Below are 72,089 nucleotides of genomic sequence, written 5' to 3' on the forward strand. Positions count from 1 at the left end.
CGAACTCCACAGCCGCACACATTACACACCATTTCCACCACTAGGCTACAAGCCATCACAGTTTGTTATGTGCACAATAGGAATAAAATCACTTCTTTCTGAAAAACCATAATTAATTAAATTAAATAAACAGCAACTTAGATCACTCAATTAATTAAATAAATACAACAATCAACTAAATCACTCAAATAATAATTATTCCATATTTAATAAATTTATAACCTAATTAAATTAAATAAATCAACAATCTTAATTAAGTCATTAATTTTTTCTCATGTGTTTCTCTTTAGTCTAATTTTTTTTCCAAGTCTTACATATGCCATTTGTGTGTTAGTTGGTTTATTATTTTTTGATAATATGTTTGGGCTGGTGGAGAGATAGTATAATCATAGGATTATAATAATTGTCACTAAATATGAATTGACATAATGGGTGTACTTTGGCCTTATGAATGGAGGGTCACGGGTTCAAACCTTGATAGATGAATTAACCTTTATTTTTGATAAACTTAGTTTTGGAGGGAATGTGAAAAGGCAAAGGAAAACCTAGTGTAAAGAGGGGGGCTGGAAAGAAGAGTATAAAACATTAATTCAATGACCATTAAGTAGGTATAAAAGGTGAATTTTCGTTTTGCCACAATTACCTCTCATTAAGACCATATTGAGGGATCAAGTAAAAGAAAGGAAGGGTTGTTTTAGGGCTGTTTATGTGGTATAGCAATTCAGAACGAAAATTGGAGAGTGAGTGGTGAGTCCTGGGTGCGCAAGAGGCTGAGTTGGGGGAGAAGGCTTGAGACAAAGCATTAACGAGCAAAGGGACACTCTTCTCTTTTCCCAATTTTAAGCAAGGATTCCAGATTAGGGGAGTTGTCCTTTGTGTGTGTAAATTACATGATATGTATTATGGTTTTGTGTCATTGTCTTCTCAATTGGAATATGAGTGTTGTGAATTCGTGTATGTGTGATCAAAGTAATGAATTGGCTGGGTGATTTTAAGTTGCAAAACCCTTTTATGCATTATATGGTTTGGGAATGAGGGTTTTTGGTATTGAATGTTGTGGATGCCTAAATCTTGTGTTTTGGTAGTTTAAATGGATGAAAAGCATGTCACATGGTTTGATTATTGGAATATATGGTATGGGATTGATTAAACTATATTTTGACATGGTTTGGGTAAATTGTGTGCGTGAACAGAGATGGAACTCTGCAAGTCTTGCCCAAGCGAGTCCATCTCGTCTAAGTGAGAGTTGCAAAACCTCGTTTCTAGTTTGTGGTTCGCGCTGCTCACTTAGGCGACCTTGCGTCAGTGTTGAGAGACATGTACTCTCGCTTAGGCGAGAGTGGCTCGCCTAAGCGAGGTCGCGATGAGACTTGATGTCGAATCCTCGTCCAAGCGAGGGGCTGTGTTTTGAGCGAACGTGGATCTCGCTCAAGCGAGATGGGCTCGCCTAAGCGAGATGATGTGGTGCAGCCACTGTTTCACACTCGCTCAGGCGAGGTAGGTTAGCTTAAGCGAGGCTGAAGAACTAGCCGGGGCGAAGATCATTGGCTTAAGCGAGAATGTTGCTACTTCTATGTTTGTGTGTGTTGTTTGAGCTGGTTTGCTGCTATTTCCTAAAGTATAGGAATTATATGCTTATGTTTGTGGTGTTGGGGCTTGAAGGACTAAGTCCATAGGATTTTGGGATGTGTTTGGAATCAGTCGCGAACGAGGAGTTCGTGATGAGTGGACCGCATGCGGAACGTGAACAATTTAGTTCACCGGAGGTACTCTTGTTGGGATGAATGAGCGAGGGAGTTCATTTCATGCTCAACTTGGGAATGCTATGAGCGAGGGAGTTCATAGTAGGAAAGGCGGGTATGCGTGTCCGGGTCTGAGTGAGAAGTTTGGATGAACAGGTGTGAGAGTCCGTGAAGCAGGACTACAAGCGGGATAGGCTTATAGGTTGGACCACGAGCGAGTAGGGTCGTTGAAACACATGAAATCCCAAGATGTAAAGAGCATGCATGAACTCATAATGGTTATGAGTGTGGGGAAAGTGGGTGTGTTGTGAAATTGTGAAATAATTATGATTTATCGGGTAGGTGTATTTTTATATTTATTTACATATATGTGTATAGCTCACCCTATCTGTTTGTGTGTGACGATGATCGGGTAACTTGTTATCCGGGAGCAGATGATGTTTCAGGTGGGCCAAGAGAAACCTAGTAGCGGAGAGTGGGAACAGAGATCATGGGATTGTTTATAAAGGATTTTGGAATAATTTCCTGTAATTTAATTATGGTTTTGGACTAAAAAAATGTAATAGGAGAAGTTGAGTACTTTATTAGTACTTTATTTTCTCTTTTTTATTTTTTTTAGATTGGACATTAAATTTAAAGGTTTTGAAATTTCCCGTGTCTTTGGGAAATGGGTCAATTAATAAACGAGGTATTTATTATGTTTTGTTTATTTTAATTTAATTTAAAGTAATATCCTACTGGGATGTTACAGTGCCTTCTTCTCGTCTCTCCTGGTACCTTGAGGTTCTTCATGGTCGCTCCTCGTATCTCACTTCTCGCTTCTTTCTGGAAAAGAATCCCTCTTCCTCTCGTTTGACAAATCTTCTGAGTTGTCCTATCTGTATAAGCTCTTCGATTTTATCCTTCAGGGTAAAACAATCCTTCGTCGTGTGCCCATAATTTCAATGATACCGACAATGCTTAGTGGTGTCCGCGTTTGGGGGAGTCGGGACTCTTTAAGGGGTTGCTATTAGGTCGGCATTCAGGACCTCTTCCAAAATTCTCACTCTATTAGACACGAGGGGTGTGTACCTGTTGTACTTTGGTTGTCTAGAGTCCTTGAACCTACTGTCAGGTCGCGGCGCTAGCACACTTTCCTTGTCGATGTATTTCTTTTCCTGAGTGTCCGATTGGGTTGTACTACGAAACTACTTTAATTCTTCCATTTGCATGAATTTGGTTGCCCTTGTTCGAAGCTAGTCGGTCAGGCTTCAATGATGTTATAAGGTGGTGCATGGCAACCTTAAGATTCAATTTAGAGATATTCAATGAATCTTCCCGAACCACTCCATAAATTCCCGCAGAGATTCTCCCTTCTCCTGTCATATATTCACTAACGTCAGAGAGATGAGATGATGTGGTTTACTGGTGGCGAACTGAATGCCAAAACGGGTGGCCAACGTATCAAAATAATCGATAGAGTTGGGTGGTAATCGTGTGAACCAGTTGAGTGCAGGTCCCTTTAGGGATGTGCCGAAAATGTGACAGAGGATTGCATCATCTGAAGTATATAATCCTGCCTGGGTGGTGAAAATGTCCATGTGCTCCTCCGGATCAGTAGTGCCATCATATTGGCTCATAGTCAACCCCTTCCAACGTGCAGGAAGTTCCACCTCCATGATCCCGTCCACGAAGGGGTGGCGTCTGGCTGCTCTAGGTCTCGTGCCTGTTTGGTTGGTGGTGGTCTGTACTCGGGCCTCGTCTCGCCCTGTGTCGTCCTCTCCTTCTTCATTGCTATGGGATTCTTCCCTTTGTCGTGAATTCTGCTCAATTTGTATTCGCAGTCGTTGGTTCTCCTCTCTTGGGGCGTTTAATTCTTCCTCGTTCCTGAGTTTCAATTCCTCAACTGACGATTCATCTCTCATTGCATCTCCGCTGCTACTGTATTTTGATCGACCGCTGCTCTTGTCGACACCATCCTTCTTAAGAATAGCATGGCCCCACAGTGGGCGCCAATTGTACCTGATCGATACTATTTTAGTGTGAAACCAGACGATCTCAAGAACCCTCTATGTTGAACTTCCCTCTATTTCCCTCTAGACTCCTCATGGATCTCCCTGTCGTCTACACTCCGAGGGTGGGGGTACCTACAAGCACTCCGACGCTCAAGTCAAATAGTGATTCGATATGAGGTGTAATTCATAAAGTGAGAAAAGCATACCTTTACGTGTTCACTAGGTCTTAATTTATACTAGTCTCTTGACGGACCTGCTATTGTTATTTGCAGGCCGTTTGTATTCGTGAATCCACTCTTTCCTTTCTGACTAAGTTTATACACGTCGGTTCTTTCCTTTCTAACTGAGATTGCATGTTGCTGCTTTGCCAAAGATCAACTCTTTCCTTTTTGGGATTTTCCCGTCTGTACTTCTCTAAATATTAATTCCTTCCTTTTTGGGGTTTGCCCGTTTGTACTTCTTCAAATATCAACTCTTTCCTTTTTTGGCTGAGATTGCGCGTTGCTCCTCTGCACCCCTGCGCCATAATCCCATTTTTTGCTTGTCACTCCCTTGGGCTGAGATGTACACGGCCAAAAGGGTCGAGATGTACTCGGCCATCACACTTATTGGACTGTCTGCGTCGTGCTGGATCAAAGCCCCAACAATTGGGCCAGAGCATGAGAGCTCCCACACTCAAGTCGGGATGATCCCGACCATTTTTCCCTTACTGGGCCGGGACATACCTAGCCATACACCAACAATATATATATATATATATATATATATATATATATATATATATATATATATATATATATATATATATATATATATATATATATATAAATGAAGTAAGAATAAAGCAATATTAATAGTTGGCCCTTTTATGAAATTATAGTTAAAAAGAAAGAGAATGCAAGGAAACTAAAGCTTACCAAGTTTGAGTGATTTAGCGTGTTCAATTGATTGTTGCAGAAAATGGCAATGGTTAAGTCTCGCTATAATTGCATTTGAATGTGAATATCCTAGAGTTTCAAGAAAAGGAAAAACAAATAAAACTCCTTAAATTCACAATGTATTATTGTTCATTTTACTCTCTTTACGATTTCTTTCCTTCCATTTTATTCAAAAGATGAGAATACGCTTTATGGAGACGTAAACACACAACAAAATAAAAAAATTACAAAATCAAAAAACATCAGAAGATGATGAAAACAAAATAAAATAAAATATATACCACCGTAAAATAAACAAACCACCATATACCATTAGAGAGCAAGAGAGTGGAGCAAGAAATCATAGCTTATGCACTTTACTCTTCAATAATGAGCTCTGCACCAAGATGATGTTAAACAAAAAAGAATCAAAAAAATCAAAGAACCGGAAGAAGATGAAAATAAAAAAAAGAAAAAATGTCCCTGGAAATGCTAAGTGAAATAACTATTGACCTAAATCAATAAAAATCAAAACTTTAACCCAATGAATCAAAAAAATGATAAAAAAAAACCTTATTGCCTTTGATCTTCAAGACCTCTTAAATCTTTGATTTGTCCACCATTTCATATATCTAAACAAAAATGAAATTAAAAAAAAAAATAACACGAGTTTGTCTAGTCAGAGAGGAGAAACAACTAAGAGTAAAAATCGAAACTTTGATAACAAAACAAAAAAATGAAAAAAAAAATACATACCATCGAATAATATACATGGAAGAGCAAATCTGAGAGTAAAGAAACCATTTAAAAGAGAAATAGATCTGAGAGAAAACCCTAAATCCAATACATCTCGTACCAAAAGAAAAGTAGATATGAGAAGATGGTAGAAGAACAACAAAATGAGAAGTGGTTACCTTTTTTTAAGTCTCGTGAAGGTGTTAAAAAATATCAGAGGAAAAAATCAACCAAAACAAAAGTAGATCTGAGAAAAAAACCTTAATCCAACACATTTCGTCAACAAAGAAAACAAAATCTGAAAAAATACACCGAACAAAAATAAGTAGATCTTAGAGAAAAATTACCATCAAAAACAAAAATAATAGAAAACAAAGTAGACCTGAGAAGATGGATGAAGAACGAAAAAAAGCATAATTCTTATTACCTTTTTTTCTATTCGTCAAGTTGCTCAAGGCTCTTAGAGCAAAACATCACCCAAAAGAAAGGTAGATCTGAGAAGAAAAAATAAATCGAATAGTATACATCGAAAAGCAAATCTGAGAGCAAAGAAACCATTCAAAAGAAAATAGATCTGAGAAAAAACCTAAATGCAACACATCTCGTACCAAAAGAAAAGTATATCTGAGGTAGAAGAACAATAAAATGAGAAGCGATTACCTTTTTTTAAGTCTCGTAAAAGTGAAGAGGTTTGCGAAAAAAAGAGAAGAAGCTGAAGAGGTTTGAGAAAAAGAGATAAGAAGATGAAAAGGTTTGAGAAAGAGAGAGAAAAAGCTGAAGAGGTTTGAGAAAGAGAGAGAAGTTTGAAAGAGAGAGAAGAAGCTGAAGAGGTTTGAAAGAGGCTGAGAAAGAGGAATTATGTGTGGGAAACGTAGGGTCAGATGTAGAGTGTAGTTCTTGAGGTCTTCATTAGTCATGAGACTTGCATTGCAATTTGAACATTGATGAGTTTCATGCCTATAGCTTTCACATTTGGAACATCTTATAACGCTTGATTCAATTCTTGGCAAGACATTTTTGTCATCCTTGTGCTTCCTTTTAATACTAGCAATTTTACCATTCAACTTTACAATTCTGGACTCCAAGGCATCGACATTCTCCATCAAGGCCTAATACAAGGTCTAGAAATGCTTCATCATGACCCAAGTGAAAAGGAGTTTAGCTTCAGTTTGCATAGATGATGTTAACTCCTCTTGAATTTGTTTGGCCATGCTCCTTTTGATTGGACTCTTGGCTAGGGGTTTCCCATCAATCCGGATCTTTCAAATGAAGTTTGTAGTTAGATCATCTTTTCGCATAAGGTTCTCGTAGTTTAGGTTGTTGACAACTTTGACTTCTATTGTTTGTTTGGTGCATAGCATTTTCTACAGTTATCCAATTGGTTTGATTCTTTTTGCATTGGGTCCTTGATTCCTCCCAAACAATTTGTACCTATGTTGTAAAGTTGTCATTTTGTATCTTTAAATGCTTGTGTAAGAATGTGCAAATTAATTTGGGATTCATTAAAAGCATATGAACCATTTAGGTAATGTAGAGATTGTAGAATATTAATATATATATATATATATATATATATATATATATATATATATATATATATATATATATATATATATATAAGCACATTTTTATCTAAGAGGTGTGATTTGAAATACCAAGGATACATGTTGCTTGTGTTGTGAATGGTTGAGAAGCAATGCTATTGTATCTTTTGGTGTCATGAGTTGAATAGTATGGATAATATAATGGAAATATTGAATGAAGAGAATTGTGATTTATGAAAATGTGACATGTTTAAGAGAATAAAGTGGATGTAATGTAATGGAGAAATTGAAGTTAATGGAATTGTATATTGCTTGAGGGATGTGCTTCTAAGGAAGAGGTACAAACCTTTATAGTGTAGTGTTATTCATTGGCTAGGGATAAGTGTTGGTTAGAAGTTATCATATACTCTACTAAGTTTACAAACTCATATGAAGTATTGTGGCCTAAGTGGGAGAGTTAAAGGAAGTTCTTATGGCAAGATTAGGGGTGAGACCACTAATCTGGCAATTTCATAAGTAACTTACCTTGTTCAAAGGAAATTGATTCATGTTGGTTAGGCCAAGTGGAGCTAGGGCCATTGTCCCAATCCTCTTTTATGATAAGTGTCAGGCTTCTTTTGTTTGAGTCAATGTATATATTCGAATAAAGATTCTAAGTCTTTAGTGGATGCTTGTGATTGAATTTCCTAACTAATTACATGTTTGCTTACTACTTTCTAATGATTGTTTTATTTAGTAAATTTAGAATATATGTAGATTGGAAATTTCTTTACACTAGCTTACCTTTTTCTTTGGTTTTGTGTATTGCTTGTATTATTCTTTTTGCAATGATCACTATATTCATGTGAGCAAAGGAACTTGAAGGTGGAAGAAACGATAGACCTTAGGAGGGAGAGAGTACTATAGTGAAAGTTGGAATCTTTTGTGTATCATATATGAACAATATGTATTGTGTAGATAACATTTTCTATTTCTAGTTCAAGTGATGTAATTACTTGAATTATTTTGAAAACTTTTTATACTATAGTGTATCTACATGTGTTTGTATATGTTCTTCATCTTTTGGTCAATATTGCTTAATAGTTTAAATTGTAAAAACTCTATAAGATAGATTAACTTTGTTTTTGGAGTTATTACAAATACAAAGTCTATAGACTATTACAACCACAACAACTATCTTCAAAAGTTAAGAGTTGCACTCTAACTATCAACTATAACTTTTAGCTTAATGGTAAGCATTCAATCCAATAATTAGATTAGAGTCAAGGTAACAAGTTTGATTCTCAGTGAAGTAATTGTTCAGGGAGAGATTAAATAGTTATGTTTTAAACATAAACACAACAATTAAATAATCATTGGCTAAAGAATACACAACATTTAAAATATGTTATCTAAAACTATGAAATAAAGTATGGTCTATTGTTTTTATCTAAGGCGACAATCTTCAAGACTTTTCTAGCCTTAGAAAGAAAAACTTTTGTCTTTGAGCAACAACCTCAACTGCATACCCCACAACTGGAAAACTGTGTTTGTTCATTTATCTTGATGAAAGTTTTTAATTCTCAAAATGGTAACTATTTTATGAGACTCAACAACTAAATGATCATTGGCAAAAGAATACACAAATTTAAAATACGTTGTCTAAAACTTTGAAAATAAAGTGTAGTATATTGCTTTTATCTAAGATAATAATTGTTAAAACTTATGTGGCCTTAAAAAGAGAAAAAAAAAATTGTTTGTCTTTCAGCAATGGCCACAACTACATACTCCACAGCTAAAATACCGTGATTGTTCATTTATCTTGATGGAAGTTTTTAATTTTTTAAATGTATTATAAGATTCAATAATTAAATAATCATTGATTAAATACTACACAAGATTTAAAATATATTGACTAAAACTATGAAATAAAGTGCGGTCTATTATCTAAGACAATATATTTCATGACTTTAAAAAAAAATAAAAAATTATTGTCTTTGAATAAAGATTATGGCTGCATACTTCACATTTTGTGATTGTTTATTTATCTTGATAAAAATATCTGATCTTCAAATCGTTAACTATTTTATAGGACCTCAATACACGCGTTATAAAATAAAAATATATATTTTATAGGAACCGATACACATCTTATAAATCTGGAAAACTCTTACTTTTATAAAATGCATTACTATTGTCAAATCTCTTAAGGCAATAGCTAGGAATATAACAAGTGCTTTACAAATGTTCTTTTATTTAAAAAAAAAAAAATCTCAACTCTCTTCATTTAGAGTTTTTCCTTTCCTTTTCTTTTTTTTTAATTATTTTCATTAATATTTGTTTTTACTATTAGTATTTAAAGTGAAATAATATTAGATTAGAAAATCGTTGAAATGAATTTTAAATGTATATGTTGTACGCAATAATTTAATAATATTTGTAAAATTAGTTCTTAAGTTATTAATATCTGTTTAAAGAATTAATATTATCTGTTATTAAATATATTTTATTTAGTAATAATTAAAATACTCTATCAAACCAGTTTTATTTAAAATATATTTTCAAAATAAAAAAGCTTAAATTAAAATTAATTTAAATTTGATATATCTCAAGTAAAATTCACTACTTAAATCATTTTAGTTTGAGTTAAACAAGGATTTTGGTTGAATTTAATACACTTGTAATCATTACTAAAAAATTTCCACTTGCTTCGAATTTCCAACAGATTATGTTATACAGCTTAGTTTGCAGAATAAGAAAGCACTTGAAAACAACAACGACTTGAATATGAAAAACCCAAACCCTGCTTCAAAGTACAATAATAATGCTGTACCTTGAAAACGTGACTTCTTAAGATTTTTTTCCCATCTAACACACTTTTCCAAAAGGAAAATGATAGTTTAACCTCTTGTTTTTAACCTCTTTTTGACCTCCTGATGTGTCACCGTGAAGTGGCAATTTAAATTTCATTTTCTATTTTTTCAAAAGTCTTTTCATGTGGCCTTTAGGTTGAGTGATTGATGGGACAAAAGTAAGGCGCGTGAAATGCAGCAGAGAAGTAATTTAGAAGTGGTTTTGAAGCGGTTTTGAAAGAGAGAAAAGGAGATACCTCATTTTCGTTCTTCGTCGTCCCATTTTCCCAACCAAAGAATGTTTTAGCAAGTTTTTCCTTCCAGCCAAGTGAAGAGATCTAATTTTCATCCATCTTCTACCTTTTTTTCTTAACTGAAGAAGTGGACAAGAACTGGGCATTGTTTTATTGGTCCATAAATTTTAAGACGTTGTTTACCATGGTGGGGCTTTTGATCGAAAAAAGGTTAGGTTTTTTTAATTACATTGTGTGTTTTCTTTGATTATTTATGTGTTCTTGGAGTGCTAAAGTCCATGACAAAAGCATATTTTTTTGCAAAATATAACCCAGACATAGCATATTATCAGTTTGAATTTGATCTCCATGAACCCGAATTATGTATTGGTTTTTTTTCTAAATAATGGAAAAATAAAGTTTTTTTTTAAATAAATATAATTAATTTTTATTTTTGTTATCAATAAAATAGAAATAATTAAATAACTTATTTTAAATAATAGAATTGTTAATGTGTTATTAGTTATTAGTAATAAAAAATAATTTTATTTATTTTAGAATTTGTTGATTTTAAAATTGATATAATTAATTTTTTTTTTAAATAGATAAAGGTAAAAAAAATTTAAAAATAGAGTTAGTAATGTGTTATTAGTTATTTGAGGTGTTATTTGAAAAAATAGTAAAATAAAGAATAATATTTTGTGTTTATGAATTTGTAAATTAAAAAAAATGAATTTGTATTGTATAGTAAGTGATTTTATGTGTAATTTCAAAATATAAAATTCAATTTAATTTTAAATTTTCTTTCATAATTTGTGAAGTATGAATTTTTTTTGTAATATGTGTTAACAAAAATTGGAATTATAGGCTTCTTTTAATTTTGGATAATTGTTAAAAATTTTATATTTTAAACATTGTAAATTTGTCCAAATTAATTTAGAAATGAAGGAAATAATTAAAATAATTTAAAACTATTTCATTATTGTATATGAAATTAATTTTTTATATGTTTTTGGTTTATGTAAAATAAGTAAGAATAAAAGATAATAAGAAAAGATCTGTTATTGAATTGAATGAAGTTTATATTTATTGAAGACAATTCAAAGTACAACATAAACTAAGTGGTTTGATGCAGATTATGATAGTGCAGGGTTATTAGGACAATGATTTCTTGTGTGTCCTTCAGTTCTACAATAGGAACACTTTCTTGATTGACCATCTCCTCCACTCTAAATCTTATGGTATTTCTATCAAAATCAACGACGTGGTGCGTGTTGGACTTGGAGTCTGCATCTTGTAGGAAGTTTGTCGCATATTCAGAATACACATGACCAGCACTGAGCATTGTAGTTATTTGTCTACCTCTTTTGGTAAAGTATGTGTTGCACCTGGTGTACGTGGCCAATATTATGGATGAAATTGGCAAATTTCTTGTCTTCTTCAAGACAGAATTTATTGCTTCAGCCATATTTGTTGTTACGTGACCCCACCTTCTTCCTTGATCATATGCAAGACATCATTGTTCCCTTAGAATTTGGTCAACCCAAGCTGCTGCTTCTGAGTTGTCTTCTCTAATGATGTTGTAGTAGTAGTTACAACATGGCTCCGTCAATGTGTATGCTGCAAATATAATTTTAAGAATAATTTATGATTTAATATTGGATATGAATAATTAACAGCCAAAAAAATGAAAAAGACAGATTTACATCTAATAACTTACCCATGTTGATGAGATCCTTTTTCACAGTTGTATTCTTGAATCTTTTTGTAAAATTTTGTGCAATGTGTCGAATACAAAACACTTGCACACAGTTCCCTTGAGTCCAACCACTACTGGGTCTGTTAAATGCTGCACTGATTGAATTGTGGCGGTCTGACATTAAGCATAAATTTTGTTGAGGCGTAACGTGTGTCCTTAGGTTTGTAAGGAAAAAAAACCAAGCTTCAGCGGTTTCACCCTCTACTATAGCAAATGTGATGGGGAAAATATTATATTTCCCATCTTGTGCAATAGCTACTAGAAGGGTGCCCCTATACCTTCCGTAAAGGAAGGTCCCATCGACTTGGACTATTGGTTTGCAAAATGAGAAGCCATCAATGCATGGTTCAAATGTCCAAAACACCCTTCGAAAATGTTGTTGGTTTTGTAGGACGTCGTTCAATTGGACTGGTTTTCAACTTGTATACAAACCCAGGCAAATAAGTTTGCATGGCTTGTAGTAGGCACGACAATCGGTTGTATGACTGTTCCCAGTTTCTGTACACATCTTCAATTGCTTGTTGTTTCGCTAACCATGCCTTTCTGTAGGTTGTGTTATATCCCATAGAGGTCTGGATGGAAGAAATTATTGTTGCAATTGGTATGGATGGGTTTGACTCCACCATTTGTCTTACGTGTTGAGAAATTATTCTTGAGCCCAGGTGTTTGTGGTCTTGCGTTATGAGTTGTGTGGCACATGTGTGCACACCTTCAACTTTTCTAATTTCCCACACTTGGTCCCTTGTACGTAATATTGCCTGACATTTCCAAGGACACAACTGTTGTACACATTACACCCTCAACCTTGTGGTGTCTGAGTGTGTCATTTTGTTGGTGCAATGGTTTGTTATGTGGTACCTATTTAAAGCATCTAGAATTTGTTCCTTTGTTTGGAACCTCATTCCTTGGGTCAATGTACCAACATCGTGGTCAATGTTGTCATTCAACATTGTGTGGTGGTCATATGCGTTTGAGAATTCTTGATGTGGGCTTTGGTTGTATTCCTCATATAATTGGAAGTGTTGTGGTGGGTTATAGGGGACATGTGTCTGAGGGTGAGGGTCTTGTTGTATGGGGTGGACATCTAGTGTTTGGTCATGGTCATCATGTTCATAAAAAAGTATATTGTCCTCATCTTCACTAAATGCGTCTAAGGATGTTAGAGGTAGACCTAGGTTTTCAACTTCTACGATAACTGGAGGAGACAACCTTTGGGTGTTGTGATGTGCGGGAGTTTGAAAAATATTTGAGGTAGACAGACCGATTAATAGTTCGGTATATGATTGTATATCATTTCCCCAATCCCCTAAGTAGGTAGTGTTAAGGTCAAATAGTTGTTGTGGTTCAGTGTTTGGATGTGGATGATGCGCATCAAAATGTGTTAAAGAAATATTTTCAGAAGGTATCGTACCTGAGTTGTAGGTGGTGCAGAGTTCAATAGATGTAACAATTGGGGTGGCATGTATCATCGAAAGCGCCATCCAAGTCGTCGTCATCTTGGATCTGAGTGGTTGTGTATGTCACATGTTGGCCACAAACTTTAGTCAGAAATTTAAAGTGAATAATTGGAACTCCATCTCTTGGATCTCTATTTGCCTTCTCCATTATTATGCGAATAAGTTTGGATAAGCCGAAACCTTTATGGATGCCGATCATGATTGTCTTTGAAGATGCAAAGTAGGCACCAGTTTGAGCGTCACTAGCGATTTCTCCATCGTTGTATACACAGACAAACATTGACTCTTCCATCTTAGGTTGTAGTTGAACCTGACTTTCGATGATTTTTCAGAGTGAAGAGAAATTGCAAGATTAAGATTGTGACTTGAGAAAGTGATGGTAGTCTTTTATACCGAAATTAAAGTTATCATGTGACTTTCTATGTGAACATGTGACTTGCACGAGAGTTAATGTTATCATGTGAGTGGCACGAGCTTTTATGTACTCATGTGATTCACACGACTTCTTATGTACCCATGTGAATGGCACAAATTATTATGAACCCATGTCAAGGATTGCATTTTTATGCCTTGTTGTAATAAAAGCCATTATCTCAACTAGAAGATGACATGCTTTTGTCATTCCCATGTAAAAAATGTACTCAACATTGTCATCTCCACTCATCGTACAAGATCGATAGTGCGTAATGTCGCCCAATATGAAGATCGGTAACCTGTAACGTAAGTCGACTTCATAGTCGTCCAATGTTGTACCATTGAATTCCTTGAGGATTGCCTACTTAAGTTGGGACAGCGTCATAGTATTTGTTATGGTCACCCATGCCGTGTTGGAGCTAATGTATGTATCGAAATAGTTATCTTTAGCATAGATGCTGCCATTGAAGTACACCAACACAGTGAATGTTGTAGATGCCATTGGAGGGTAGGAGTGATATCGCACTTACTTGATTAGATTGATGAATGAATTTATGAAGGGCATTATTTATAACCTGATTGGCTCAGTGTGGGATACAATAATGACAATTTTGTTTGTTTATATTAATGGTTTAGATTCAAAGTAGACAAATCAAACGCACAAGATTTAGATCCACTTTGTTGATCAACCAATGACTTTTTGATAGTGGTTTGTTTTGTAGTGATTTTTATTATGTGTTGCAACTTTAATTATTTTGCATGTGATATGTCAGGTTAAAATAAAAAGCATTGCACCTGATGAGTAGTATGCTCTAGTCAATGTCATCACGTGAAAGCAACATCACAGACACAGTTCATATACACACTACACGATGAATTCCAATCAGGCTTTATCCCACTTTACTTTGTCACGTGAACCCACTTTAATCCAGGGGTTGACATTTTTTTTTACCATCAAGTAACCAATCCGCTTATAAATTATTAGGTCATTCAGTTCACAACCATAACTGCTTATTACCAAAACAAGGATTGTGCTCCATCACGAAAATAACATTCACAATAGTTTTCTTGTTGTTGTTAACTACGAAGGTCACATTAATTGTGCTTTTTATGTGTCAACTACTATGAATTTACAAATGTTGAAAGAAGAAATTACAAGCTATCGTTACTGCAGTCAAGGAAGAAGAGTCAAAGATGTATGGTTTCACAAGCCTGTGTTAGGATGTTAGGACCAGTATGAAATAATTAAGCTCCTTACGGATGATGATGTTCGCGACATGGTTGCTTTCTTCCTTCCACTCCCACATGATCTCCCAATGAAGCTTTCTGTGACCCTACATCCTGTTGTAGGTGACAATTTGGATGCAACAACCTCAACTTCAACCAGTAATGTCGATGACTAAGGCTTTGTTCGTTATGTGTTTATGGAAGTCTTAAAATTATGTGTAGTAATGTTTGTCATTAATACTTAATTTCCAATAAAGACTTAAGTGTGTGCAATGTAAAAAAAGTATTTGTGTGTAATGGAACTTTTATGGAAGTACTAAGTACCTATTTTTGAAGGACATTATCTACGATTTAATATTTGTTGTCGTATCTTAAACTTCTGTCATTGATTCAATTCCATAAAACATTATTGTCATTAACACAACAAATAAAATTTACAAAGTCATTCACTTGAATTCGGTGTACACCCTCTTTTACAACTAAGCACATATTGTCTTTGCACATTAATCCCTTGTCAGATTCACATTAATGACCCTTTATTAGTACTAAGCACCTATTCTGAACCTAATTCATGTAAAATTAAATAAAATATGGTGGTATTCACAAATATTTCGTTGTTTGGGCCATAGTTCTGAAAAGGTCTCTGCACTGTGTAGTCACTATCATGCAGGCTTCAGTCAACCTCATGCAGACTTTAGTCACCATCATGCAGGCTTTAGTCACCAACATCGGCAGGCTTTAGTCACCATCATGTTGTGCAATAAACGTGTAAGGAATGTGATTCGTTTGTGTAATCCAACGGCTAACTTTTCCCTTGACAAGTGTTGAGTCGTCTATAAATGTTGAATGTTGTTGTTTTCAATTCAAGCTATTGTCACCAAATCTACAAAGACTTTATCAAGATGTTGCTATGGAAACAACAACACAGGGCTACATACATTTCTGCTTGGGTATGTTAATTGCAATTTCAATTTACAAACGTAATTATTAAAAATAATTACATCTGTTATTTTTATTGGTTTATGACATGGAAGGGAGCATTGTGTCGTCTTACTATCACTCAATGCCTGAACCTCATCCAAGTATTGTGCCTGTAATACAAGAAGCAGGGTTTGGCAGTGTGGCTAAATTGCGACATCTAAAGGTTGACCATGGTTTAGTCACTGCCTTGGTTGAAAGATGGAGGCCTGAAACACACACTTTTCATTTTCTAACCAGAGAATGCACCATAACCTTGGAAGATGTGTCACTTCAATTGGGTCTTTGTGTTGACGGACACCCTATCATTGGTCCAACTATGTTGGATTGGGACGAGATGTGTGATACCTATTAGGTTTAACACCAGTAAAGGGGAAATCCATTGTCGGTTCTATGATAAAACTTAAATGGTTAAGGGATAATTTGTTGCCTATAAATGAAAATTCTAGTATTGAGGTCATTCATGCACATGCTAAGGCCTATATATTAGAAATGATAGGTGGTGTTTTAATGCTAGATAAAATTGGGAATAAAGTACATTTAATGTACTTGAACTACTTGAGTAATCTTCGAAGAACCAATAGATATAGTTGGGGTTCAGCGTGTTTGGTTGTCTTGTACAGGGAGATGTGCAGAGTAACCGATGCACGTGTAAAGACTATGGATGGATGTGCTTCGTTGTTACAATCATGGGCATGGTTTCACATGCCTTTTCTTGCACCCATTTCAAGAGTTCCACCAACTTTCCTGCTAGTTTGCCAATGGAGCGGCGGTCGAATACTGAACTACAGAAATGTTCCCCACAATGATTTAGTCGGATACCGAGCAAGGATAGATCACATGCAACAAAATCAGGTAACATTATAGATTTGTGTACCGATAAATGGTTGTAACTTAATAATTGACATTTTCAATGATTGTTGTAGTTTATTTGGGTTTCTTATGAGGGATTGGGCTCTATCATTGATGTTGGAGCATATCGCGACCAAGCAATGTGAACGTCATGCACAAGTTTAATTTATTTTGCCATTGTCGAATGGCACCAGTCCGACAAGGTCAAGTTACAATTTCGCCTATCACAGGAGATTCCTGAAGAACCCAACAACCTTGATCATTTACATAAAGTAGACATGAGAGGGCGACAAGATGAGAACTGGGTTACTAGACATGCGCAATGGATACAGGTATGGAATAATCGGCGTGACCTTACGTTGACTGGAGTACCGATGCTTGGGCCACTTCAACACACAATGGAGTACATGTCATGGTATACTTCAAACTCATATTTATATTTGTCAGTTCCACAAATGTTAAATGATCCTAGAATGCATCGTCAATCAACATCGACAAATGTTCCTCCACCACCACAAACTACGCATGACTTAAACACTCCTCCTCCACCACAAGGTATGGAGGGAACAAGGAATTCAGTGTCACCAAACTCAGAACTAGGCATACCAAGTATGTTTGCAACTTATGTTGAAACACCACCTTTTGCACAACCGTGGTTGCATACATATTCTCAAAGTCCAAATTTCTTTGAAGGTTTGCATCAGCCACAACAAGACTCAGTTTACTACGTCCACAATCCTTACACACAAGCATCATCATCTGTTGCAAATGATGATCATGAACTTGATGAGGAACATGAACGACAACCTTCACAGGTTGAAGAACCTAGACCTGAAGTGCATAGGAGGAACCCACCAGAAACAGGCATCGACCTCGGTGTGGAACTGGACACCTCTACGTTGATTAAAAGGACAAATATGTACTTTAATATTGTATTACATATGCATTAGGTTGTCTTTATGTGTTTGTAAGAGTTTGTCATGTTTAACACAAATTCGCACATCAGTAATGCAAGAACTTAATCATTCCAAATGCTTCATTGCTAAATAGTGAACAACAATTTCTTTAGATAAAGTGAACAAGTTCAACCATCTTAAAGTACAATGTTAAAACATGTAAAAGAAAACTAAATATGAACAAAGTTGTCACACTTCTCAACTTTCATGAAGTTAACATAAAAAGATATTGTCGTTGTCGGGACCATCATTGCGTGCCACTGAATGGCATGTTGAAGATCTTCGTCATTCCTTATAAAAAAGGACTCATCAATGCCTTGCGCAACAAATTCAGGAGGGACATGGTACCAAACATGGCTGAGTGGGGGCTCAAATGGTCCTATCAAATGACTTCTTATGATGATGCGCATATGGTTAAGAGTAACGCCATTTGCAAATCTACATAAAGAGAACCTTCCATCTTTGAAATCAATAGCAGCATTAAAGGAATTATATGCGTTCAAGTCCTCAAATAAAACCATTTTTACTTATTATACTAGAGCACTTCACAACTTTCAAACCAAGGAACCACAACCTTAAATAGACTTGACTACCTTCACCTGGATAGCGTGCCAAGAAAGATATTTACTCTCACCACTGTAAAAGCTAGCCTCACTTGCACCTTCTAATTATGACAAGATTGGTCAACTTTATTGGGAATTGTCAAAGCTGATTAATTATATTACTCTTCTAAAAGGTGATAGATACTTCAATTGGGATAACGTGCCAATTCAAACATTTACTGTCACCATTGGAAAAGCTGGCACATATTTGAAATAAATGGCCTCACTTGCACCTTCTAATTATGACAACACTTGTCAACTTTATTGGGCGATGCCAAAGCTGATTTATTATATTAGTTTTGTAAAAGGTGACACATACTTCAATTGAGATAATGTGCCAATTAAGAAATTTAGTTTGACCACCGTAAAAGCTAACACATATTTGAAATAAATGGTCTCACTTCACCTTCTAATTATGACAACACTTTTCAACTTTATTGGGAGGTGCCAAGGCTAATTTATTATATTACCCTTGTCATAATGTGCCAAGGAAGATGTTTAATTCAAAAATTTACTCTCACCCTGCAATTTGGAAAAGACTTGTTAATGCTTCGACATGGAACACTTTGGCATCAACACCCAAGAGAACTATTCAAATTTCTATCTTGTACATCCTTTCACACATGTTCAAAATGTATACCACAGGTTAGCACTTATGTAGCCATGGGTAAGCAAAAATATTGCACACTGGTAGTGAACAAGAAATATAGACACCTTTATTTTCCTTTTCCAAACAACAAAGAGGGGCAAACTAGACTCACTTGAAGGAATATGAGTATGAAGATTTAACTTTATCATATGAACTCAAGACATGAAAGTGCCACTATTGAAGTTATTGAATAAAGAAAAATTCTTGTGCAAAGCATTGCACATGGGTTAGCATTTATTAAGTCACGAGTTGACACATAGGAAGGGGATGAATTCATTGTTGTTAATTAAATTACAAAAAATTTATTTCTTTACTCACCAACATATACTCCCCACTAGTAATGAAGAGAGTGAAGATTGAAATAGGTTTTGTACATCCTTTCACACATGTTCAAAATGTATACCACAGGTTAGCACTTATGTAGCCATGGGTAAGCAAAAGTATTGCACACTGGTAGTGAACAAGAAATATAGACACCTTTATTTTCCTTTTCCAAACAACAAAGAGGGGCAAACTAGACTCACTTGAAGGAATATGAGTATGAAGATTTAACTTTATCATATGAACTCAAGGCATGAAAGTGCCACTATTGAAGTTATTGAAGAAAGAAAAAATTCATGTGCAAAGCATTGCACCTGGGTTAACATTTATTAAGTCACGGGTTGACACATAGTAAGGGAATGAATTCATATGTTATTAATTAAATTACAAAAATTTTATTTCTTGACTTACCAACATATACTCCCCACTGGTAATGAAGAGAGTGAAGATTGAAATAAGTTTTGTACATCCTTTCAAACATGTTCAAAATGTATACCATAGGTTAGCACTTTTGTAGTCATGGGTAAGCAAAAATATTGCACAGTGGTTTCACACATCCTTTCACACTTTCTGCTTTTTCTCTTCCCATTTGCATTTGCACCTTTGGTTCTTTGGTTTTTTCTCTTCTCGCTTCCTTCCAAGGAGAACCAACGTGCAAAATGAAAAAGATTAAAAAAAAAATAGAAAGTAACAATGTCGCATCAAGTTGTGAGAGAAGTTCTCAATAAATGGATGTTAATATATCATTTTTCTTAAATTTAATACCTACTATAAATTCTAACAATAAATTTTACATTATTTATTTTTGTGTAAAAATAAATATTTTATCATTATAAACAAATCAAAATTTAAATATATAAATAAAAAATAAATTTGTACTTCAACCAACTTTTTTAATTTAAAATATTTAATAAAGATTAAAAAATAAATAATACAATACCACATTAAACATTATATATTAATTATTTTTACTTTAGTTACCTCTATTATAATTCATAATTTTTTTTCCAAAATCACAATTATAAAAAGAAAATTAATCAACAAAGTAAAAAAAATTAAATTAAATTGACTTTTATATTTTCAAATTGCGTATAAAATAACTTACTACACAATACAAAATCTATTTTAAAATCAACAAATTCAAAAAGACAAAAAAAATTATTTATTTTTTCATTGTTTCAAATAATACCTAAAATAACTAAAAACACAATATTAAATCTATTTTTTTAAAAAAATAATTTTAACCTCTAATGCAACATTTTTCATAAAAATAATTAACTCTTAAAAGTATTTTATTAAAAAAAGAAAAAATCTTCATTTTTATTTATTTAAAAAAAAACAGTACAGAATTCAGGCTACTCGGACCGAATTTAGACTGGTATAAGAAAAAAAAAACAAAATTGAGCTGGTTGGGAAATAAAAGTGTGTAAATATTGTGCACACGACTTATATTTTGGAAAAAGTGTGCTAGATGGGAAAATAAATCGACTTCTTAACAATTGAGCTTCAAAAGTCCACTAAACTGCTTTTGCTTTTACAACGTTTACACGGAGTTGATGACATTTGCAAACATCAACAAAATAAAATGCATCAGAATTCAGAATGCTGGTTGAGTTTGCACAATTTAGTTTGAACCCTCAATTCAAAACCAAAACAATGGCACTTCAAATTATGAGATCACCATAAAATGACATAGAAATATAAATAGTTATTGTAAAATGCTCCATGGTCAAACAATACAACTTAAAATGCTCAACACAACAGTTTTAGTTTACTGAATTGAGTTTTCAAAGTTCATTTTGAAAACCAAAAGCAATACACAACATGTGCTTCATGGTTAACAGTGTCCTGTGAAAGAAAAATTCACATGGTTCAAAATATTTTTCAGCACCTTCACCCGAGGAGGATCATCTTCTTCTGTCACGAGTCCTCGGATTCATGGCTCTAGAGGCCATAGCCCTCAAATTTTCTCTTGCAAAAGACGATGAAGGTAGCCTAATAGTCTGTTCCTGGCTACTCTCCCTAAAAGTTTGGATGAACTCTTCTCTCTGCAACCTTAGAGCCAAAGCTGCATCCTGATGTTGGCTAGTAGGAACCCCTCGTCTTGTCCTCATTCGAGTTGTTCCTGGGCTTTCTTCATTAATTTCTCTATGTAACCTTCTAGCCAATGCAGCATCCTCATCCTCCTGTGTTGTTGATGTCACTGCCACACCCCTCCTTGAATTGTTTCTGCTTGAAGCCCCACCAGAACGTTGTATGCTTCTATTCCTTAGGTTAGCATAAAATGCTGTTTCAGGACTCAGATTTTTACCTTGTTCGCGACTATTCAAGGACCCCACTGCTTTTCTTGCCTCAATTTCTTGGGGAAACAGGAGCTGGATTGTGTTCCAGAGGACTGTGTTTACAGTGCATGATCGTCCATTGCTGCAATTCATCAAGAGGGATTATATAAATAAGCTACCCAAATACAATGCTTCTGGGGCAGAAATTAATTCAAAACATGTACTTTTGTAAAGTGATAGAAAAATAATATAGACTAACACCTTATTAATTGCCTGCATTTGGGGCACTTTTTGCCACACTTGTCTGCGGCAGATCGTAGACATTTTCTACAGAAGCTGCAGAATTGAACAATCAGAAATCTAGGCATTCATGTATATTAAGACTTAAATTTGGTACCCCATGGAAAAATTACTAGCATATTTGTCTGCAATAGCTGAAATACTGAATTCACACCCGAAATCTAGGATTTGATATATTAAAAATTAAATTGAGTAACCCCTGAAGCAATTTTTGTAGAATAAATTTCTGCAAGGGATGAACAATTGTAGATTTTTTGACAGAAATCTATTAAATTGGGAAATTCTAGCGATTTCAATTGTCAAAGAAAAAGTTCAGTTTTGTGGGGTGTTTGACCCTGATTTGTGATTTACCTGTGACCACAAGGAGTGGTACTTGGCTCAAAGCATATTTCCAAACAAATCTGCAGAAAACATATACACATTAAAAAAAAAAACATATATATGAAACTAGATAAAAATCAGCACCAATAAACATCACAAGGCTCTTACAGCACATGAAAGCTCGTCCCTAAGTTTATCAATGCAGGGTAAAGCAGAACTAGAAGAAGGGCCACCCGGGTTCTTCTTTTTCGATTCATTCCCATCTCCTGCTCCTTTGCTTCCCTCGTTATTTACACAAGCCCTTTCTTCCTTCTTTCTCCCACTTTCTGTTCATCAAAGCAATTAGTTACAACACAAGAAAACACAAGAAAGCAAACAACTATAAAATTGAGACTTCTAATGAAATTACCCTTTTTGGGAGTTTCTTCTGCATCAAGATCAAGAATTACAGGGATTGGTTGTTGTGAAGTCCTCCGAGCTCTACGTATCCTAAAACCATAATTATTGAGAAAAAAATCTTTACCAAGAAAAAAGACAAAAAGAATGGCAAAAACAAGCACAAAAAAAAAAAATTGATAGGAATTTTTTGTTACCACTCTTCGATCAAAATTACAGTTTCATCTCAAAATATTTTTCATTTTCCACTACAGTGTAACATAGGTTACGAAAGGTTAATTTCTTATTCTGATTATGAAAATTGCATCTAAGTTTTGTCGAGAAGAAAGAGACACTACCTTGATGAGTTGGTGGATGGAGAACTGGAATTCAGAGGAGGGCGTTTCTTGTGCTTGGAATTTCTAACTGGCGTATCTTCAACGATGAGGCTGGCCAATAACAATGCCTCTTCATCCCATCCAGCCATAGCAGCTGCAGATTTGAACCTTGGGGATAAAAGGGTGACCATGTTTTGGACATTGGAATCTGCTAATGGGATCTTTTGGCTTATGGGGCTCCGTTTCTGTTCTTCGTTAACGGCCATTCTTTTGTTCTGCATATCTCTCCTGGACTCTGCCACGGTTTAAGGGAAAAGTGGGGGCAATAGTCTCATACTCACTGTACCGATAGTTGTTTTGAATATTTATCCAACGGTCGACTTATTTTGAATTGCTTTGTGGTTTGGCCATCCTAACGGCTATATTTTATAGAGCAATAACGTGATGTGATCTTTCCATTTTTGCTATATAATGTTTAGAATTTAGAATGGGTTAATTTACCATAAGGGATCGCTATATAATGTTTAGAATTTAGAATGGGTTAATTCATCAAATGAGTTAATTTACTTTTATATTTACACAGTTGGATTTTTAAAATATTATAGAATAAGATTAAGTCTTTATTGGTGATGACTTCACTTAAAAAAAATAAAAATCGTCAATTATTTTGATGCTGAAGTCATTTTTAGTTCCGTTTAAAGTAAAATTATTTTTTTATTGTTATTCTATTATGTGTTAATTATATCTATTTTTTGGATTTTTGTTTAAATAATTTAATACTTAATATTAATTTAAATTAATTGAATACAATGATATATAAATAAGGAAAATTGAATACAATTGAATACATATCACAGAAAAATGGTAGATTAGTAAGAACTTGAAGAAAATTAAAAATGATATATAAATAAGGAAAATTGTCCATATAAATAAATGTATTGTATTATTTATTTGCTGACGCTATTAAATTTTTATATTTTTATATTATTTAAGAATTATATTTAATCTTATTATAACAAATTTTTCAATTATTTACTCTATTAATATAAATAAAAATATTTAATTAAAGTAATTAAAATATTAAAAATAATTACAATATTAATAATATTTATTTTATTTAATTTTTAGTCATTCTATACAATAAATTACTTAAAATCTTAAAAAATAAAAAATAAAATTATGAAAAAATATTTAAAAAACAAAAGTTGGAGTAGTGCTAATCCATACTACTTAAGTAGAAATAAAAAATATATATATAGTTTTAACTTAAGTCTGATGATTTCACGAAATTGTCGTACCTACGAAGACTTGACCCTATTTTGTAATATTTTAAAAATTCAACCCTATTGAATAAATACAAAAATAAATTAACCCCATTTAATAAATTTAGAATGAATATAAACGTAAGAAAAAGTTTAATTGACAAACGGATAATAATCATATATTAGTTCATTTTATTACATAAAAAGCATCAAATTTCATCATTATCAAATCCCACAATTTACTTTACAAAATGAATAATATATTTTTGACTACTTGTCCTCGTCTCCTAGGGTACATGATCCAAAGAAGCAACCCTAGAGGTGGTGGACTACTCTCCCTCGTCCTAGACAAGGGACTACACGTCCTTATCTCCTATGATAAACAATCATAAGAAGCGACCCCAAAAGGGTGATGGGTTACTCATCCTCATCCCAAACAAGAGACTAGTCATCCTCGTCTTGAATAAGAGGTTACCCGTCCTCGTCCTCCCTAGGACACCAATTCCCAAGAAGACTACTAAAGACCACCCACCCAAAGGAACCATCTAGTACACGACCTAGCCAGGTACATGTCGGCCTAGTAAGACGACATGTACTTAGACAAGCTAGCTAATCAAAGTTAGTCTAATCATCTCAAAGGAAAATAACTCCAAATTACCTAACCAATCATGATTAGCAGTAATTAAGACTACTAAATCAAAGCCCAACCAGGTAAGGGCAATGAACCCTACTATAAAATACACATTTTACGAAACACATGATTATGTTACTATTCTAACATCAGAGCACAATATCTAGGACTGACTTTAGCATCAAAGTGTCTTTTGTAGACACCTTCCCCTTCTCGCACTTGAGAGTCGAGGATGAGATACCCTTAAAACAAAGACTTTGGAGACTAAAAGGATCACTTAGAAGACTTTGCTAGATGGATATATTTTATCCCTATAATAACATATTTAAATAAAATGCTTTCTTAAAGAGAAAAAAAAATAACATTAACTTATTTATAAACATAAATTAACGATTGCATTTGGAACTTTTTTAAAATATTTATAACTTGCATGTGTTAATTTTAAATTTTAAACTAAAAAAAAGTTTAGTTCATTTCTTTTTCCTTTTTAACACCCATAATTTTTATTTGATAATAATATTTTTCTATAATTATTATAATTATTCTCTCTCCTCTCTTGTATATGCATGTGTAAATATTAAAGGAACTTTCAAATTTTTATATCTAACCAGTTATAAAAATTTTATAATTTTTCATATTTTAACTAAAATGTAATTTTAACCGAAAAGTTATAAATTGACAAACTTATACTAAATTAAAGTAGATACAAATAAAAATAACGTACGATACAAAACACATTTCCATCTTAAAAATTTTTGGAAGTTTATACTTATTTAAGTATTCAATTGTAAGAACAGAAAGTGATGTAGAGGAAAAGGAATATTACTGAAAATAAGTAATTATTACATAATAAAAATTAAAAAGATTAAATTATCATAAATCGGTTATTCTAACTTGCAATTAATTGTCTAAACCATTAAGGGAAACAATGCATAATTAAGATATCAAAGTCAGTTGATAATCCAAATACTAGATCATACTATTATGTTTACCCCAACCATCTAATATAACAAACATAACAAGTGTATCAAGTAAATGCAAAATAAGAAACTTTGAACAAAAGACATAAAATAAGTTTAAAAAAAATGCAAAAACAAATGAGTGTAAGTTAATATACAAAAGAATTATCATATAACCATTAACAGACAATATTGATAAGTTACGCAAATCATACATTCTTAAAACACAAGTCACATCAAAAAAGACTATTCTAGACTCAATCATCTGAATAAAATGAATTAATGTTGGACTACAAGAAAGTTTTAGCACTTTTGATGGATATCCTTCATCCACAACGTTAGTTCTATATAGGTCAGTAGGACTTCAAAAAGTTCTCTTGACCAGGACCTCCTACCACTCTCAAGCCTTAGTCCATTATTCTCTATATGAATGTGTATGACTAGTAGAGTATCAGGATAACTTCCTGATAGAGGACTATCTTTAGAATCCATACAAAAAGAATTTGAAGAAGAATTTGGAGAGGAATTATGGCAATTCAAATTACCTATGACAAAGTCAAGGGATAAAAGATTGGAAGAATAAATTTTAACAAGTTTATGATGTTCCGCAAACCTAGGAACTCAAAGAATAAGATGATCATGACTTAAAGAATAAATTCCAAGTGTTTTGTAGTTTACTAAAGTCATTGGGCAAGCTAAGTCAGTAACAAACGGTTGTTGGACGAGCCAAGCACGCCGCTGGGCGCCGCGTTCGCATTTGTTTAATGTTTTATATTTTTATTTTCTTAAGTTGGTCGTCAGACCTTTATTGTTGGGCCTATCTTTAGAGTCCTAGGAGAATCTATTTAATTCGCATTTTTAGAACTTTGTATCACTTTTCAGTCATATATTGAATTTTAGTTCATTAAAGAAAGGATTCTCTTTGTTCTTGGCTTGAACCTTAGGTTCTTATTAAAGAGATGGTCTTTGTAGCGAACCTCTCTTGACCTATCAATCTTATTGATTATGGCATCTATATTGTCTGATTCTTATCAAAGATAAGTTATGGTGTGTAAAACCCGAGAAAAAAATTAAATAATTAGATAAATAATTATTTAATATAAATGCATGTAATGGAAATTGTGGCATTTAATGCGAGAGTTATGACAAGGAATAGTACTAGTTCAAGTGGTTGAGAGTACTTTGTCATGTTGGGAGAACTTGGGTTCTGTCTTGTGTATGCCTCTTCACGTGATGTTTGTCTCATTTTTCTTGGTGATGTTTACGGATTTATATGCTTCATAGTTGTTCTAGGCAGATGATCCTCTTTTCATATAGCTTTTGCATTTGAAATCTGTTGTGTTTCGTACGGGTGCTTCTTTGCACTCTATCACGCTTTACATTTTAATGGTATTTATATAAGAAAGCATAGTGGTTTCTTTTTTAACTCCTTTCCTTCCGAGGCTTGAATCGTAGCTTTGGTCTCCCAAACGTTGCGTGAACCATCCCCCTTGTAGTTTATCGTAGGTGCAGTCCGTGACAGTGTTCGTCGTGGTTGCGTTAGTGCATGAATCACAGTGATGCATTGAACCAATGTAGGTGGGTGCTACCAAAGTGTTGTTTGGAATTTAGGTTTTGCTCATGGCTTGGTACATTGGAGGGACCCACGACATGCTTTGATTTCTTTTCTTTTTGTTTCACGTGGTGGTGGAGACAAACAAACCACTTTAGCTTTTTGTTTTAATATTATTTGATGCACACATTTGCTTTTGATGAGACTTTTGTACATTCTAGTGTGGTGCAGTACACACCTTAAGTGCTTAGCAATATATTCTTTTAGTTTAGTTGAAAGAAAATTCAAGAAGTTCAATTGGTGGGTTTTATGCAAACGAAAGAGACCAAAATAGGAGTATTAAAATAAAGGTTCAAGTTTAGATGCCAATTCGTTTGAAGTTGAGGTGTTTTTGGTAGTGCGTGTTGTTGAGTTATAAAGTGAAATGAGTTTTATCTGGTGGTACTAAAATAGGGATTATATAGTATATGAAATGTTTAAGTCATGTTGTTTATAAATGGTGTTTAAGCCATTGCGAACTCTGGTCATGTCGGGAATTCTTATGGCTTTTGTGCCGTGACGTTGTCCTTACTACTATAACTGTGATTTGGTTCTTATAATACTATGGAAAATATAAGCAATTACGGGTTAGTAATTTTGTATCCTGTATTAGTTTTAGGAATAATGAAGGGGAATTTGGATTTGAATGGTTAAGTGCGAATTAGTGAGGTACAATGCTATTTGGTATATTTTAAAGTTAGTGGTTTAAAGATTCATAAAATTGTGTTGTTTCACATCATTTTTTGTACTCTAAAAGTGTTAGTGGTCGCTAGGCGAGTGACTTGGTTGTTGGACGAGTGACTTGGTCGTTGGGCGACTACGTTTATTTCTGATCTGCACAGTTGTAGTGAAATTGAGGTCGGATCGTCAATTTGAGCTCTGTAGTTTGCAAAAAATGTCACACATTATTGCAGTATTTTTTGTTTTATGATGATACATTTCTTAGAAATTTTGGTGTAAGAATTATGGTTGTGCGTGGTACTTGATTGCATGGCATTGCAAGTACTTAAGTGTTGGCATTCATTCGTGTGGGATGAACATTGTATAGTGTTGCATGTATGTCATGCTATGGTGAATGCCTCTACATTTATGTGATTATGTGAACTATATGTGCATATGTATGGGATGGTATGATGTGATGTGAGACTTGGACCAGGAGGTGCTTGTGTGTGTCAAGAGTGGGTAGGTTCATGGCTAGTGGTGAACACATGATAATATGAGCAGGGAGGTTCATATTATGATGCTCTCGTGTGAGGATATGAGCGGGGAGGTTCGTATGTTTCGTGCTTACATTAGAAGGCTGCTACGAGCGGAGAGGTTTTATAAAAATTATAAACTTTGACTTATCTTTCTAATTGTTCATCTATTTTACAAGAGATATTCAAATTCAGAAAAGATCATCATCCTTTCTATTAAGATTGTATCATTTAGTATATAGAGCTAGATTCTTGTTTGAATTTCTTCTCTCATCTTATTTTTCTGTCATAAAAAAAACTTTTGCTATTTGTGTTCGTGTGTTCTTCATTTTAAAAATTGAGTACTTTTGCATTTGATTCGTAGAAATTATCTATTTCTGTTCTCAATAATTGTTTTGGGTTTTAAAAGCATTATGTTCACTAAATTAGGGTTTCTAACGGCGCACTCTCGCCCAACAACCTAAAAATCTCACCTAGCGAGAGAATTGTAGAAGCAACTTCTCGCCTAGCAAGCTACCACTCCCTCGCCCAGCGAGACAATCTGCTCACCCAACGAGCGTGTTTTGCCAACAAGAATTTTTTTTGACAATTTCTGTGTTTTTATGTGTTTTAACTACAAAAATTGAAAGAAAATTCAAAGAATTAGTAGACTTAGGTATATTTCAAAAGCAAAAGAAAAAGTGAGGGTCCAAAGAAAAAGACAATTAAAAAAGTCCGACATCATCTTATACTACCATATATGCTTATAATTGTTGATTTGTTGAATTATTTCAAATTATAGTCAAAGCTCTACATTGTCTAAATTAAATTCTTTTTGGAAGTCCTTTGTATTGTGTCTAGCTTTTATTGTTTGGTGTCTTTCAAATTCTTAAAAGTTTTGTCTAGATTTTTGTTTTATCTGGCCCCTTAAGTCAAGCTTAGATTTTGTAACATTTTTCACATTGATTGATATTCTTTTGTGAAATTACTGTAGTTCTTCTCCAAACACTACAGGGAGTTGAGTGGTAATAGGCAAGAAGGTACATTCAAGAAAAATCCTACAAGTGTAATACACGAGTGAACTTTTGAGTGATACACATAAGCGAATGATGAGTGCGTATTTTTGCCCTCATTCAGTGTTTAATTCTGGGTATTTAATTGAATTTATGTGCTTAAAGATTGATTTAATTGATAATTCTAACAATTAGGCTACTTGAGCTTGTTTGATAAAAATGTGTTAAAAAGTTATTTTTAGCTGCATAAATTATTTTTGAATATTTTAATGTTTGTTGATGCAGCTGAAGTTAAGATTAAGCTCATTCAAGGTGGGAAAATAAATTAATTAAAGTTACAAACACCTTTGGATAAGGCTAAAATCAGGAAGTTCTAAAAAAATCACTTTTGCACCCCATACATTACTTAAACACTCTCCTATTTCCAAATGGCCCACAAAAAACCTATTCTGCACCCCCAGTTCTTACTAAGTTGCACCCCTCCTACCACTTAAACCCATTTCAACCAGATGTTGCCATGTGGCAATCCTCAACTTTTAAAATTGGCCAATCAAAACAAGCCACGTGGCATTAATCCTTGCAAACACATATGCACCAATTAGACACTGCCACGTCATCATCTTCCATCTCTCCCACAAACCAGAAACCCTAGCGTCACATTCCAACGCCGGCAGTCATTGTTCCGCCACCGCAAGAAACCTCCACCACTTGCCGGAAAATGCACCACCATAGCAGCACGCCATCACCTTCACGTCGTTCCCGAGAACGCAGATCTGCACCACCATCGTGAGTTCGTTCACCGCAACAACTCCATGGCAGCACCTGCAGACCTTGTGGCTGCCACCGCCTGCATCCTTGCGAGAATCTAGAAGCAACATCACCTTCTCGCCGGAAACCACCGTGAGCAGAACCTCCATGCCTGCACCATTCACGAACGCAACTGCAGTAGCCATGGCAGCAACTTCACCACCTTCGAAGATCTCGCAACAACTGTCACGCCATTATCTCCACAGATATGTGCCTCCATCACCGCGCCTTCGTTGGAGAAGACGACCATCGCGCCGCACGCCGTTTGAGCAACTACAAGCATCTGCGAAACCCTAATTTGGGAAAGAGAAGGAGCTGCCACGTGTCATCGTCCCAATGGATACTGAAATGGTCAAAGTGGGTAAAATCTGGTCAAAAAAGTCAAAGACTAGTTAAAAGAGAAGGGTTTAACAGCAAATATTGATATTTTTGGATGTCTCTGCAAAATTGGACTACAAAAATAAAAATGGGCTATTTAGAAAATTAATACAAATATTATTTGGTGATAATTTATCAGATATCTTTAAATAATTAATTTATTTAATTATATCATAAATTATTAACCAACTATATTTGTCAAATAGTTTATATCTCTCCAAATATCTTTGAATATTTATTTTTAAATCTTTATTTTAAAAGATATTTGAGAGGTTTTAGCAATAGAAAAGCCTAGTCCAATTCCTATATAAAGATATCAAGGGTGAAGCAAAAAGGACAAGCTCGACACTTCGAAATTTAGGAACCCTTAGGGGGGCCTAATTTCTTTCTCTCTCTTTTCTTCTCTCTATTCTTCTCTCTTTATGTTGCATTCATGGAGTTCTAAACTTCTTGGGTTGATTCCATTGTATTTTCTTAATTGGATTTTGAGGTTAGAATGAATTAATTTCTTTATTCTTTTTATTATTGTTGAGGTTTTAATTCATCTATGTCTTTTATCTTTGAATCACGTAAAAAGTAATGATTTTAAATCTATATGCATGTTGATCATATTAGTTCAAGGGTTTTTAAATTTAATTGAGACTTTACTTTGATTTTATTTAGAAACTTTCATGTGATTGAATGAGGTTTTACCAATAATTGAGACTTTACTTTGGTTAAAGGTATTTACTCTAACGAAAATTAATCGAGACTTTGCTTTGATTAATTAAGCTTTTTATTTTGTGAAGAGATAAAAGAATAAACATGATTAGGCATAGTAAAATTTGATTAAGACTGTACTTTGGTTGAATTTACTATGGATAATCTAAAAGTTCTCACTTTTAATTGAGACTGTACTTTGGTTAAAAGTGAGAACGCCAACAAAGTAATTGAGATTTTACATTAATTAATTTGTAAATCTATAACAATAATTAATTGAGCAATAATCTATGGATAACCGATGATAAATCTATTTTGAAAAAGCAATGGAATCAATCTATTTTCTTTACTATTGTTTTTATTTCTTTTTATCTTTTAAATTTTATTTCTATCTATGTTTATCTTAATCCCCTATATTTTTTATTTTATTTGACTAACTCATTTGTATAGTTTTATAAGAACTAATTTGTTAAAAATCAATTCCGTGTTCGTTGGGAGACGACTTTGGGTTACTTTACCCTTTCTATTTTGTTGACTACTTTCTTAACAATACTGAAGATGTTAAAGATAAGTAGTATTAATTTGATCGCGTCAACGACAACGTTATCACTTTATAATTTATGTTATTTTGTTTTATTAACCTTTTTGCAGGACATGAATTCTTCACAGGGAAATAATCCTCCGTCACCTATAACTTCAACAATTATGGGGACCTTAGAAAATCTCATTACCCAAATGAGCCAATTACAACAAGTTGAAGGACTTCAGAAATCTAATGAAGATTGGAAGAAATGGAAAGAAAAAGAACAAGATGAGAAGAGTCAACCCCTTTTTTTCATGACGAGGATAAGCATGATGTAATACCTAGAAGAGGCAAGAGACTTCAAGGAGAAAGGGATAACTACAACCCTAGAAGAGAAGAGGAATTCAATTTAAGACCAAGAAGAATGAGACTAATTCATGAAGAAAGGGAAAATAAGATATTTTGGAGAGAGTAGATGATGAAGAAGGTTATTCCCAAGTTCAATGGAGCAAATGATCCAGAAGCCTACCTTGCATGGGAGATGAAGGTCAATCAAAATTTCCACTCATACGACTATGAAAATGATGATAAAGTCCTCATGGAAACTATGGAATCTGAAGGCTATACTATGAATTGGTGGAATCAAATCAATTTGGACATAGCGAGGAGAAAAAGGTGACCAATAACAACACTTGAGTACTTGAAGGAAGCGATGAAGGAAATATTTGTACCTCCTTATTACAGGAAAGAGTTATTCAATAAATTGCAAAGACTTACACAAGGCAATCAAAGTGTTGAATAATATGTTCAAGACATGGAGGTAACGTTGATGAAAATTGAATTAGAGGAAACATTTATGGCTACAATTGCTAGATTCTTGAATGGTTTGAATTGGGAGATTCAGGATGTAGTGGAGATGTACCATTACGAAACTTTGGAAGAACTTATTCACCAAGCAACTACAGTCGAATACCAACTAAAGAGACAAAGTTCTTACAAGAAATCTTCTACTTCATAGAGAGATAAATATGATTCTAATAAGGAGGGAGCTCTCTCTACCATTACCACACTAAATGGGAAGGACACCTCAAGTGGTAAAGTAAATTCTTAAACTAATACTAGTTTCATTCAATGTTTTAAATGTTTGGAAATAGGGCATGTAGCATCTAAGTGTCCTAACAAAAGAACTTTATGCGTCATCATCTTGTGAGTTTGAACAAATTAACAATGATGAATAAAAGGAGTGTAAAGTATCACCATTAGAGAGAGATCTTTTGACGGTCAAGAGGTTGTCGGGAAGTCTGAGAAAGGATGAGGATGAGACCTAAAGAATAAATATTTTCCATTTTAGATGTTTAATTACGAAAAAGGTATGTTCACTTATTATTGATGGAGGGAGTTATATGAATGTAGCAAGTAAAAGGATGGTAGAAAAGCTTGGATTGACAACATCTACACCCTAGATCGCATACTTTGCAATGGTTAAGTGAGAATGTGGATAGTTGGTTGTAGATAAATGAGTCAAAATTTATTTTCTATAGGTAAGTATAGAGATGAAGTGGTATGTGATGTGGTTCCTATGGAAGCGAGTCACCTATTATTGGGAAGGCCATGATAATATGATAGAAAAGTGATTCATGATGGGCTGACCAATAAATATTCTTTCTTATTTAAAGGGAAAAAGGTGTCCTTAACACCTTTATCACCTTGATGGGTTTGTGAGGATCAAATAAAAATGAGAGTGAAAAGGGAAAAAGAGAGAAAAAAAAAGAAAAATTGGTAGAAAAAGGTGAGCCAAATGAAACAAAAGAGTGCAAAAGGCCTTTTCTTAAGAGAAAAAGAAGTGAAGAGACCGAAAGTGACAAAACAACCTTTATCTATGTTGATGCTTGATAGTATGTGTTTGTTCTCTGTGAAAGTTCCTCTATCTTTAGGTATGGAGGAACTTTTTAAAGAGTATGAGAATATATTTCCTAAGAAATACAACCCTAAGAAGCCACTGAAGATTACCTATCTAAAGAAACTACCTTGTACATGGCTTAGTCGGACACATGTCGGCATTGTATGTCGACATGTACTCGACCTGGCCGGCAAGGTCAAGTCATCCTAATCACTTTGAACAAGGTTAACTCAAGATTACCCAACCTATTATGATTAGCAAAAAAATAAACCAAAGCCTAACCAGGTAAGGCCCATGAACCTAGTATAAAAGGAACATTTTACGAAGTACATGCTTACATTTTTACTGACATTTGACCCCTATATCTCAAACTGACTTTGGCCTCAGAGTTTCTATTGCAGCCACCCTCCCTCTAATTCGAGATTTGAGGACAAGAGACCCTTAGAGCAACGACTGTGGACCCTTGAAGCCTATTTTGGAGACTTTGCAAAATATACATTGTCCCCGTAAGAACAGTTTACCTCCAAAAATAAGTATTAAACCTAGCATGGACTTAATTCTGGGAGCATCAATTCCAAATAAACTAGTTTATAAAGGTAATCTATAAGAGACTAAAGAAATAGAAAAGCAAGCATAGCGACTCATAGAGAAAGGATGGCTTAGCGAAAGTTGGAGTTCATATGTTATAACAGTTATCCTTGTTCCTAAAAAGGATGGTATTAGCACAAATGACTTTGAGGCATAGAGATTTGATGAAGATATTGTATAGTAACTTGATGAGGATATGAAGTGTTGATAAAGTTGATGAAGACTTGAAGAAATGGGGTGTTGATCAAACTTCATGTGTGCTTAATCTGGCTATCAAATAAAGATCTTAAAGCTTGAAGATTGGAGCTTAACATGAAGACTATTTGACACAATATATGTTTCTTGTGTCTGGTTGTAGTCTTTTAGCCTATTAAATGGTTTTTAACAAGTTAATTGGATGTTGCTATAGTTTTATAATTATCACTTTCATTTAGCTTAATTATTATTAAATCAATTGATTTCACTTAAGTCAAGTGAAATCAACAAATTGAACAGATAAATCAACATATTGAATATGTTAACAGATAGACTATAAAGTCTGGTTTTTTAGAGAGAGTAAAGACAGTTGTCATTTTGAGCGCAAAATCAATGTGAATACTTTGGAAAATTCTTTCTCTCTCTGAAATATACAGATTTACAGCTATTCGTGAGGTGTTCTTTGAATTCTTAGAGCATTTAATTTTGCTTGGTGTAAGAGAGTTGGAAAAAGAGGTTTGGTTGGTTAGGGAGAGTCATTATCAAGGTTTGGTATTTCTCAAGTTTCTGGGTCTTGTCTGGTGTGATTCTAGATTTGCAAGTGAGAGTCCAGATGTTGTTTGTGCTTTATTGAGATTCTTACGAAATTCAAGAGTCTTGATGTTGTTTCATGTTTTTGAAAGTGTAATTTTGATGAATTATGTAAAACTTTTGATATAATATATTATAATCACGGACTGTGTGAGTACTCACTACAAAATAAAATTCTTAGTGGTTATTTTATAACGGTTAAGAAAAACCATTAAAAATATTTTAATTGCTGGTAATTTTATAAATTGTCACAAATTATTTTAAATTTAACTATTATGTTTTTGTAAATTTTTTATTATATCTTTTTTTTTAATGTTTCTTCTCGTTTCTCTATATGTTTACGCTTTATAGTTTCATCAATCTCTCTTCCTTATTCTTCTTCTTGAACATCAAGCGATGGTACAATTCTGTGTTTTTCTTAACATTGTGTGTTTTTCTTCACTTAGGAGAATGTGATGCACAACTCTGCGAACCCTATATTCGAGCTCATCCGTCATGAAAACGTTATTAAGCTTCTCCTAGTGGAGGTGGATCAGATCAACCATCGAGAGGTCATGGTCGCACCTAGATCTTGTAGAGGTGACAAAGGTTAACCGCATAATCGAGAGGGAGCAAAGGTCATTGTTCGGGAAGAAAAACCCTAGAACGGTGATTGTGATGACACCAATGTACGATCACACGTTCCATAAGCTACACTTGACTGATTTTATACACACACTGATGTTGGTGATGTACGATCTTGTGTGAATCGTGTTAGAGGTTGATAGTCACCGACAAAACTGCTTCGATTATTGCCGAGTTTGGTCTTAGAACAATCCACTTTGGCTTTTCTCAAAGAATGCTAAATTTGTGGAATGCTAGGCTGAAACTTGAGTCTCACACTTTATGATTTCAGGTTAACATTTGCTACTTCCTTTTACTCGATTGATGTTATTGTTGTTATGTTAAGTATAACAACTTTATAGAGTGCCATTTTTATCAGTGTGAGAGGCTTAATTGTGAAATGCAGTGAAAATGCATCATGAAGACTTACATTTGAATATTTGATTAATTAGGCCAATGTACGCTCTTTGTACCCGGATTCGGATGCCCGACAACTAGAATTATTTACATTTCTGGTTATCATAATTTGATGTTTTGTTTCTGTGTTCCTCTTTTATTTACAAAGGCCTTGAAGCTTGTTATTTTGGAATGTAAACCTAAAAACAATGGTTAAGATCGTGGACGTATGTGAGAAAGGGGATTCATATACGAGAGAGTAAGCTTATACTCATTTTTATAAGATGGAGCATTGTCTGATATTTTAACATGTGTACATGTTATCTCTTATTTTTTTGTTTTTTATTTTTATTTTTTTGTATTTACAGAATTTTACTAACAGGTGTTGTTTCTTGTATGTTTAGGCAAACTAGAAATGTTACAAAAATTTGAAGAGGAAGATTGAGATAAGAGTTGTTTTTCTCACATGTATATCAGTAAACAATGTAGTTCATTATTTCTCTCCACTAGCTAGTGCGGAGGCAATGTTGGAAGAAGGTGATATATTGAAAATGTAAGATTCTCAGAGCATGAATTTATGATGTGTGGTTAGAAAATTGAGTCGGTGGTTTTTGTTATTGCTTAGAAGTTGATGGTTGTTTCTTTGGTTGGTCAGTGACATGGCTTGTCATATAGATGATTTCATTTCTGCTGTAGCTCACACCCATATACTTGTTAAAATTGCAGGTTTGCCTAAAATTTGTCTACTTAGCAATAGGCATTGGCGTGGCTGCTTTCCTCTATAAGTATATTATGCAATTAAATTCATTGCAATTTTTGTTACCTCTATCTTATAATTTGTTTACATGAAAAAAAAAAGACACTAAGTTGTAAAAACAATTTCGTTTTTCATAGGTGACTTGCTGGATGGTCACAAGGGAAAGACAGGCTACAAGAATAAGGGGCTTGTATTTGAAAGCTATACTAAGACAAGTAATGCTTTCTTTGATAAGGAAACTAACACTAGAGAGGTGATAGAGAGGATGTCAGGTGACACTGTTCTCATAAACTATACAGTGTTATACAAATTAATTGTTAGCTTAGTGGCAAGAGTATTGGAATTCTTGCACACAATTATGGTGTTTATTGCATCACGATTATCATCATTCAACATCAGAATTATTTCTGATAGTGTGTGTACATTCTTTTACTAAATTAAAATTAATATTTGGACTTCACCTTTGAGGATTGCTTTCCTATTTTGAAGTTTCTTGCTACAGTTTCACATGAGATAAGGACTCCAATGAACGATGTTTTAGGTAAGTGATAGGGGAGGGAAAGAGAAGAACTTTTGTTGAGTGGGATGACCCAGATAATACCTCAGAATCCTACATTTGTAGCCATGGCTTACAATGTTGTTGGAAATCCATGAGCTTTAGGGTAAGAATGTTCTATCTACTGTTTCATTTTTGCTATTTTTAGGTCAAATTAATATTAATTATTGCCTCTTTATTTTATTTTTCCATAATTAAATTATTCCTTTGCCTTTAAATTTTAATGTAGTTGTTTATGATTTTTAGAAATATTAATTATTACCTCATCATTTCATTTGTTTTTGTCGTTGTTTGCTTGAATGTGCAACCCAATATTTCAATACTAATTATTTATTTTTCAAAATTCTATTGGAACCAAGTTTAAACCAGGCATTATGAAGGTTCGGCTTGAGTCTGTAATAAATTGCTTGTATGTTAATATTCCAAGACAATGCAGAACTTGTGGTCTCAGATTCATAGGCCAAGAGAAAAGGTATATTTTTAGAATGCTAGTAATAAATTCTCTTTTCAATACACTAGGTGAATATGCTTGTTTATTCTTTTGTTTATTTATATGGCAAACAAAGAGTAAAGCAGAAGGCAAATCATATGATAAGCCCAACATAGTTAGTGGGGCTAATGTGTAGGTAGGTCTCAAAGTGTGTTTGATGCTATAATGCTCTTTGATCAACTTCTAAGTTTTCTCAGTAACCCTTAAAACTTTGTACATATTGGGTTCTCTTTAACGGAAGTCATGTAACAATAATAATGTAAAAAGTCTCTAATTCTGTTTTCCGATATCCATAACTAGTTCTCTGATTTTGTTAATATTCATATGGGATTGGTCTAGTCAGTGTTATTTGTTGATCTTACAGAGTTGGTGTAAGTATGGATTTATTTTTACTTATTGCTTCATTGCTATCCTTTTTTTTTTTCACATGATTTCAATTTTTTAGTTAAGAACTTGTATACATATTAGGTACTAAGGAATGTAGTTGGAGTGTAAGCTTGGAATAAGGGCACATCTTATGCAAATTTAATTCCTCGATGTTTCTATCTTTTACTAATTGATGTATTCCTCTTACTTTGTGTCCTTATATTATGTATGTTATTCTTTATCACAAAACCATGTTATATGCTGATTGAAGATATTTCAGTCCTTGTGTAGCAACATTGACTCTAATAATATCTTGAGGCCTATGATCTTTAAACCATTCTTATTTATAATTTGTTAATCCTGTCGTAAGTTTTCATGTATCTTTCTTTCTTTGGGTTTTCAAATACAAAGAACAATTTAGTTTAAGACATCTTTTAAAGAGCATGGACTTTTTTTATTAATTAATGTGCCTGGTTTGTCCTCATGAAAATTTGGTGTATAAACTTGCACTTCTGAACATGAAAAGCTTCATACTTCTGAACATCAAGAAGGGCTTACACTTCATAGGCTCGCAAAAGCATTAGACATGTAAGTATAATTTGGTCTGCAGAATTTTAACATTACTAGCATTATATTTTTCTTTCCTTTTCAAGAACTAAGAGGGAACCTTTATTAATGGTGATGCAAACACTTCTTTGGATTGGACCTTTATCAATTATGTTTAAAAAACAAAGGCTCTCTTGTTTTGTCCAAATATTCTTACCATTTTAGTTTTTTCTTTGAAACACAAGGTGGTTGTGAAAGAGATGTTTTTGGATTTTAAAAATTTTTAAAAACATTTTAAATAATTTTTGGCATTTTTTAATTGTGAAAATATGATATATTTTGTGGCGGTTTTTAGTCGTTAAAAATGTCATATTTTGTAGCGATTTTTAACCTATGAATGAATTTTGTGGTGATTTTTAACCGTAAAAATATGATGCATTTTGTAGTGATTTTTAACGGTTAAAATATGATACATTTTATGACGATTTTTAATCATCAAAATATGATAAAATATAAACAAATTAGACTACATTTTGTAGCGATTTATAATTGCTATTTTTTTTTCTTTTCTAACAATAATACTAGTTATTAGAGTATTTTTGTTACAAACTATTTTTAACATACGTAATTCTGATGGTTTTTTAAAACATCAAAGATGTGATTTGTGATAGATTTTAACCGCTAAAACTTGTAATTTTAACCTTATAAATATCTATATCTATTTTTTTTAGTGATAGTTACTAGAGCTGTCAAAATGGGTTGGAACTCGGGAGCTAACCCAGCCAATCCGGCTCACCATGGATTTGGGTTGGGTTGAAAATTTTTTACAAATTTCAATACGAGTTGATTTTTGACCCGACTCATCCGGGTTAAACCCGTGGTGAGCCGGGTTGGCTCACCAACCCGCAGATAAAAGGGTTACACAAGTGTTTTTTATTAAGTTGGGTTTTATATTTAGGTCATGTTAGGTTTTTTTTTAACCAACACATAAATAATTTGTATTTTTTTTATTTTGGTTTGTATTTGGATTGTATTAAAGTTTATTTAGATTTTAATTAGAATTATAATTTAGTTTTGACTTAAAATAAAATAAAAAATTGTATTTTTTTTAATTAAATGAATCCGTGAGCCAACCCGTTTAACTCATCAACTCGTGGTGTGTTAGACCAGGTTCAAATTTTTTTGGTTCGCTAAAAAGTTAGCCGGATTGGGTTGACTCACTAAATCATCAACCCGTGATGGATCGACCCGGATCGGGTTATCCGTTTTGACATCTCTAACGGTTAAATCACGATTTTCAAATCCAACCGATTGCTTCTATCCTTATGTTGCTGACTGAGGCATAGCAATTGATGATAGTTGAATATGTCTTTGATTTGTGTTTTTTGAGATTTTAATATGCTTTGACTCTGTCTTTTATATGCTATATCACATTTTGTTGTTGTTGTCTGTGATTAGCCTTAAATCACGGTCTTTATTATTGAGGTGAGGTAGCTTGGTCTTTTTGAATCAAGATTTTGAATGTGCATTTGCTCGTATTCATGTTTGGAGTGAGTCTTATTGTACTTTAGCATGTTTTGACTGTATTATTAGTTTGACGCAGCTTATATGCACTAGTTGATATTTATGCACAATAAATTTTAAATGTGTATGTTGTACACAATAATTTAATAATATTGGCAAAATTAGTTATTAAGTTATTAATTTCTGTTTAAAGAATTAATATTTTTCACCATAAAAACTAATGCATTTAAACTATTAAATATATTTTATTTAGTAATAATTAAAATACTCTATCAAACCAGTTTTATTTAAAATATATTTTCAAAATTAAAATTAATTTAAATTTGATATGTCTCAAGTAAAATTCACTACTTAAATCATTTTAGTTTGAGTTAAACAAGGATTTTGGTTGAATTTAATACATTTGTAATCATTACTAAAAAATTTCCACTTATACAGCTTAGTTTGCAGATACAATAAGAAAGCACTTGAAAACAACAACGACTTAGTTTGCAGATACAATAAGAAAGCACTTGAAAACAACAACGACTTGAATATGAAAAACCAAACCCCTGCTTCAAAGTACAATAATATTGCTATAGCTTGAAAACGTGACGACTTCTTAACAATTGAGCTTAAGTCTACCTCAATCTTAAGAAGAATCTTAACCTTTTTTTAACTATATTGGGTTACTAGGCATCAGTGGGTGGAAGCTCTTTGTCCAGGGCTTCTGCGGAGAAATCTCCAGGCTGTGGAACTTGCTGATGAGGCATTCCTTTTGGTTTTTCCCTTTGTTCCGCTGTGCCACTGTTGCTTCCCTCTTTCTCATTCTTCTCTTCGTTCCTTCTCACAACTGTTTCTGGCTCATCATCAACTACACCTTTCACCTCTTTATGCGTGCATGCCAATGGCTTTGGAGGGTTGTCCATGTTCTTGTTCATTTTCCGAACCACCTGAAGTTGAAGGCAACGTATTTTGATCGATGTTGCAGAAACAGCGAAAAGCGAAAAGTGTTTTATTCCTCTCTCTCTCTACATCACTTTGGCTGTTGCTTACGTGAACTCAACCGATTAAGGGTTTGCAAACACGTGGCTACCAGCATGAACTCAATTACGAGTGTGCTTACACGTGGATACTGCTAAAATGCATGATAATTTCTTGGCTTGCGGATTTCTCCACTTGAAGTAACTTATCTGAATTTATATTATCTAGACTGTTTTAAGTAAAGAATTAATTTAGTCATTCTCTAATAAAAGTTAATGATGTATACAACAAAATTATATGATCAAAGTCATTATATAATTAAGTTGATAATATTTAATTAATAAAATATATTGTAAATTCTAGAATATCGTAGAAAAGTATAAGATAGAGGAAAAAATCAAGAACATAGATAAAAAGCTTAGAATATGTTAAAAATATGAGTATAATTATAAAAAAATAGTAATTAAAATAAAACATTGTTGTTAGCTATGTTTTAATATAATCCAGAGTTTATGCATAAACAATTTTTTATTTTTTCATTGATTATAAATTATTCTGGTGTAAATTAGATGGCTATTTATTCTAGTGTCTTCCTTTAGGTGTATGGGAAAGACACGCAACAAAACATTAGAGTTCTTTTAAAAGTGTTTTTTTCTTATCTATATTATCTCTTAAAATAGTGGTGTTTATAAAGTTCATAGATCATTCGTTGCACTCGATCAATATGACAGATTGTTATATTTTGGGGAAGAAATGCATAATATTGTGTATTGCCTTGTGCAATTGATAAGTGTCTAGGATACATAAAATTTTCATATGAACTTGACACTTATCAAGCTTTAACTGATCATATTCTATAAGTAAACAACCTATTTTAGTTTATAATTATATAATGAGGTGCTAAAAAGAAGAAAAATAAGAAATTGATGAATTTTTGAAGATTTTTTAGCAATTTCTTGAATAATTAAAAATGATGCAACTGAGCCCCAAAATTCATGATTGAGCTCCAATAAGGCAGTCAAGGAAGGATCCAGAATATGACTTTTGGAGCTGAGCCATAACAAAATGGTGCTCAACACTTAAGGCGATGCATGGCTGAGCCACGAGAGATGTGTTCAACACTTAAGGCGATGCATGGATGAGCCACAAGAAAATGTGCTTAGCACTTAAGGCGGTGCATGGCTGAGCTACGAAAGAATGGACTCAGCACTTCAAATGATGCATAGTTGAGCCCTAAGAGAATGTGCTCAGCACTTAAGGCGGCGCATGGTTGAGTGCCAAAAGTTGGGCTGAGCACCACCCAAAAATTTCTATAAATAAAGACGTGAAGCTCTCATTTGAAGCATTGAGTGTAGGCTCCACAATGTAGCAGTAGGGTAGAACAGGGTTTGTGAGGCACGAGGAAGATGCTCTTAGTGTAAATCTTATGTGTAGATGCTGGTGGAATCTTAGGGTAGAATAAATTTTTAATCATTGTTGCATTTAATTTTAATCTGTTGATTAGCATTGTGAATCTGCCAACCTCCCCCCCCCCCACACCTTTTGTGTTGAATTGCATCTGAAAAGCTCTTTGAATGAAAGATTTGGTCATTGAGAGACGACCTTGGTTGAACTACTGAGTATTACATTTAAATGTTTTATTTGGTCGGATACGACCTCAATCAATAACTTATCAATTATTGGCAAAAACTCATTAAATCATATAAAAGTTTCTAACTATAATCAAAGTAACTTCTCAATTAAAATTACAAACCCTTGGACTCATATGATTGTTATGTTGTGTAGATTCAACATTATGCTAACATGCTACAATGTAAAAATCATTACTTTTACTTAATTAAGAGACAAAAAACATGGAGAAAAGTACATCACAACAATAATCAAAAGAACAAACAAATTTATTCATCAAAATCCGGTTAAGAAATTACAACAGAATCAACCCCAGAGGCTTGACACTCCATGAATGGTAGAAATAACATAAAAATATAAGAAGAAAAGTGGAAAGGATGAAATTAGGTCCCTCAAAGGGTTCCTAAGATCCCATTTATGTTTCCCCTATGTCTCTTAATATAGAATTTGATTGGACATTGGGTTTGACTTTTCTATTGATGAAATTTTAGATAATGTAATGTCTCTCAAATATCTTTAAAATAATCATAAATATCTTTTATATTCCTGGTAGTTATGAATATCTAAAGGAAATGGAAAGATCTTACTAGATTTAAAAATATTTGGCAAATATTGTCAGTTGATACTCACTACACCATTTTTGGGTTAAATATATTTTTGGTTCCTTAACTTTCAGTGAATTTTGGAATTAGTCCATTTTGAAACTTTGAACCAATTTAGTCATTCTTCTTTCCAAATACGTGGATTTAGTCATTTTAATCAAATTTTGTTAGGTTTATCTGATGTTTCGTACGCATTTCAAGATTGTATTTAAGTTGTTCATATTGTTTGACACATTTTTGCTTTAATATTAAGTCAAATACTATTATGAAACATGCTTAAAATATCAAATGAACTTAACAAAATTTGAATAAAAGAACTAAATCAATGTATTTCGAAAGATGAAGGACTAGATTGGTCTAAAGTTTCGAAATAGACTAATTCAAAAATTCATTGAAAGTTAAGGGATCAAAATCATATTTAACCCCACCATTTTTTAGTTTAAACAACAACTTAAAAATGTTGCCTAAAGTAGAAAAACCGTAGCCTTGAGTTTAGGCAACAACTTTACCATAATTTTTTAGCCCTGGAGTGTGGCCAGGGCCATGGAACTTTTGAAAACCATTATTGCCTTAGAAGAAAACAAAAAAACCACACTTTTTAGCCAACACATTATTTTATAATTTTATGCAACATGTTTTAAAATGTTGTGTATTCTTTAGGAATTGATTATTTAATTATTGCGTATATGTTTAGAACATAATTATTTAATCTCTCCTTGAACAATTACCTCATTTGGAATTGAACTTGTGACCTTGATTTTGCTACCAATTGTTGTATTGAGCGCCTACCACTAAGCTAAAAGTTATAACTAATAGTTATAGTGCAACTTTTTCTACTTAAGATTGTAGCAACCAAAGTACTATGATTTGATTATGACTTGGCCCACCTATCACTCACTGGGTCACATGATGGTAATTTAAAAATATTTAAAGTTAAATTCCTACAAGTTTAAACATGTGGTCTAAACTATCCAAACTTTAATAATTGTTGCCTATAAATCAACATTTTCTACCATATTCCTTCAAACAAATAGGCAACATTTTTTGTATGCTCTCTAAGTTTAAGCCAAATAAAACTCACTATATAACCAACAATAAAAAAGTGCGGCTTATTCCTATTTTAAGTAATGATTTTTTAGTTGTTGCCATGTTAGTGTTGCCTAATTTATAGGTATGAAAAATATTCATAGTGTATAGTATAATTAAAAAAGAAACAACACAATGAAGAGTCCACAATTTTTTTGTTTTGTCCACGTTTTTTATGGGCAACATTTTAAAAAAAGTTGTCTAAATAATCAATGGTTTATAAAATGTGGCATTTAATAGTTTTAAGCTACACTTATATATTTGTGGTCTTTTCTGTGTTTAGGCAACAATTTTATAGATGTGGGCTAATTTAGCGTTATCTAAAGTAAAAAAGTGGTGTAAATTATTTAAATATATATGGTAAATAATCAACAACTAATTTTTGCACTAATTTCCCAATTCAACCATTATAATCATGTAGTCCAAATTTGCAAAGAAATTCAAAGATATCAATATTTGCATTTTAGTCCTTTTTATTTTACTAGACTTTGACAAACTTTGAATATTTGACCATACTTTGACTGTTTGACTTGTTGATTGTCTAATGACAGACTCTCTCACGTGGCAATTCTCTTTTTCTCTCAAATCAAGCCTCTTCTTGTGGGATGTTGTTACATCGTCGTCGTGGTGGTGATTTATGGCGAAGCTCACGTTTGCATCAACAAACATTAGAATATAAAAAAAAATGTTTTATGCAACTAAAATATACTTTTTAAGACATTTTCATCTCACAAGCTCAACAACCCTGATTATCACAAATTCTAATTAAATTAATCTTTTAAGCATAAAAATCATTAAACATTTTAAAATTAATTGTTAAATGAGAGCATAAATATGCACTCATCACTCCACCTTCTATATTCTCCTTTAAACCACCAAACTCCACCACCTTATACATCTCACCTTTTTTATTCGTAAATGTTAGTTGTTAGTTTTTGTTACTAGGGAGAGTTGAATTCACAACCTCTCCCACTGAAAATGACTTGGGCCCGACCATAGACCCAAACAAAGACCTAATCACTAGAAGCATGCTGAGAAGGATACAAGAAGAGGTGGACTTTCAAAAGCTCAATGGGCTTCATGGGCTTTAAATGTTATTTGTGTGGGCAAAGGAAGATGTCAAGATATGATGAGCTTGTCTTAGTCCATTAGAATACATTTAAATTGGGACAATTGTTTAGGCTGTGCTTTGAAAATAAATTGTAAGAAAATTCCTAGAAGTAGTTTGGAACATTTTTCACCTAGCTTTTGAAATTGGATCCAATCAAGCCCAATTTCAAAAGTCTAGTCCAAGAATGTGTCTAAGCTTAGCCATGAGCTACACATTTAGCACATGTGCTAAATAAGGAAAGTGTGACATGCCATATGGCAAGTGATCTATGAAATGTGGATCTAGGAAGTTAGATCTAGATCTAGATCTAACATTTGCATTTCATTTCCTATAGCATTTAGCTTGCGTTTGGAGCTTGCCTTCTACTATAAATGAAGGTCTCCACCCCTTTGTAAATCACTCTTGAATGAATGCAAAGTTATGTTGTTGAGATCACTCCATAAACCTTGCCCTTTGAGAGTCGCCTTTAGCTAGAGCTTTCTCTAGAATTCCTCTGCCTTCCTCCTCTAAGTTGGTCGAACCTCTTAGAGTTCTCACCACCACTATTCAATTTAACACCATCCAAGCTTCCTTAAACAATTGCTTCCGCTCACACTCATCCATGGAGACTCCTTCTTCCATCAACCACGTCCAAGGAGCTTTATCACCCACCCTCCCTTCTAAAGCCACCAAACCAACCTTATTTCTCTAAATTGTTTGCAGGAGATCGAACCCACGACCTTTCCCTCCCATTGAACCACTAAGCCATCTTTCCCTCCTATATCCCACGTACTCCGCCAGCTTCTCCCAAAAAAAATGGTTATAGAAGAACAAAATAAAAGTAAGAAGAAAGCCAATGTATTTATAGAAAAATTTGGTTAGAGATACATTGTAGAACACCTAATCCAAAAGATATTTCTAGATTTGAAAATACGTTCCAAAACACTTGTTTCAATTTTGATTTTGTATTTCACATTGAATGTTTCGGAAGATATTTCCAAATTCGGAAATACATTCCAAACTTAGAAATACATTCCTAAATACAAGAAAAAAAAATCCAAATGGATGTTTCAGAATTCATTTTTGGATTTGAAAATACATTTGAAACATGAATTCAATTTTTTTTTTTATTTCGGATTAACTATTCCGAAATGTATTTTTGGATTCGAAATGACTTTAGAAACACTCAATCTGAAATACCAAAAAAAATAGAACAATTATTCCATGATGTATTTTCGGATGGATTTAGAGATAACTTCTGAAACACTCTTTCTATATTATAAATTGAGTGTTCTAAAATATATTTTTAAATATGAAAATATCTTTTAAAATATTTAATTAATATATTTTTTCATACTTTCTAAATTGTGTGTATTTTCAAAAGGTATTTTTTAAATTTGGAAATAATTTTTGGAACTGTCAATCCGAAAAATATAAAAAATGAGAAGATACAAATATTTTTATTCATAATGATATTTTAATCTACTTTTTTGATTTATTATTTTAATTACTATTAGATTATTTATTTTAATTTTTTTTATTGATATGATGTGATTTGATAATTTAATGATAATTAAAATAATGAGTTAAAAGTAGATAAAAAAATGGGTTAAAGTATTATTATCTATTTCTATTTTAATTTTGACCGGTAGTTTGAAAATTATAACATTTATGAGGGTGCAGGAAGAAATAGGAAGAGTGCATGAACAGAGAGGCCAGTTAATTCACCCCACAAACACACAGGATCCAAAAAAATAACAGATTTCTGCCCCCCACAAAACTCGCGCGCAGTACACTATCACAGCATCTCTCGTTTTTTCATTTTGGAGTGTAGAAGAGAACACTCTGCTCACGCCTCTTCTCAATCTTCAACTTCATCACCCTTCTCTTCTTCCTCAAATTTCTCATTCCCTATTTCTCTATTTCGCTCCCATCCTCCTGCTCCTTCAACCATAACAAAGAACCACATACTCCTTCTTCCTCATTTTTCGCTCCCAATCACACAAACCCACACAGAACACGCACAACACAACACTCGGTCTCTGCTTCGTACGTGCTTGTGTGAGTGAGTTTTCTGGTTTTTGAGTATGAGTACGTTCAAGCTTGCGTGATTCTGGGTTCGTTTTTCCGATTGGTGTGCGGTGATTATAGCTCTGTGCTTGTGGTTATATATTGGCTCAGTATTATTGCAGGGAAGCACGGTTTTGATGATGCCAGCCATTTCGCAACCAAGAACCCAGCACACTGCCAGAAAGACCTAAGGCAGTGAAACCCTAGGGCAAAACCCCCACCTGGACTGTCATATATTTAATAGCAATTGTGGTATTTGGAACCAGCTCTAGAAAAAAAATACTTTTCTTGAACTGTTTTTAAATTCTATTCTGTTCACAGTGGTTCATAATTTATTTCAGGTTTAGCGGCTTAACCCTGAAATTGAACAGGCTGGAGAAGTCTGAGAACATGGAGGAAAGCTCTTCGGCTGCGCCTTCACAACCGAAACCTGTGGTGGTTAGGGTCAAACGCAAGCCCTCTCAGTCCCCACTTGATGCTTTCTGTAAACTTTCTTCCTCTTTTTGTTTTTTTTTTCTGGGTTTTATTTGGGGCATTGTGTGCTTAAAGTTTTGTATGTGGGTTTTTCAATGCAATGTAGGGCTGGAAATTAATGAGAGGCCCTTGAAACGTTCTCTCTTGGATCTTGGAAAATTGACAATCTCTGGTTCTGCTCAAAAGGGTATGTTGCTCTTGGTTAAGTTTGTCTTACAGATTATTTAATTTGTGTGGTTAAGTCTCTTCATATTTTCCCGCAAGTAACTATATCTATGCAACTTTGTGAGTATTATGAATAGGATTTTCTGTGCTTGTTTCCTTAGAATTTAAACTCTATATTAGCGCTTTTGATGAGCTTATGGATAGTGCATGATATTTCGTAACGTGATAACGGATAACAATGGTGAACCCAATTCTCTGGATAAGGAGGGGCAATTTATTTAAAGAATAACAAGTGTTATTACCAAGGTTATAGAGATTTGAATCACAAATAGCTGAATTTTTTCTTTTTAACAAAGGTGAAGATTGGTTCAAATATGTGATATATAATGTTCAGTGTAATCAATATAAACAAGAAATGGATGAAACATCTAAAAGAATGAAAAAAAACCCATTAAATAGCTTAATAGAGTACACATTGAGTGAGTGAGTGACGAAGAAAGGTGGAATAATCAAATGGGGTGAGTTCTTAAGTGTTAAATTCCTTTTCAGTTAAAATTTAGGCTTACATGTCTTTCATTTTTTTTTTCATAAGAATTGGTGTACTGAAAGATATAAAGTCATTTTAAGATTCATATTGAGATATGAGATGGTAGATAGCCAAAATGTATTGATTTGAGAGCTTCTAATTGTGATTAGTAAGATTCTGATAACTAGGTTATTTCCCTATAACAGATGGATCTACGCATTCTTATATTAATGATTCTGTCACTTGATGATGAGGTTAATATCTAAACTTGAGTGGTCCAGAAAATGAAAATTTAATATATTTAACAGTAAATTTGAAAAATTGAGGGTGTGGAACTGTGCACATCCTGTTGAATGTAGGTCTCCCACTGACTAATAATATTTAGATGTGCGAAGTTATCCAGTTAGCATTATTTTTTGGAAGTGTTGAAAATAACTGAAACAACTCTTATAATGATGAACTGTGCAATTTGTGTGTGCCTGCATTAATCGATCGGGTCTAAGAAATCAGGCTCACACTCACTCTGCTATAACAATAATTACATGCAATGCCTAAACTCTGCTTAATTTTCTCTAGTTGTGAACAAAATCTCCAAGCTATTTGCATGCTCTGCCCGTATAAGACCACCAATCCTTGGATTAGCATAACAAACTAACTGTGGCCCTTGGTATTGATTAGTCCATCCTTTCTGGTTGCATGCTGTTACAAATGCGTTCTCCAAGCTGATTCTTACTCATTCTTCTTATTGAGCATGCAATCCCCAGCTATAATGTATAAGTATTTTCCTTCCTGTATTAAGTGTTACTAACTTAATTTATTTCATTATATTATTTTTTTTCTTGTAATGTGGATTTCTTTTGCTTAATAATATCTATTTTTGTGTTTAAAAATACAAAGTTGCCATGATTGTGATGCTACCTGACTAAGGATGCCGAATGACTCAAGTGAAGCTAATATGAACAAGTCTTTCTTGAGTTGAGATGATTAGTGACAAAATGAAGTGTTAGGAAATGGCTGGAATTTTTAGAATTTAATGCTGTTTAGTGTTTATGGCTCAATCCTGATATGATTTTTCTCTACTAAAGTGGAATTTCATAACAAGAAGGTTTTTGTTCAACATGTGGAGACAATAAGCAGCTCTGAGGTCACCTTTGATATTGTGCAATCCTTTGTGGTATGTTGCCCTCCTAGATGTTGTTGATTCTTTCTCCTTATGATAGAGTAGCATCAAGAAGTAACATCATTCACTTTTTTCTCGATTTCAAACATCTTTTATCTCAGTGTGCTGAGTCGGTATGGTCAATAGGGGTGATAATTTTTAATCATCATTAAAAAACTGGATATATTTCATTCTATTGAGGAGGTCTTGTTAATAGGTGACAAATTTGAATCATTATCGATAAACTGGATGGCCCTTATCAATTGACTGTTTCTTTAGGACCCTGATTCCAGTTGTGCTTCTATTTCGAAGTCGAAATTTGAGGAAAGAAAGAACTTCTTCAAGAAGAATAATGTAAGTCTTTTCTTCTTCCCTCTGCCATCTGCCTGTGCAGATTGACAAACTCACATGCTTGTGCATGCTTTAGGCCATCAAATAACTGCTCAGACTAACTGAACTTTTGATAACTTTACCTTTTTTAATCATACTTTTGTCTTTCATTTTTTCCTACTTTTAATGTATGCAGAAGCAAGATCAGCTATTGGTTAAAGCTAAACAAGAAAAGGAGGTTTGTTACATGTCTTATATTTACTCATATTTATGGATGTGGATATCTTTGGACATTCATAATGCTATGCCTTGCATAATTTCTTCTTATATCCTTCTGTACTACTTTCATCTGACAACTCCCTTTCCTAAATTTTGCGTGATGGTATGATTGTTTTAAGAACTGTTATTTTTTTTTTCTGTTCCTTTTGTCATTTTTTCTGAAAAATTTAATTTCATTCATATTACATTGATCTTAAACTAAAGAACTTGATGTATAGGAAAAGTTTTCTTTGAGTGTCTTTCAAGTTCAGATCTATGTTATTCTAAGTCTTGTTCAAATCAATTGAAATGTTATGTATTGTTGTTTGAAGTTTCCTAGTAAAAAGTACATTGATTACTTTATTATGCAAATTTTAGAGTTTAAACCTTATGGATGAATATAAAGTGGTTTTCTGATGGGAATTAGTGAATGGTAGAATTGGTGAATGCTCTGTACCAATAAAATCATTATCCATAGAATAACTTAGTGTCTGAGATGATAAGATTACAGAAGCTAAACTTTTAAGCTCACTTGCATATGATTTGGGAGAATTCTGAAATTGATTCTCTTGCTTGTGCACAAAGTACATGATTTTCCTTTATATTCTAATAATTCTTGACTATTTCGTGTACAAGGAAATCTCCTATCTGTTCTATAGCCTCCAATAGAGTAGGGGAAAAATAGTAAAGAACTCTTTCAATATGACCCGAAAGTCCTGTGATTATGTTCAGTGTAGTTGCAATAACAACATTCCTGGAATTCTTCCACAATCATTAGCTCAACTAGACAATAACTCTTTCGTAATATTGGGAAGTTTCTTACAGCTCGTGCAGATTCAAAATCTGGTCATTGCTTTGTTGTGTATATGGGTGCATATTCTATGTTATATATTATCCATGGTTAGATGTGGCTGTTCCATTACTAAATTAGTACCTATATTAAAAAAAGACTCAGTTTGTTTTTGTTATCAAGTAATAGAACACCAACGCTATTTCCAATCCCAATAAATTCTTGAGTAGGAAGATGATAGACATGCAAATTTATTAATAATAGTATCCTTACAAACTTAGTTCCCCTCTTCTATCCTGAAATCCTGTCTTTGCTGTATGTGCCTCCCCTTTCATATTTTTAAAGTTTCTCTTCTATTATAATCTCTCCTCACTTTGCACCAGGGATGGACCTCATGTTACGTCTCCAGGGCAGTGCCCACCCTCCCCTGAAAATGAAAATCACGTGTGCTCTGTTTAAAAAAATAAATTGTCCCCCTCCTCTAATACTCTTTAGCATTCATGATATTTATGCTATCTTTTATCATTTTTATAGTTGTGGCTGAAATAAATAATTGAAAGTGATGAACAAAATTATAAATAGCACTTATATTTATTAATATGGTACATAGAAATACTAACTAATTTAAAATATTTTATATTTAAAGCAAAAATTTTTCATGACTGTCATTTTTAATTCTTTAATTTTCCAAACTTGTCATTATTGTCTATTTCATAAAACCTAGAACGATTTAAACTAAAATTTGTATCAGAAAATTCTCTTATTAAGATATTTTCTGGTTACACGATGTTGGGATAATGTTGATCTCATATTGATCTCATATTGCTGCCTTAGCTTTTATACCCAGCTTGGTTTACTTGTTGGCGTCGTGTATCCAACTGACCTGTTGGAATTTCATTAAACTAAGAATCTTGTTTGTGATTGAGTGGATTTCCATACATAATCTTTTAATAGTTTGAATTTTGTTTGAAAAAGTTGTTTGGAGCACAGTTAGCTAGGTACATGTTTGCTTTTGGACGTGGCAAAAGATTTTTGTTAGGAGTTCACAGATTTCAACTCTATAATTTTTCAAAAGTAATTGGCTTACGTGTACAATTATTAAGATTTCTGTAACAGATTACCTTGTGGCATAATTGTCTCATTTTATTCTCTTTCAGTCTTTAGCAAAAGATGCTCGCTTTGAACAAATATGGAAAAGCAGGAAGGGAAACAAAGGGACAGGGACAGGAACAAAACATGATAAAGCATTACTAGAAATATGCAACTTCTATGACATTGTTCGCGTTGACAATGAAGAGAAAAAGAAGGAAGTGCAAGAGCAGTAAGTATTTCCATCAGAATGTTGTTAAATGTAGCAAGCAAAAAATCTGCCATAAAATTATGTCAGACGAAAAATTGGTGATAGCCTCCTCCTCAAGCTAGGTTGGGGCCAAAACTTGAAAATGATGCTATGGTGTGAATGGAGTTTGCGGAAGTTGGTGGATGGTGAGAGTAAGCTCCTGGTTTTTGGTGTTTAATGGTAAGATGAAGGTTGTTTGTGGTGCTCTAAGAGAGGTTAGGCCAACTTTAGGGAAAGGGATGCTAGAGGGACCTCTTGGGATGCTCTAGCAAGTGACTAAGAGACAAGATGTGACTCAAGAATAATTTTGGCAGCATAACATTATCAATCTCAAAGTGAGAAATACATGGGAGAGACATTTATTTATAGAGTAAGATGTCTCCAAAATGGTCTAAAATCCTAGAATGTTAACTTGCACCAAAACCCTAAAATTACAACTCGGGAATTGTAAGATTCATGATCAATAGTAAAACATAACTCTAAGAAGAATTAAACAAAAAGAAACATATACAAATCAATACACACAAGTTAAATAGCAAAGCTAACTAAGTGTCATAAGTTTTAAACTATTTTTTATTTAGTCTCCAAAATATCTTGATTAAATTTGAACATAAAACCTGATTATAATTAATCTAGACTTTTCTTGTTCTTTCTCTATATATTAATTATGTGAAGGTAATGTGGATTGGTATTTTAGATTGAACTCTCCCCTTTTACTTCAGTCCAAACAGAAATGTAATCATGCTGTGGCCTTTACTTGCACGTTGTCTTATTGAATTTTTGTCATGCCTTGCCGTACTGCTTGGGAGCCATTTAACAAAACTGTTTCATCAGAATTTTTGTTTTCATTTATTTGGACAATTATCATAGAAAACAACGTTTCATGTGATTAATGCAGAGAAATGTCATTGGAGGATCAAAGACTTCTGTCTAGTTACCTTCCTTTACTGAGAGAATTTATTCCTAATGCGGCTGAAGAGGTTGAAGCCGATTTGATTGCTCATTTGGGTGGTCATTCCAAAGAAGGTGGTTATTTAGTTGCTAAATACACAATTAAAATGTTACTGATCCTGGTCCTTTTTGCCCAATGCGCACGTATTTTTCTTAAATAAGTGACAGATAAGTGAAAGCAAACACATTTGTCTTTTTCCTGTTGATTATAGAAAAAAAATGTTTAGTTATCTTGTGGCATTTTATCATTGTCTACACTTCAGGTAGTTGCTTTGTATGCAGTATTTGCTGACCGTTTTTCTTGTTTATATGGTTTCAATTTAATTGGTCGTGTGGTACATTGTCTTGTGTGACGTACTCCAGAGAATTATGTGTATGACCTATACACTGTGACGGATGAGATGGATACGAACACAGAAGATACTTTAGCTTCTTATCCACTGTGAGTGTTTTGTCATTACGTTCAAATGGGTTTCCTTTTGTCTTGCTTCTTGACACTGTTGTTTATTTTGGCTCAGTGTTCAAGTTGAGGAGGAAGAGGACTATTATGATGGCCCAGATGATTCAGATTATGAATCTGATGACTCAAATGGTATTTCGCTAGTCTACCTTTTCACCTCATTACCCTTCAAAGCGTAATCACATGCGGCTAAACATTTCATTACTTATGTTGGTTATAGCTGAAAACAATCCATTGAATGATTATCCGGATGAGGTTTCTGAAGAGGATGAAGAAGAGGTTGAAGATTCCGGGAGTGAATCAGAAGGTGAAAATGGCGATGCTAGTAACGAATCATCAAACGAGGATACAGAACATCATGGTTTTTCCAAAGGTGATGCTGATCCATATGATAAGGATTTTGATGAGTATGAAGGTGTTTGTAACGATGATGAGAATGCTGAAGATGAAGATTGGAGGTGGTCGTACCGATGAAGTTGACTTTGTTTTGTTTTTGCTGAAGGAACAAAAGTGCTGATGTTGATGTTACATCTATATGGGGTGGGGTAAAATTTTTGAAGAAAATCAAACATGTGCAGCGGCCGTCGAACTGGATATAGACATTAGGGATGTTATAGGCATTTTTTACTTTTGTGGACCTAATTTTTTCTGTTGGAATTTGAGCTATAGAATGGTTACAAAAATTGACATTTTCATTTTGGTTATCTATGAGAAAGCGGGTCTTTGTTGTAGGAATAGTACTGATTTTTGATAAAATATCTGTCTTGCTGTGTTCTGTCACAATAGCTCAGCGTTTTTTATTTTGGCTTAGCGTTTCCCGTTTGCCTAATGTATCGTTAGTGTTTGTTTTTATGCCCCTTACAGCTTGTTTTATGTTTTATCAGGGTCTTGGCTGTTAACTCGGCCTTCGACTTCCTGGTTTCTTATATATTGTACCCCTCTCTTGCCTTAATCATAATACAGTTTTGTGCTTTCTTTCACAATCTCTTTTTCTCTTCCCTTGGCGTTTTCTTCTGTCTTCACCCCTCTCTATCCTTTACTGTTACGTTCAAACAACAAAATGAACTAGGGAATCTAAGATAGTATCAAAGATAAGTTAAGTTTATTCTTGTGAAATTTGTTATTTGTTCGATCTATTATATTATTTATTTTCATACAATGTTTCGTTGGACATATTCTTTTATTTGTTATCAAATTGTTATCGGACCACTTATTAATATCATCTAGTTTTATACACGAGATGTATATATATCGAGTGAGGAAAGTGTTGGAAGTTTCACATGGACAAAAGATAAGTCAATTTTATAGTATAGTGAATGAAAATCTAACATTAAAAGTTGATTTTGTAGAGTTAAGTTAAACTTAAAGGTCATCTCTTTATCCTTTTCTGTTGTGTTCAAACAACAAGATGAATTATGAAATCTCTATCCTTTTATGTTATGTCAAAACAACAAAATAAACTATGGAATATAATAATTTTTTAGGAGAGAATGTAATTTATTTAAGAAGTCAATTATAGAATTTATTAATCACTAACATAACAATTCATTAAAATTACAAAAAAAATTATGTGCAAGTTACATAAACATTTATTTGTGACATTTGAATTGTGCTAAGAAAATATAAATTTTAAAGATTAAATAAATATCCGTTAAAATTAAAAAATAATAGAATAGGTAATTAGATTTACAAAATACATTTATCAATGTAAATACATTTATTTAGTTTTGAATGTTTTAAATAGAAATTCTAAGAATTATATCCATTTTTTATTATTTTATTAATTTTTTATGAAGGATTTTTATTGTCACTATATCTTATATAACTTCTAGCTTTTACAGAAAGAGAGTTTAGATACTGGTTCTAAGCCAACGAGACCTCCATTATAAACGTATCAAAGAAGAAAGGATATAATGGAAAACACACACAAGAAAACTGTTATAGAGAATGCTAACATACTAACAAACTAGTATACGTGGCAAGGATGAAAAGGGGAGAGAATAGAGGACTAAGTACTGTTATATATGAAGGAGGTTATCGGAGGATAATTGAGGGTGGCTCAGTCATTTTTATTCTGTTTCCATTATTATTATGTGCAACATCAAGGACACTCCCTATGCTGATTTTTTCTTGATTCAATATAGAAATCTCAGTTCCTATCAAGTTGGTATCAAAGTTTCAAATTCTGGGAGCGCTTGATGGTTACCACACATATGAAGATTATTAGAAGACGTTGAACAAAGATTGGAGAGCTTGCAGATGGGGGAGATGGTAACAGTAATGATGACTCAACTAGTACCAATGGTGGGAGTCGCGGCTTCCGACACCATCATCATCATGGCATGCGTTCTAACAAGCACTATTGGGGCGTTTCCAATCATCATCCTCAGAGAATCCATACGAGGCCTTAATGAGGTTTAAACACAAGGGAACTCATTGGCTTGAAAGAAGAAATCAAAGTGGTGGTAAGACTAAGACTCTAGGGACTTGAGCATGTTGATGGAGATGGTACAAAAGGTCGAGGAGAAGAATAGAGCATTGGATCTATCATTTGGGCCTTATTCTAAAGGTAGCGGGTCAACTGGTAGCAAAATAAGGGGCTTCTCCTTGCACCCCAAAGCATTTCTCCTGTATCCAATGAAAAAAGAGAAAAAACAGTGAAAAAAATTAACTGCACTACACTCCTGCATTAAACCAGCGAATCTGCTTTTGTTGCAGGCCTCTGCACCCCAAAGAATATCAATTCCATGTGTGCCAAAACGGATTTCCATATCCACTTCAGAGAAGAGTACAATGGATTGCAAGATCCATCTCATTTATTTTATATTTCTCATGAAACGGATGATAAAATCCGTTACAAAATTCTAAGAAACGGATGACAGAATCCGTTTCAAGATTTTGAAAATCGGATTTCACAATTCGTTTTGCTTTTTTTTTGTAAGAAACGAATTTCACAATCCATTTTATATAAATTAAATTAAATTAAAAAATACTTAAACTTAACTTTTTCTAATTTATTTAAAGTATATGATTTTTAAATTTTAAATATATTTTTTATTATTTTTTTTGTTTATTTGTTATGTTTTCATATATTTTAATATATATCTAAAAATAAAGTAATATATATAATTTAATTTGTAAATAACTTTTTAAAAAATAAATGTAATTATAAAAATAAATAAAACTAAATGATAATTAAACATTAAATTAGATAAAAGAACGAAAATTTATTCTAATTCTTTTTAATTTTATTTTAAATATAATGCTTTTTGAATTTTAATTATTCTTTTAGTTTATAATTTTCGATTTTAATCATATTTACATATTTAATGTATATTTTAAAATTAAAATAAGGGTTAAATATGTTTTTGATTCTTCAAGTTTCAGTGAATTTTGGAATTAATCCCTCTTCAAAATTTTATACCAATTTAGTCCTTCATCTTTAGAAATACGTGAATTTAGTCCTTCTTACCAAATTTTATTAAGTTTATTTGATATTTTAAACGCGTTTTATGATAATATTTGAGTTAACATTAAAGTGAAAATGTGTCAAACGGTGTAAACAATTCAAATATTATCATAAAATGTGTTTGAAACGTTAGATAACTTAACAAAATTTGGTTAAAAGGACTAAATTCACGCATTTTTAAAGATGAAAGACTAAATTAATCAAAAGTTTTGAAGAGGAACTAATTCTAAATTTCACTAAAACTTGAAGGATCAAAAACATATTTAACCCTTAAAATAATATATTAATATCTTTTAACAAATATTTTAAAATAAATATATAAAATGGATGTTAGATCCGCTTCAAAAATTTATAAAACGAATGTTAATATCCGTTTTAATTTTCGTTTTAATTTTCTTTTAATTTTAGTATATAGCGGATATCGAAATCCGTTTCATAGTTTTCAGAGACTCAAAATTCGATTGTCTTTATTCAATAGCATGCGTTTTGACGGGAAAAATCATCAGTTTTGACGACCCTTCACCACATCTACCCTCAACGCCAGCAGCACCTTCCTCTCCTTAAAAGCAGCCTCCCCCTTCGACTGCTCCGCCTCTCCTCAGGCTCACCCCGTCGTCGCTAACACCGTCGAGGGCGTGCGCTACCCCTTCCTCTTCTCCCTCTCCGATTTCAGAACCCTCCCCGACAAGCCTCACAAGAACATCGTAAGGATGCTCAAAGGGAAGCCCTTCCGCAAGCCCGACATCTCCGTCATCATCCAGGACCTGCTCGAGAAGGCCAACAGCGAGGGCAACGTGGGTATGGCCACCTTCGTCGCCTCTGCCATGGCGTTTCAGGTTGTGGCGTCCCTGTGAATGACTCTAGACACAACTTCTTCACCAACGCAGTAGCACCACATGCCCTCATCGGAAGCGAATCAAACCAGATTAGTGAATCCATCGCTCGCCGGAGTAGTCTGCCACAGTGACTGCCGCTTGCGAAGCCACCTCCGCTGGTGCAAAACCAGAATCAGCAGCTATCTCGCAAAACCAGGCTAAATCGCGGTGGCTTGGGTTGGTGTGGCGTCGCAGGTGGGAGTGCCTCACGATGGCTTCATCATCGTCACAGTGGTTTCACAGTGGAGGTGGCGTCGATCTCTGTCACGGAGGTGACTGTCATGGTGGTCACGTTCTAGTGTGAGGGGTTTCGCGTTCTGCCATGGTCGTCGCAGCAGAGGTGGGTGATTCTCCGGCGAGGCAGAAACCTCAATGGTGGTGAGGCCTGTGGTGGATGACAAGGTGTTTGGTGTTGAGAGAGAAGTAAGATTGGTGGAGAGGGTGGTGGTAGCGGCGAGCTTGGGTGGGTTGTGGTGGTATAGGTTCAGGGAGGATGTGGAGAGTTTGGTAGTAATGGTGGAGGCAAAGAAATAACTTTAATTGTGCCCTTTGTCATCTTCATAAATTTACTCCCTGACACCCAATAGTTTATTCAATATGGTCCTTAAACGCAACAAAAGGATTTTCTTCCTCACCAAGATAAATCAATGATCCATGCCATTTCTAAATTCAACATCTCACACACCTTTTCTTTTCTTAGTCTCACAGTACATATACAACTATATAATATTAATTAAACACAAAAAAATATACAACTAATGAAATATTAAAATAATTTCAGTATAGTTTATATATATAAATATATTTAATATTCACCGAAACTATTCATGGAAATCTGGTGCTAATTTGAATCTAAAATCCTATAGAGCACACAATATTCTCCAATCTCACTATATAGCCTCTCCATCTAATCTAATCTAATTTCTATTTCTCTCTTTATCATTTGGCTTGCTCTTTATTATAGAATATTTGAGGTATAAGCAGAGAGAAAAAGATATTAGTAGAATGTTTCCACTGTCGAACATGTTCATATATTATGTAAGTTTATGGAGTATTGCTATTTATTTATTTATTATTCTTTTGAATTTTTGGTCTAGTGAAATAACATTTACGATGATTGAGTTTGCAGAGAAAGTGTAAAAGTGTAAAATCATTCTCCACAAAATTTTTATATATTAACTCTTAAAAATTCATTATTTGAAAATTGTTCTTGATAAAGAGAAACACGTAGTAACACCTTCGGTGGTGGGTCTGTATGTTATCTTTTGTTGTTTAATCATTCATGCGAGTACCGGTTGTTGGCCTAACACAGAGAAAGAGAAAAAAAGGAGATGATGCAAACTGATGCAAATCATCACTAACCAATATTCCAAACAAAGAGACACTTCTTACAGAGAGTGCTTACGAGGTTATAAGTCTGAAAGGATACACTTCTTGGGTGATAGGATATTTCATGGCGAACTTAGCACGAAGCATTCTTAGGACCAAAGGAGGGTTCACCCTGTGTCGGTTCTTGCAAAGGGTCCACATCCAAGATGTTCATATCCATATCCGACCACGACGCGCTCGAAGAAACTCATAACAAATTCTCGAACACTAAACGGATGTCAAAATCCGTTTCAAAAAAATGTAAAATGGATTTCGACATCTATTTCATTATTTTTTTTGTTTTTTAATGAAACGGATGTCGAAATCTGTTTCATATTTTTTTAAAACGGATCTCGACATCCATTTCGTAAAAAAAAAAAACTAAAAAAACAGCAAACAGATGTCGAGATCCGTTTCAGGGAAATGTGAAATCGATCTCGACATCCGTTTCATTAAAAAAGAATTATGAAACAGATGTCAACATCCGTTTCACATTTCTCTAAAACGGATCTCGACATCCGTTTCACAGAAAAAGAAAAGAAAAAAATTACAAAACAATATTTGTTAACAACATCCCATTCAAATCAAATTCCAAAACATTCAATATGATTATAATTAAACTGAGAGGAGACTAACCCGTAAAGAAGACAAGAGAAGAGCTTTCAAAATTAAAATTAATGAAACAGCGATGCACATGCACCTCAGACCAGCTTGAAGGACAAGAGAATGAAGCACAGGGACCACTACCACTTTGAAACACAGGGACCGCAGATGACAGTTCAAAAAGCACTAGCACTGTGGAGAAAAAACAGAGAGAACAAACAATGGAGAGAAGAAACGCTGTGAAAATAATTGGGAGTGCATAGCTGAGATAAAAACCAAAGCAAAAATACACCATTGCCGCAGTAAATACCATTTATTGTTTTCACCCACTTTCATCCACCTGCCATATAAAAATTTATTAGGGGTAAAATGGTAATTATTGGAGGTACTGAAGAAGACTTGGGGGTGCAGGGAGAAGACCCCTAAAAATAATTGGGCCGAAACGATTGGAGGCTCATACACACTTCAGTAAGATGGGCTCAAAAAAGGCGAACCCACTACATATTTCGGGTAGAGGACTTTGACCCGCCCCAGTGATAATTGGGTCAAGATGCAAGGCATAAATAAATCTTGTGACCTTTTCTGCTGCTTCCAAAAGAAAAATAGGCATGTGGTTCAAATACCTCATAGAGGAAGAAGAAAGCAAGAATAGGCAGAAGGGGCTCTATTTTCGTTACAACGAGAAGTATTTGTCGGGTCACATGTGTTGCAATAAACAAATCAGCGTCATCATATTAGGAGAAGACAAAGTGATCTGGAGAGGAGGAAATCGAGGACGTAAGTCTCTAGCTAAATGCAAGTAGTATCGCGGGTATGATCTAAAAAAATTCATTGAAACTATGGGGAACAATCGTTGAAAAAAGAGTAATCGTGATGGTGGACTTGGGAGCCTCCATACTTTCTTATCATTGAGCTTGGTGGAAGAGTTAAAATATCTCGTTGAGGCAATGAAGGGATATTTTGTTGAAGTCGGATATGGGCAAAGATTAGGAATCCAAGGAAGGGGAGTGGTGATAGAACTACCAAACTTACAAGTTGTTCAAGAATTTTTCTTATTTGAATTAGGTGTGGTGGATGTAATATTAGGGTATAGTTAGGGATGGGCAAAAACTCTAATTTTCTTGATCCAATCCATTTTTGCTCCAATCCAATCCATTTATAATCCATTTTATTAAAAATCCAATCCATTTAATGGATCTGGATTTCAATCTAATCTACATTTTATATATTTTATGGATTGGATATCCATTTTATAAATCAAGATTTTTAAATATGGATAATCCAAAAAATCCAATTCAAATTTTCAATTTAAATTTTTAGTTGGGTTAGACTAAAGGTTTAGATGGACTATGCTAAATTCAGACTTAGACGGGCCTTGCTCGACGACCTATACGGATCAGGCAGGCCCAACAACCATAAGAGGTTGGGCGGGCCAAAAGATATAAAACGTGCTAGGCGGGCCCGACAAACCGAACGAGTCGATCGAGCCCAAGGATCCGGAAAATTTGAGTGAGTCCGATGGATTGAACTGGGCAGGTGGGCCTGAATATCGGAACGGGCCAACCGGGCTTAAAGACCCGAACGGGCCAAGCGTGCCCAATAACTTGAATGGCTCAAGCGAGCTCAAAGAACTGAACAGGTCAAGCAGACCCGAAGACCCGAACGGGTCAGGCGGGGCCGATGACCCGAATGAGTCAGGCGGATTCGATGACCCGAACGAGTCAGGCGGGCTCGAAGAATCGAACGAGTAAGGCGGGCCCGAAGACCCGAACGAGTCAGGCGGACACGAAGACCCGAAAGGGTCACGCGGACCCGAAGACCCGAACGAACCAGGCAGGACCAATGACGAAAACAAGTCAGGCTTCCCAAAGACCCGAACGGGTAAGGAAGGCCCAAAGACCCGAACGGGCCCGAATGGGCTCGAAGACCCGGATGAGGCAGAAGACTTGGACGGGCCCGACGACCCAAACGGGCCAAGCGACCCGGACGGCTGTTCTTGTCGTCGAGCCTATTCTTGTTGTCGGGCTCATCCGGGTCGGCTCGTCCGGGTCGTCGAGCATGTTCAGGTCGTCGGGCCCGTCCGGGTCTTCGGTCTCATTCGGGTCATCTGGCCTTAATGACACAAGTTTTAAAAAATTAAATTTAAATTTCTTTTATAAAAAATGGATTCTGGATTTTGAACTTTATCTAAATATTTGGATTGGATTTAAATCTTGATCCAAATATTTGGATCTGGATTTTAAAAAAATCCAAACTACTTTTACTAAAGAAATGGATTTGGGTCAAAACTCTAATCCAATTATTTGGATATAAAATGGATGTGGATTGGATCATTAAAAATTCAATTCATGCCCACCCTTAGGTACAGTGGTTGAAAAGCTTGTGGAAGTTTATTGCGAACTTGCTCAAGGTTCACAAGGGTGGAATAATTATTGAGGTGAAAGGGGACGCAGTTATTTAGCATAGTGGCTTCATTAAAAGCCATTAGGAAGGAAATTAAAGGGGGAAGTTGAAGCTTATATGTAGAATTGGTAAAGATTACAGTAGGATGCATAAAATCGCCCTCACACGTTGCGTCGACAACTCCAAAAGCTATGAAAGAAATGTTGAAAGAATTTAGTGACCTGTTTAAAGAGGGAACCAAACTCCCTCCTCCTAGGGAATGTGACCATGCCATGGTGTTCAATGAAGGGTCACTATTCCTAACATTAACCCATATAGACATCCTCATCACCATAAGGAAGAAATTGGTAAGTTTTTCAGAGACATGTTGGCAGCAGGTTTCATCAGACCCAACACTGGTCCGTACTCTAGTCCATTGGTCTTAGTAAAAAAAATGGAAGTTGACATTTCTGTATGGAATACCGTGCCCTTAAAAGTATTACTATTCCAAATAATTGTTGAAATTAGAAGTTAAGGTGGTTTGCTTCTTGAAGATTTGATAAGAGTAAATGAAACACTTTTGAACTATCTTGAATTCATTACCATTGGAATGAAGCCTACATTGATGAAGGAAAGGAGATTTGATGATATCCATGATTGATCAAGGCTAGAAGGTGTGCTTTCCACTTAGTAACATCATTTAGAAAGTGTATTTGTTATTTGTAATTCATGTTGTAGACCTTGTAATATTAATTAGATGTATTTGGTCTAAGGTGTGTCTTTTAATCTGTTGAATGATTTTTCAACAAGTTAAAATGTCTCTTTTGATCTGTTGAATGATTTTTCAACATGTTAAAAGGTTGGCTGCAGTAGTTTTAAACTGCAACAAATTCAATCAGTTGATTTATTTTTTAATTGATTGATTTCACTTAAGTCAAGTGAAATCAACCGATTGATTTGGAAATCAACCTGTTGAATTTTGTAACAATTTGACTATAAAAGCTGTGATTTTCGAAAGAGAGGTATGCTAATCATCTTAGAGCGCGAATTTATTCTAGAAACTTGTGGAAACTCTCTCCTTCGTGATCATACAGTTTGCAGTAGTTGAAGATTGATCTTGGATCAATTCTTAGAGCTTTTGGCTTGGTTTGAAGCTTGGAGAAGTGGTTTGTGGTAGGCTGGGATGTGCTACCATTGAGGATTGATCTTTCTCAAGCTTTGTGTGTGTGCCTGGTGGTTTTCCAGGTCTGCAAGAGGGTTCTTGCTGTGCTGGTGTGATTCTTGTGTGATTCAAGAGTCTTTTGTGGTGTTTTATTGCATATTTTGAAAGTGTAAGGGTGAATACTTTGTAAATCTTTTGAAATAGTGCAAAGTCAAGCTTAGGTTGCCTTGACAAACTGGATGAAGCTCAGGTTTGAGTGAACTAGTATAAAAATATCGTGGTCTCCTCTTTTCTCTAACCTTTCTTTCTTGCATTTTCATTTTAAAGTTTAAAGAACTTGTGCTTTAATCATGTTTTTCATGATCTTGCATGTTTTCATGACATCTGCAACATTGAGCATGTTTGCATAATCATTTAGAATTTGTTTTGATCATTCATATGCATTGTTTCTGGTTTAAAACTTGAATTCGCATTTCTGCATTTTTCCCAGTATTTCAGTCGACTGTTTTCTTGTTTCAATCGATTAATTATACTAGAACAAAATCTGTTTAGTAAAATCAATCTGTTGACTCTGTTTTTGATCGACTGAAAGTATACTTGTCCATTACCTTTTGCATCCTAACTTGGTGATCTAATTGATTCAATTAAAGGTGGTTTTTAGCTTGCAAAGATAGTCTAAATTTTTAACTAGCCAATTCAACCCCCCTTTCTTGGCTTTTCAACCATTTCAAAACTAATAATAAGTTCCTTATTACCGTCATCGAAGAACGGTTGGATGAGTTAGGAGGGGCTACAATTTTCTCTAAACTCAATTTGAAGTTAGGCTACCACCAAATACATATGAGACTAGAGGATGTTTGTAAGACAACATTTTATACACACTAAGGACACTACAAATATATGGTAATGTCCTTTGAATTAACTAACACTCCTTAAAACCGTATTTATGGAAGTTTGTATTAATTTTTTTTATGATATCTTAGTGTATAGCCCATATTATTCTTCCCACCTCGACCATCTAAGAGTAATTCTTTAGTTGTTGAGACACCACAAACTAAAGCATAATGGAAAAAGATGCAATTTTGGAGAACTACAATTAGAATATTTGGGGCACATAATATCTTCTACTGGAATTTATGTTGATCCTGTAAAGATTTCAGCTATGAAGCAATGGCCAACACCCTAGGATCTGCGTAGTTTTTAGGGTTTTTTTAGATTGACCGGGTACTATTGTCGCTTTGTGAGGAATTATGGGATGATTGCTAAACCCCTCACATAGTTACTGAAGAAGAATAATTTCAAATGAACTAAAGAGGCACAAAAGACATTTGAGCAACTTAAGGAAGAGATGGAAAGTTTGCCAACACTAGCTATGCCAAGCTTTGATCTACCTTTATGATTGAAACTGATGCATCAGGATATGGAGTAGGTGAAATATTAATGCAAAAAGGAGGACCCCTGGCCTCTATTAGTCAAGCTTTGATACCAACTTGATATGAGTTGAGATTTTTGTATTGAATTAAGAAAAAAATCAACACAAGGAGTGTCCCTGATGTTGTGTAAAATAACAATGGAAACAAAATAAAAAATGGTTAGGCCATCTCCAATATCCTCAAATAACCTCCTTTCCAAAAATTCCCTCTTCTCCTCAGTTAAAGTTCCTATATAACGATAGTTATTCCTTTATTCTCTCTCCTCCTCAATCTTGCCAGTTATACTAGTTTGTTAATCTATTAGCATTCTCAATAATAGTTTCCATGAGTGTTTTTCCCATTCTACCTTTTCTTCTTTGATACATTTTCAATGGAGGTCTCGTTGGCTTAGGCTCAGCATAAAGACTCTGGCATATTCATACAAGTTCGACTTTCATGTAAAAGTGGTGTTTGGATATATAACAATTTAACAACTTATGGCTTATAGAATATGTCAATAGAGCTTACAAAAACATTTGAAGTCTCCAATTAAAGCTTTTCACAAAGCTACACATGTAAAATAAGTGCAAAAAAATAACCTCAATAAATTTTCTTAATTGTGAAACATTCCTCTTTTTATTTTGAAAACAAAAATATAAAAACCCACCAAGTTTTACATTTTATATTTGGAAAGGGTGCACTGTAATTACTTTTACTTTCAAATTCTGGGATTAAAATATTTTTAAATTTGATGAACTACTATATTCTTAAATTTTGAAAACTAAAAACACATTTTTAAATAAATACTTAAACAATTTAGTGGAGCCATTATCATTGGGTATGAGAGAATTGGAGAAAAAGAAAAATGAAAGAGAGAAAAGATGAAGACAAAAGGGAAAGGTGAGAGAATGAGAGAGGAAATAAAGTTGTTGAGCTCCTTAATGATAGAGATAAAAAATTCATGTGTGGAATAAGAAAAATGAGCAAGAAGATAAGAGATAAGCATGTGGAAGAAACATGTTAATCTAAAAAAATAGGGACACACGTAATTTATTGACTCAACCACGTGTCATTTATTTAGCTTAGTGATGTATTTTGTATCTATATGCTACCATGGTAAATAAGGTCGGTAGGATATGTGGTTGATGGAGCTCTGGGTTGTTGTGCTCGAGCACGAGTAACACGAAAATCAAACTCCTTACCCATAATTTCTACAAAATGATCAAGATTAACATGGTTAGAGTAAACTCAAAGAGGAAAGAAAGTAAAAGTAAGCATGAGTTACCCAAGAAAATATGGCAGTAAGGCTCACAACAAAGGGCACACTAAGGAGCGCTTTGCTACTAATCGGTCGAGGAAGATCTTTCAGAACAACAATATCCCTTCTTTCCTCGGTTGACAGGTAGTGCTCAACCTAGATTTAAATTTAATTACCCTTTGCCAATAAAGGGGAAACCTCAGTGTATGGTCAGAATAAAAGGAAATATGTTTCTCTTTGTCAGACTCAACAAACTTAAGCTTGAAAAAAAAGGGTTTTGAAGCACTTATATATATATATATATATATATATATATATATATATATATATATATATATATATGAGTGTATACTATAAAAAGGATTTGTACTAAGCACCTATCAAGGAGATCTAGCCGACCTCTTGACCATGTTTAAGTTGATCGAAATACATGAATTTATTGTATGTGGGAGTTATACTGAGTTACACAAATCTTTGAAAGCTTTTAGAAAAGGCCAATTGTTTGGATGTAGCTTACTCGACGCTACTCGCATCATGGATAACATATGACACTCAAAAGCAATCAAGGGAAATAAGATATTTAAGTCTTTAGACATATGCTCATATACAAAAGTAAAGTCGACATAGTCCAATAGAGGTTTTTAATATACCCTATCACTACTTAAGAATGACTCGACCTCTATATACTTTGTAGACTCTTCATTACATATGATAAAACTAAAAACAAAACTTTCCACTAACTTAGTGGAGAGGAAGTCAGAAACATAACTAGCAACTTCCCCATGAACCTAGAAGTACTCAAGGTTGATAAAGGAAGATTTAGCCCTTCGCCTCCTTTTAGAAGGCTCTCCAGATATTGAAGTTTCCCTCATGTTGTGTTTCCCTTTAACAAAGGGAGGTTGGGGAGGAGCAGAATAAGGTTTGTTTAAGGAACCTTTGAGGGTCGAGTCAGTATAACTCGATGACTTATTGTCCCTGACAATAACCTTTGAATCAACAAAAGATTGATCGAGAGAACCAAAAATAGAAGAGGAAAACATGATAACGTGCCTAGGCTTGGAGAATACAAGCACTCAAAGAGCAACAATGCCAAGGTAAACGAAAGCAAGAATGGTAACACTTAGAAGATGATGGCAGGAGGAATGAGAGAAGAGGTGCACATTGGATATATAAGATGAAGCGGGCGTGCGCATTAACAAAAGTTTTCAATCACTAGTGTGTGATGTTGGAGGATTTGATAACCTTCCGTTTATGGAGTGTGACGTTAGAAATTACATCGGACGACAAAGAAGGGCACTAGGGAAGGATGGGGACGGGCAAGCATTAATGTCACACTTCTCTCACATGAGGCAAATGAACAACGACTTCTTCTATGAAATTGATTTTGATGAAAAGAAAAAAATATCAAATGTATTTTGGGCTGATGCACGTAGTAGGGCAGCGTGCGAGGAATTTGGAGATGTGGTCTCATTTGACAACATATCTAACTAATAAGTACGATATGTCATTTGCACCATTCGTTGGAGTAAATCATCATGGTCAATCAATACTACTAGGATGCGGATTGTTGTTTGCGGAAGATACACCGACATTTATGTGGCTTTTTCAGTGTTGGCGTAGATGCATGTTAGATAAGTCACCGGATGGCATTATCACTACCAGTGCAGAGCAATGCAAAATGCAATTAAAATTATATTCCCGAATAGTCTTCATCAGTGATGCTTATGGCATATAATGAAAAGGATTCTTGAAAAGTTACAAGGGTATACTCATTATAAAACTATCAAATCTCACTTGAAGTCATTGGTGTGTAAGTCCATAAGTGTCCAACAATTTGAGAGTGGGTAGCCACAATTCATCACTAAACATGATTTGGATAACAATGATTGGCTCACCACACTATATGAAGATAGAAAACGTTGGGTGCCTTGCTATTTGAAAGAAACTTTTTGGGCTGGAATGTCAACTACACAACGGAGTGAATGACTTAAATGCTTTTTTTAATAGATTTATCAATTCAGCAACAACCTTACAAGAGTTTGTTGTACAATACGAAAATGCGCTAAGGAATAATGCTGAAAAAGAATGTCAGACGGACTTTGCATCTTTGAACACTACAATCCCATGTGCCACGCAATCCCTAATTGAACGAAAATATCAAGAAGTGTACACACATGCCAAATTTGCCAAAATATAATCGGAATTTCGATTGAAGATGAATTGTGCAATCAAATGGGTTGATGTTAGTTCTACTGTTTGAGTTTCGTGGGATTGTATGTCTGCACTGTTTGATTGTCCTTGCTCAAGAAGAAGTAACAACAATAACCACCAAGTATATAATACCTTGGTGGAGCAAACTTATACGCAGGAGATATACTTCTATGAGAGCAGCTCACAACACCTATAGTTAGGACCCAAGAATGCAAAGGTATCAGACATTGTGCAAAGAATTTTTTTAGATTGCTAATGTTGCATGCGAATCTGAAACCGGAATGGAAATGTTGTTTAACCAATTGAGGTGTGGGCGAAACCCGCTAGGGTTAAGTATGTCGACTAAGCCCCATAATGTTAACGCAATCATGGAGGCTCACTTCCCAAGCCCGGGTCCATGTCAACTGACAATTATCCACAACCCAAATACAGTCAAACGAAAGGGAATGCTACGTGCGTTAAGGATGAAATGGAAAAGTAAAACAAGTGAAATATGCACCAACAACATTGTAAGTGAATCTTTCATAATAATCCTTTAATCCAATATGGTCGGTTGAATTAATCTAAGAATAATAAATTGTTTGGTAGCCAACCATTAACAATGATGTTTGGAATGGCGACACAGATGTTCATCGTCATAATGAATGGGTTTGTTTAAATTATATTATTTTACCCATTACTTTGAACACTACACCCAGTTTATAATTATAATGTGAATATTGAATTCGCAGGACTTGAATGTGCCACATCCTAGTGATCTGTCCTTCTTATCATCTCTACAAAGCAAGGTCGGTAACAATCCTATGTACACTATAACTGTTTACACAAACTTTATTACCAATAAAACTTCCTATTAACAACAACATAAATATGGTAATCGAAATAAATTATGTTCTTTTACAGAAAATTAATTACACATAAATTTGTTGATTCTAGTAACTGCTTTTTTATTTTACAATATAAGTCTTCCTTGTGTACACTTTTTGTACAACGTTAATTAATTACTCATAAATATGTCGATACCAGTAACTGCCTTTATATGTTACAATATTTGTCTTCCTCGTGTACACTTTTACTACAATGTTAATTAATTACACATAAATATGTCGATACCAGTAACTGGCTTTTTATGTTACAATATTTGTCTTCCTCGTGTACACTGTTTCTACAACGTTATGCACTTTGGCATTGCAACTGAGATTAGATGGATAACTATTTAAACAAACTTTATTACTAATAAAAATTCCTATTAACAACAAAAAAATGGTAATCCATGCAAAACACTATTTTCATTAAGTGCCTTTTCCATGCAAAAAAATCAATCTGCTTGTTTCACATTTGTGGTGTAATATTATTGTCTAAACAATTCATGAATATTATAATAACAAATAAGTTATCTCAACAACCACTTCCACTTGAAGGAACAAATCATCAATGATTTCATCCATCATAATAAAAAAACTACGTAATATATGTTACCACATCAATAATTTTACCAAACTTAATTTTTTGGGGTCATTCCTTGTGTAAGGAGATCGTAGTGCGCGACTTTTGAACTGTACTCGTCCATGAAGCTTCATCATATTGTTTTCTGGTAAATTTGGTTCCTCTACACCGTCCACATGTTTTGCCAAGTCTTCATCACTTCCACTTCCGGTGTCAACCTTAAATTGTTTGTGTTTCACACCAATAGAACGGTTCACCAAAGTCTTGAATCGGGTCCCTAGTTCATGTGATTGTTGTCCACTATCGCTATAAAAATGGTCTTCAAAGTTTTGAACTCTTTCATCCTCAATATCCGCGGAAGGAGTTATAGGATCTGTGTCTTTCGTTCTTTCACGCTTCCTCTCATGAACCACTCATTCTAAAATCCCTAAGGCTTGCCCAAGTTCAGCTATTTCACGTTCTTGGTTTTCAATTAGAACCTCAATTTCATCCTTCTTTGTTCCTACACTTGCTCTACCATATTGTCTCTTACTTCGACCAACTTCATGACCAATTACTTCATACGCTTCTCTCACTACTGTATGAAGAAGTTCTTGCTTTGACACACAAAGATAAACAACTATCTGTCAAATAGTTCAAAAAAAAAATTCTCATTTCAAAAGTCAACATTAACATATCACTCTAACTAAATGAAACCCACAAAACTTACCACATTCTTTTCTAAACTACTCTTTAAAGCACTGTCACCCACTTTAATATTCATCCTATGCAACAACCTTGGAAATTCATTGCCCATGCATGCACCCTTTCTCTTCATAAATAGGAAGTGATCAAAACACCAAAGCTGAAACTCAACAAATTAAGCATATGTAAATCAAAATGAATCATTAATAAATAATGTTTTTCTAATTATCATGTAAGTAAATATGTTTTACCTGTAATAAATAAACACAACCTACAACATGAAAATGTTTTCTATGTCTTTGCTTCTTCAAAACCAAGGACGTATTTCACAAACTTCCAACCAAGTACTCGTAAACTACACCACCCGAGTTATATTGACATAAAATTTTCCAGTCATCCACAATCTTGAAGAGTATAGGAAATATGATACCATTTCTATTAGGCAAAAAAAACTCTGATATGTCTATTAAAATGTATAACCTGCAAAAATCATCTACACCAACACATTCCGACCGCCTCAAAAGATAATTATATATGACGCCAACAATAACTTTTTTCTCACTAAAATTGTTCCTACATACACTTTCAATATAGACTTCATCCAAAGCCACTACATCTCCAACGATCGTCAATCCTAATCCTAAACATACATCTAATAACTTAAATGACACAAGTACAAAGTTAAGTAAAAACCACCTCTTCTTTCTACCCACAAATTATATAAAACACTAATAACATTTCAACTTATCTTAAGAGAATCATTGAACAAAGTGAACCACAAAAATGATGTTCCTTCAATACATAACTTTTGCTCCACACTTAAGTTCTTATTCAATAAACATAAATATGTTGGCCTACAAGAATGCCTGAAAAAAATCTGCAAAATAACAACAACACACAATGATAATTTACAACCAATTCTTTCAATTGAATACGAATAAATGTTGTTT

At 34.0% G+C, this 72,089-nt stretch overlaps 2 protein-coding genes, 1 long non-coding RNA gene and 1 pseudogene across 13 annotated transcripts; 3 read left to right on the plus strand and 1 right to left on the minus strand.

Moving 5' to 3' along the window:
- The first annotated feature begins 15,916 nt into the window (after positions 1-15,916).
- Positions 15,917-17,633, plus strand: LOC146886273 (serine/threonine-protein phosphatase 7 long form homolog; annotated as a pseudogene).
- Positions 17,634-20,852: 3,219 nt separating this feature from the next.
- On the minus strand, positions 20,853-23,206 carry LOC114185644 (uncharacterized). Of its 2 annotated transcripts, none has more exons than XM_028073501.2 (6): positions 22,849-23,206; positions 22,524-22,594; positions 22,283-22,440; positions 22,145-22,194; positions 21,755-21,829; positions 20,853-21,635 (listed from the first exon to the last, which is right to left on the minus strand). In XM_028073501.2, exons 1-6 carry the CDS (start codon positions 23,106-23,108, stop codon positions 21,119-21,121), a joined length of 1,131 nt encoding a protein of 376 aa, XP_027929302.2. In that variant the 5' UTR covers positions 23,109-23,206; the 3' UTR covers positions 20,853-21,118. The 2 variants fall into 2 exon arrangements, with proteins under 2 accessions (XP_027929302.2, XP_027929301.2); XM_028073500.2 differs by having other exon boundaries at positions 22,524-22,603; positions 22,849-23,202.
- Positions 23,207-35,460: 12,254 nt separating this feature from the next.
- On the plus strand, positions 35,461-39,130 carry LOC114184284 (uncharacterized). 4 transcript variants are annotated; one of them, XR_003604574.2, is made up of 5 exons: positions 35,461-36,034; positions 36,308-36,397; positions 36,543-36,691; positions 36,865-36,923; positions 37,033-37,355. It is a non-coding gene; the product is annotated as an uncharacterized LOC114184284 (long non-coding RNA). The 4 variants fall into 4 exon arrangements; XR_003604573.2 differs by lacking the exon at positions 36,308-36,397 and adding an exon at positions 37,811-39,130 and having other exon boundaries at positions 35,463-36,034; positions 37,033-37,557; XR_014995051.1 differs by lacking the exon at positions 36,308-36,397 and adding an exon at positions 37,821-39,130 and having other exon boundaries at positions 35,463-36,034; positions 37,033-37,557.
- An 8,314-nt stretch (positions 39,131-47,444) lies between these two features.
- RDM4 (RNA-directed DNA methylation 4) lies at positions 47,445-55,000 on the plus strand. Of its 7 annotated transcripts, none has more exons than XM_085673973.1 (12): positions 47,445-47,838; positions 47,940-48,069; positions 48,159-48,301; positions 48,398-48,478; positions 50,068-50,156; positions 50,421-50,495; positions 50,668-50,709; positions 52,677-52,840; positions 53,757-53,884; positions 54,173-54,251; positions 54,328-54,401; positions 54,490-55,000. In XM_085673973.1, the coding sequence occupies exons 3-12, from the start codon at positions 48,208-48,210 to the stop codon at positions 54,741-54,743; spliced, it is 1,080 nt and encodes a 359-aa protein (XP_085530099.1). In that variant the 5' UTR covers positions 47,445-47,838; positions 47,940-48,069; positions 48,159-48,207; the 3' UTR covers positions 54,744-55,000. The 7 variants fall into 7 exon arrangements, with proteins under 7 accessions (XP_085530099.1, XP_027929102.1, XP_027929101.1 ...); XM_028073301.2 differs by having other exon boundaries at positions 47,445-47,812; positions 47,929-48,069; XM_028073300.2 differs by having other exon boundaries at positions 47,445-47,812.
- Positions 55,001-72,089: the final 17,089 nt, after the last annotated feature.

This window comes from Vigna unguiculata, chromosome 5 (assembly GCF_037176805.1).
Source record: "Vigna unguiculata cultivar grain cowpea cultivar isolate G323 ecotype 2 chromosome 5, ASM3717680v1, whole genome shotgun sequence".
NCBI lineage: Eukaryota > Viridiplantae > Streptophyta > Magnoliopsida > Fabales > Fabaceae > Vigna > Vigna unguiculata.

Excerpts from the sequence above, each read along its gene's own strand:
- RDM4 (XM_085673973.1), top strand. The coding sequence starts at position 48,208 with ATGGAGGAAAGCTCTTCGGCTGCGCCTTCACAACCGAAACCTGTGGTG. Across the intron at positions 48,302-48,397 it reads GTCCCCACTTGATGCTTTCT|GGCTGGAAATTAATGAGAGG; the intron begins GTAAACTTTCTT and ends AATGCAATGTAG. Across the intron at positions 52,841-53,756 it reads AAGAAGGAAGTGCAAGAGCA|AGAAATGTCATTGGAGGATC; the intron begins GTAAGTATTTCC and ends TGATTAATGCAG.
- LOC114185644 (XM_028073500.2), bottom strand. The coding sequence starts at position 23,108 with ATGCAGAACAAAAGAATGGCCGTTAACGAAGAACAGAAACGGAGCCCC. Across the intron at positions 22,604-22,848 it reads CCATCCACCAACTCATCAAG|GATACGTAGAGCTCGGAGGA; the intron begins GTAGTGTCTCTT and ends TTATGGTTTTAG. Across the intron at positions 21,830-22,144 it reads ACCACTCCTTGTGGTCACAG|CTTCTGTAGAAAATGTCTAC; the intron begins GTAAATCACAAA and ends TCAATTCTGCAG.